General features: G+C 41.9%; 2 protein-coding genes and 1 non-coding gene across 3 annotated transcripts; 2 read left to right on the top strand and 1 right to left on the bottom strand.

The window, feature by feature from the left end:
• The first annotated feature begins 17,624 nt into the window (after positions 1-17,624).
• On the top strand, positions 17,625-17,728 carry LOC146893214 (U6 spliceosomal RNA). The gene has a single exon (XR_015003942.2). It is a non-coding gene; the product is annotated as a U6 spliceosomal RNA (small nuclear RNA).
• Positions 17,729-25,178: 7,450 nt separating this feature from the next.
• Cct6b (chaperonin containing TCP1 subunit 6B) lies at positions 25,179-69,121 on the bottom strand. The gene is made up of 14 exons (XM_085695530.2): positions 68,856-69,121; positions 67,030-67,093; positions 64,716-64,850; positions 55,526-55,699; positions 54,684-54,787; positions 44,323-44,433; positions 43,544-43,703; positions 42,052-42,134; positions 40,784-40,880; positions 39,985-40,132; positions 29,221-29,354; positions 27,783-27,885; positions 25,846-25,918; positions 25,179-25,365 (listed from the first exon to the last, which is right to left on the bottom strand). Exons 1-14 carry the CDS (start codon positions 68,990-68,992, stop codon positions 25,293-25,295), a joined length of 1,596 nt encoding a protein of 531 aa, XP_085551656.1. The 5' UTR covers positions 68,993-69,121; the 3' UTR covers positions 25,179-25,292.
• Positions 69,110-71,400, top strand: Znf830 (zinc finger protein 830). Its single transcript, XM_085695531.2, has one exon. It carries the CDS (start codon positions 69,145-69,147, stop codon positions 70,261-70,263), a length of 1,119 nt encoding a protein of 372 aa, XP_085551657.1. The 5' UTR covers positions 69,110-69,144; the 3' UTR covers positions 70,264-71,400.
• The last annotated feature ends 689 nt before the right edge of the window (positions 71,401-72,089 follow it).

Raw genomic sequence — 72,089 nt, 5'->3', positions numbered from 1 at the left:
TGTGTGCACGCACTAGGCAGCTTTTAAAAGCTGGACTTGCTGTCTTCCTCTCTCTCTCTCTCTCTCTCTCTATCTATCTATCTGCACACTGGCTTCCCAGGTCTGTACACGCCCCCTCTAATCAACTTTTAAGCAGGTTTGTTGCGTGTTCTGTGTTTCCTTCTCACTCGCGCCAGGTAATTTCAGCTAGTCTATGTGAAGTCTCTCTTTCTCCTATTTTCAGATAGGTCAAGAAACCTTAGTGGGCCCACCCAGTAATGACACAGCTGCAGCTGTCACATCCTTCCTGACCCATCTCTTAGAAAGAACTGAAGAGCCTCAGAAACATGGTCATTGGTGCTGGTGGCAAGGAGGATTTAGAAAAAACAATAAGCAAGTGTGAACCAATGTTATGCCCGGATCTACAAAGTCCCCCCAAAACCAACAAGGAGACCGAGCCTCTTATGTAAAAGCAAAATCTTTTATTTTATACAAGTTTGCAGACTCGGTCTCTCTGTATGTCCAATGTATTGGAATAATCAGAGAGTCCCGAGCTCAGTTAGAGTTGGGTTTTTATAGTAGTAAAAGTGGGGGTAAGGGATTTCTAAGGTTCAGGACCCCTGAATGGCTGACATTTGTCTAGGGGTATCCTGGTTGAGTGTGTGCTGGGAGTGATCAACAACCGTTGGAACGTTAGGCATTTCCTTTGGATGCTCTCTTCTTGGGTGGTGCTCAGGTAATCTCAGTTTGTGGTTCTTCCTGCAACCAGGTGTAAACTACTAAGACTCAGGCCTTCATTAAACTTATCGATGGCTGAGTCTTTCACTGGCAGGTGATAATGGTTGGAAGTTAAGAACTTCCTTTGGGTGGTCTGTTTCTATTAAGCTTATCCTGGTTGGCTAAATCCTACATCAGCGCTTGGGAGGCAGAGGCAGGCAGATCTCTGAATTCGAGGTCAGCCTGGTCTACATAGTGAGTTCCAGGACAGTTAGGGCTACACGGAGAACCCCTGTCTCAAACAAAACAAAACAAAACAAAAAAAGAAGAAGGAAGGAAGGAAGGAAGGAAGGAAGGAAGGAAGGAAGGAAGGAAGGAAAAGAAAGCATGAGTAACCAAGGCCCTTCATTGCCCTTAGCAGGCTGAGAAAGATCCTTGAAGAACCAGAAAACCAGTCAAGGCCACTGATTCTCCTTCCTCCTGCACAGGGGCAGTGCACAGGGATCCCAGCTGTACCAGCTAATTGTCTTCCAAATAGATGAGGGCTCAGTATCCAGTTTCATTCCGGGAATCCTTGCAGTCCCCTTTAGCATAAGACAAATTGTTGCTTCTGATTCAATTTCTTCCTCCCTCTCCCCCTCCCCAAGTGGTCCTAAAACAATAAGAAAACACATTTCTCATTCCTGCATTCAGTGCTTCAGGCAAGGAGCAGCAGCTCTGCTTAGGTGCTTAGGGTTCCCAGCACAAACAGGGAGGGTGCCCAAGGCCCGGCCAGGGGTGGTGGGGGTAGTGGGCTCCAAGGAGGACTCAGCTCCCCATGCAAGGCTTGGGCACACAGGACACAGCTTGCTTTCCTCTGTCGGTAGTAAGATCACTGTGTTGTGTGCTGGGGAGAAAGACACTGGCCCAGGTCATCATGTGGAGGTTTATTGACCTACACACCACTACCTAGATTTCATCATTATACAACTTTGATGGAGGCTGTGCTGGGTTCCAGAGTAGCAAGAAGATGAGAAGGCTTTGAAGTGTGGGGGGTGCATTTGTACTGCCCCGCACCCCCCAACTTAATTGCCAGCCAGATGATGGGGCAGAAGCATTGCATGTTATTTATGACATTCATGTGCCAATGATCTTTACAATGAGAGTGTGTGTGGGACTCTGCAGTCAACACAGTTCTCTCTCATATCTTATGATTGTCGCTATTCTGAAAATAAGGAAGAGAGGCTGGCCTGGGTCTCCATGGCCTGTGAATGACAGAGCTGGAGCTCAAATTCATGTCTGTTTGGTGACGGTGACTAAAACTTGTGTTCTACACATGGAAATAACGTTTAATCTGGGCACTGTAATCGTCTGTCCTGTCCCTTTAAGAGACAAGCCCCACCTATACCCCCACCCCCCACCCCTGCTGAGGCAAGGGGATCTTCCTTCCCTTTCCATCTCTTCTGAAGAGGCAGCTATTGCCATGGCTCCTCTCCTCTCCTCCCTTCTCCTTCCCCCCCTCTCTGTTTCTCTTTCTTTCTCTCTGCCTCTCTCTCCTCATCCCCCTTCTCCCTCCCTCTTCCCTTTCCCCTTCCCTTCTATCACCCACTAAATAAATATCCAACCTCACTCTGCATGGCCTGTCAATCTGTCTGTCTCTCACCCGCTGTGCGGGGACCCTCGTGGCCTGCTGCCCGCTGCTGCCACTCGGGGAATGGCGCCGTTTTATCTAAACCATTACAGGCACTGCATGGCATGTTCAAACTGACACACAGAATTAACCATCACACGCTTGGCTGGTAGGAAACCACATAGGAATGGCTCCTTTCCCACAGATGTCCCTCTCATGGGGCATCATAGTGCATACTAAAGTTTCAGCAGACTGGTTTGCAGGTCAAACACTTCCTCTCTTTTTGCCTCTTCCCTTTTCTGCTCATTTTTCCTAAAATTCCTTCTTTCCATCCCAGATATTTCAAATGTATGTAAATCCCCTCATTCAAAGCTTGTCAAATAAAATAGAGCAGAATTTCCAAAAAGAAAAAAACAAAAAACAAAGCAAAACAAAAAACCCTCCTGTGTTCTTCCCCCACCTCTAGAGATGTCTGTGTGTCCCTTAGAAGGACGTTCAGGGAAACCATTGGGAGTGAAATGGACCCGAAGCAGGGTTGAGGAGGACAGGCAGATGGACTGTTGTGACTCCCTATGAGCCTTTCCTGTCTCCTGGCAATACGTCTGCACTGAGAAAATCCCTGCTCTCAGGGTGATTACCTCTCTTAACCAGCCAACTACAGTGGACGTCTCAAACCCGGAACAAAAGACTACCTGAGGTGTCTATTAACATATCAAAGCAGATGCTGGCTGCCAGGTTCTCCGGCTTCCCTCAGTTTCTACCTTTACTCCTGCCTTGCACACCCTGCCCCCTAACCTGAACTCTCCAGCCCAGTTACTGGGCTGGGCTTCCCTCCCAGCCAGCTCCTCTGGCACATATATAACTCAGTCGTTTTGGTGATGCCAGTCTCTTGGCCCAGGCCACCTCTCTTGGTCAGCAGCTCCTCTTCCTCCCTCCCTCTCCTCACATGGCCCAGCTCAGGTCATGTTCGCTCTGGACTCTCCCAGATGTCTCCTTCTCTGACTGTGCTCTCCCTTGTAGCTACAACAAAGCTCCTCCTCTACAACACCTAGAAGCAGTTATGTCCTTCCTTTTTTATTTCTTTTTTTTTTCATTCAGTAAGATTTTGAAGAAGTGGGGTGTCTAGTCTGTGCACATCCTTAGTCCCAGCACTCAGAAGACAGAGGCAAGGATATCTCTGTGAGTTCAAGGCCAGCCTGGTCTACATTGTAAGTTTCAGGCAAGTCAGAACTACTCAGTGAAACTCCATCTCAAAATAAAAAGATTTTGAAGAAAAGACATCTGTTCTGTTGCCTTGGATTTGCATTTGCCCTGTAGTTTCGGAGTTGTGTCTGTGCGTTGTGGGAGGGTCTGTAATCAACTGCTGTTTTGAAATTTGATTGAAGAAAAAGGAACATAACTTTCCTGACTACCAAACTGGGGTGCCCATCTCATCAGCTCTTCCTGAGACCCTCCCCGTCGAGGGAGACATTTAAACTGGCACAGTCTCCAGTTGGGCAAATCAGGAAATGGACTCCCAGAGAGGTGACACCATTTGACAGCTCTCAGATCTGAGCCTGAGCCCAGATGTTCCATTGTTTACAGCATCAATTTCAAGAAAGAGAGACCAGAGCTCTGCAGGGCCCAGGGAGCCCGAGAGCCACCACATGGTGTCCTCCTAGATGTCTCACAGGCTCCTGGCAGTCCCGTCACTATTCTAAGAGCGTCAGGGTTAGGAACCACAGTGATCAATGCTAACGTTTATTTACGAAAACATGCCTGTGACCATTTGACTACAAAGTTAAACCAAATTGCAAGAGTGTATCAGAATCCACAGGACGCTGTTTTCATACTGTGGGAAGTGCGACTGAGAAACAGCAGGAATGAACAGACCATAGACTCCCCTCGGCCTCATCTCTCAGGCCAAGCCCAGCCATGGGCTGGAGTGGCCCATGAGAAGCTTGAGAGCTGAGTGAACTCAGGAGCCCAGGAATGAAAAGCCTCTATTCCAGGGGCGTGAGCTGTGTGCCCCTCTCTTCTTTAATTTATGGAGTCCCCAAAAATAGCAAGAAAGCCAAGCTCAGTGGGTTCCATCAATGCCACTGATAAGAATCCAGTCTGACCTCCCATTGCTCTTACAGAACAGCAGCTTCAACGGTCTGAGAAGGTGACCCCTCCCCCACTACTTGGGAGTTACAATTGTCTTCTTAGTGCATAAGGATTTTTTTTCAGCCTTCAATATAGAAATGGCTGAAATATACAAACACACAGAATGAATATTTTTAGATGTTAAAGAATCTGGTTGTATTTGGTACTCTAAGTATTTAGGATGTTTAAGAATTTGATTTACTTGAGGGATGGGTCTGCCTTTAAATCTCTCTCCAGCCCCATAAATCCAATCTAAAATATAACTTAGTAATTAACTTAGGATTTTTATTTCCTATTGAAAACCACTCATTTACCTTTGTACACACTTAAGGTTCTCTTAGATTCATAAGATTTACTTAATCATATGGAAAGGTTTATCACTCAAGTAGTGAATAGAGAGAGAGCTTAAATATGTTGAATTTGTGAAGTACTATTTTAAATATTTGAAAACGTCTGGTTAATTTTGTGCATAGAACGAACAGCAACCAAGTTCCTTAAAATGATAGCTAGCATCTGGTAGAATTACAAGTAAAGTAATAAAAAGTTATGGTGCTAAAATGAAACAAAAAATAAGATTTTTATAAAGCATGTGATTTCGATAAATTAAACACTCTTTAAAAACATACAATTTGGAATTGTGTGTGGGGTGTGTGTGTGTGTGTGTATGTGTGTTTCAGGACTGAAAATAACTGTCCCTAGTGTAGATCACATCCCACATGCTCAGAACTAGTGCTTTAGATGAATTCTGTTTAGTCTTTACAACAATTCTATAAAGTATGTCCTATTCTTATCTCCATTGTCTGGAGCCTGGAGCTGGAGCTGGAATTCTGACCTAAACAGTCAGTTTCAGAGTGTGTCTGTCTTGATCCCTGTGAGAAAGCATCCATCACAGGGCCCAATTTAAAGTACTGTTACCAACAGCCTGGCGGGACTCTCCCACCTTTCCCTCACATAAAACCAAATGCAATCAAATAGTTCATCAGCATCCAGGCCACGGCTCCTGTCCTCATCTCTGACTTCCTCCCGTGGCTTTACTCCTCCGTGGGGCCCAAAATCTCAAAGCATCGGCATCACCTGGGAGGGAATCCATTAGTAATTCACAGTTGTGGCCACTCAACCTGTTGGAATCTGCTGTTGGGTGCCCAAGTGGCATGCTGCCCCTTCAAGCTCAAGAAACCCTGTTCGGTGCCATTCATTTGGGCCAGACTGGCCACAGCTAGCCAAACAATCCTGTGTGCTCTACCCTAGGAGACAGCCTCCTATGACAGCAGAGCCTTAATAAAAGAGGTGGCGTGGCAGGCACCCAGCCCGGAGCTTAGCGAGCGAGGCTTTTCTGTAATTCAAAGTTCTTCTGAAACCAGCTGCCGAGAAAGGTAAATTTTGCTGAACTGCCTAAGGCCACGCTCATCTTTAATTATCCCGTTAATATCTGTCTCCCCCAGGTAGTCGTTACACCTGTAGTTATTACAGTGCCCGGGCTTGAAACAGCTTGCAGATTTCCTGACGGTATTAATGGAAGTTTTGCAAATTGATTTGGAGAGATTAGGTGGTGCGAGGCTGGCGTGACTTGACGTGGAGCCCATTCTAAGTGGCTCACAGCCTCCTGACCTTGATCTCTGCCAGGGCAAGAGCAAAGAGCACAAATCAGAAGATGAGGGCTCCATCTCCTGTGTGGCCTGTGACCTTGGACCTGTCACTTTCGAAAGCTAAGCAACTTTGTCAAAACAAGAGGCTTGGATGAGTCTCAATAAACGAGAGTCTCTCCTGGCTCCCATTGCTCTGCCCTCTGAGGCTGAGAGGCTGGCAGAAGAGCTCTCCCCTCTCAGAACTGACTGGCCTCCCTCTTCCTTCCTCCCCCACATCCATCTGTCCCCCAAGTACAGGGCTGAGATTAAACCTCTGTGAGGTTCTATAGTAGGTGCTGGCAATAGATACAAATCAGCTACTTCTGAATGATAAAGTCAAAGGCTGTCAGTGCCCCTGTGACCTGGGTCAACTTGGCATTAAGGTTCATTGCAACAAGCTCTGGGGGGCAGGGATCAGATGCACACTGCAATGTGGAGGAAAGAGAATTGGTCTTGATGCCAGAGGCCCCAGTGTTCCAACCGGCCCCAGATTCAATTGCTGCCTGACTTTGAACAAGTTACTTTCTATTTCTAGCCCTCAGCTGCCTTCTCCACAAAAAACGGGGGAGCCGCCGTTCTACCTTGTTCTACCTTACTGGAGGACGGCTCACAGGATCATGTTTGTCAAGCTGGGGACCGTTATCTACAGACGGGGGAGAGCTACTACCTTCCTCCCGCCTGCTTCCAAGAAGCCAGGCACGAGCCAAGACAATGGAAAGTGACTTCCAGAGTGAGGAAGTAATTCAGAGCCAGAATAAAGATCAGATCTGCCCTGCTACCTAAGAGGGTCCTCAGTGTGGAGCCCAGACCCTGAATCCCCATCACCAGGCCACCCGTTGCAGATAGTCAAGGACCATGGTTGATTCTAGTATCCCAGGGACATAGGCAGGTGTTACTGGTCCCACATAATGCAGGGCAGAAATAGGATTAGGCCTCTGAGGCTCTCCAACACCTAAGCCGAGCCCCATTCACTTGTATGACTGCCCTTATCATCTGGCTGCCTATTTCTTAGTTCCCTCCTTGCCCCATTCACCTCAGCCTCAACAGACTGGCTAAACCAAGCCTCCTAAATCCCGCCAATGTCACCATCCCTGACTCCAAAGCCTCTGTCAATTACAGCCCACCAGATCCACCCCTGCTGCTGTTACCATCATTGCCAACAGCTACAAGAGGGCTTAGGCACCTGGGTTTTATCCTTAAAGAAAAGACTTCAATTAAAGTTAGGAAGTATGAGAGACTGCCGCCTCGAGCAGGCAGACCCCTCTCAGAGGTTTCCTCAAGCAGATGGTTTGTAGCATTTCTAATTAATGAGAGACGGTGCAGATGGGGGGACTTAATAGCCTGCAGAAAAATATAGAGGATGGGGAGGGGTGGCTGGAGCTGGCCCTGAACAGGTTCTGGACCAGGAGCTGATGCCTGAGCAAGAAGCAGGGGGAACCCTGCCCTCTAGCCTTGTGGCCTTTGTGGTGGACATCACATATAGCACCTGGGTCATCCATGGCCCGTTCTAAGATTCTTGGCTCTGTGCCGGCACCTAAGAGGAGGGGGAGGTGGAAGGGCATGCAGCCCGGTACAAATCAGATGAGCCTCTCCTTCCCCAGATCTCTATATTGAGCAAGGCATATAATGTCGCTAAGCCTGAGTGTCCTCATGAGGAAGATAACGATAGAAGAATCATAAACTACAGGCTTGAATGGATCATAAAGTCCATGGAGTTGAACCACCAGGGCTTGCGTATCTACCAAACGCTCCCACAAAGAGCTGGTCTGCTCTCCGAGCCAGGGACCTCACCACCACCCAGAGCTGCACCACAACTGCATTTATCTTTAGCCAACCCTGCTAGGAAAGTGCTATTAGAATAAAGTCTGCCTCCCTGAGTAACTGATGATAACTGTGCCAGGTGTGCTCGTGCGTGCCCGTAATCCTGGGAGCCAGAGGCTGGAGGATCAGGAGTTCAAGGCCATCCTTAGCTACAAACATGAAGGAAACGTTAGAGAAGGCAGCGTAAAGTTGCCTTGAAAACTGATCATAGTACTTCGACTCTCTGGAGCCTGAAATATGGAGCCAGGAGAAGGGAAGGTAGGTGACATGCCAGCTGCGTCTCGGTCCTTGATATTGACGCTAACCAGTGGTGAACAAGAGACCGTGAGTTTCCATGGGGAAGGGACCAAAAAGGAACCTAAAGTGTGGACAAGTCAGGCAGAGATGAGGAAGATGGCAAACAGTAGCAGCAGCTAACACCATCCCCGACTGTTCTGAAGCTTATGTGGTCCCCTCATCCACCCAAAAACCTATGGAGTGGGTGCTCACGGCCCAGATGAGAACATCAAAGCAGAGCAGTTGAGTAACTTCAGAGTAACCAGTAAAGTGGCAGAGCTGGGATTCAAACCAGGCAGGCAGGCAGGCTCGAGTCTGCGCTTATAGCCAGGTAGTATGTCCAAGACCAGAGGCAACTCAAAGTAGACTGGGCACAGAGGGAGGGAAAAATCTGAGAAATAAATTTGGGGTCATATTATGTCCTCCCCACAGTCCTTGGCTATTCATTCCATGTTTGGGAAGTTTACACAGTGTCTGCCAAGCTGATCCTTTGAACAACTCTGGAGAGCAGCTGTTGTCCCGCCTACATATGAAGATGCTGCAGCTGCAGAGGTCAAACATCATCTCCCCAGTCAGGCAGGGATGGCATATGGCACATACCTTTAATCCCGACGTTTGGGAAGCAGAAGCAGACGCAGGAGGATCTCTGTGAGCTCAAGGCCAGACTGGTCTACAGAGCTAGTTCTTGGAAAGTCAAGACTATACACAAAGTAACCCTGTCTCGAAAAAAACAAACAAAAAATCCTATGCCCAGCTGGGTGAGTCTGATGGGGCACACCTGAAGTGCCAACATCCTGGGGCTTCCTGGGGTTGCAGGGGTGGGATTCAAATACAAGGTCTGCCTAACTTCAAACCTGTGCTAATTTAGGCACTCAAATGCTCCTTACGGGTTCCTATTTAGTGTCGTGCACCGAGCTAAGTATTTAAACAAGAGGCATTGACCTTGAAAGGATCCCTTGGTTAGTGCCTCTGTCAGCTACATCCTCTATTCGGGCCCATAACTCCTGGCTAAAGCACTCCAGCAGGGGAGGAGAGTGTGGGAGCAGCCACTGGCTCCTGCTCCGTGCTTGCTGTTTTTTCATGTACTATATCACAAGGCTTCAGTCAGCTCAGCAGGGAACGTGCGGCTGAGACCTAGCCAGTGAACCTGTTCTACAGCCCAAGAGCCCCGTTTATGGCCTGTGCACCTAGCTAAAGGCTACATTTTAAAGCCTCTGCTGCAATGAAGTGTACCCATAGGGCTGGATTCTGCCTGAAGAAAAGTTAGAGGGAATCACTCAACCGGACCTGTGGGACAGGTTTCCTCACAGGAAGCAGTGAGGTTGCTGAAGTGGGCCCTTTCTCTGTGTCTCCCGCCTCCCACCCGGAACTCAGGGATGGTGGTTGATGCTTCAGAGGGCATCGTGGGTTACCAGGCAACCTTGAGGATGAAACTCAGATGCTCAACTGAGTGCGGTGGAGCATACCTGGAATCCCAGAAAACTTGCCAGGAGAGCTTGAGCTACATAGCGAGACCCTGTCCCAAAACAACCCTCACCAAGAAACCGGTACTGTCTGAAGAGTTAAGAGCCGGGGCTCCAGGTGATATGAGAATGCCCAACTCCTGAGCTCGGTGCTTCTGGACTTGAAAGAGAAACAAATTTCTGCATCACTTTCAAGTTGGTACTATTTCCCATCTCAGTTCTCTGGCACATGCACAGAGGTCGAGGAATGAGTTCTCTCCTCCTACTACGTGGGTCCCTGGGATCAAACTCAGATCCTCAGGCGTGGTGGCAAACACCTTTACTCACCGAGCCATCTCACCAGCCCTGTTTTTGTTCAATTTGTGTATAGTCATTAAGACTTGTTGAACATCCTTTGAGGAATGTGACTTAGAAAGCCGCAAAAGCATACAAAACCATTGCAAAGACACATAATGCTACTCTGTCTGGAGAAGCCCACATCGTCCTTTAGACATGTTCTGTCTTCTCCCTGAATGCCTTTCTAAATAATGACTTTTTGTTTTAGCTCTGACTTGTCCTGAAACTCTTTTCTGTGCTGGAATGAAGGCTCCAGCGTGGCCAGAGTGGAAGTACCTATTGGGGCTAGGCTCCTGAAGGTGCTCGCAGTGGTAGTCGGAACCCGGAAGTCCCCTACACACACACTGCTGGGTTTCCCCACCATTCCCATTTGGAAACTGTGGCTACTGTCCACAGATCTCACTGTTAAAGGAGAGAAGCAGGGTCAGGCAGTGGTGGCACACACTTTTAGTCCCAGCACTCGGGAGGCAGAGGCAGACGAATCTCTGTGAATTCAAGGCCAGCCTGGTCTACAGAGCTAGTGCCAGGACAGGCTCCAAAGCTACACAGAGAAACCCTGTTTCAGGAAAAAGAAAGAAAGGAAGGAAGGAAGGAAGAGAGAAAGAGAGAGAGAGAGAGAGAGAGAGAGAGAGAGAGAGAGAGAGAGAAAGAAAGAAAGAAAGAAAGAAAGAAAGAAAGAAAGAAAGAAAGAAAGAAAAAAAAAGAAGATTCATTCAAACTTGAATCTTGAATCTTTAGGGCCTCAAAAACCTACAATCACGTCTTTGCTTCAGTAAGAGGATGCAGAACAACTCACTCTCAGGATTCACAGGGCCCAAGAATTGCGGTAGAACTGAAAATGGCTAGCGGCTTCTCCATCCCTTGTTCTTTTCTTAGGTAAGCACACCACAAAGCCAACTGTGATGCTACACGCATGCAACCTGTGCTCTTGGGAAGATCATGAATTTGGGACCAGCTTCAGCTCCATAGTAAGAGCCCATCTCCAAAAATACATATGAGGGAGAGGGAGACATCACAGCAGATCCCTGCATCTACCTATGCACTCTAGAAGGTAATTATCCCCAAAGCAGGCAGAAGACACACTGCTAACCCCCGTCGGACACTTCCTCTGGCTCTAAGTTCCAAGCTGCCACTTTTTCCAAGGCGCTGAGAGAGAAGCCCACATAAGGAACAGTTATGTGGGTCTGTCATTTGTTCTGTTAATACGGTGTGTTACATCAGCTGACGCTGGGGTAAGTCACGCTGTATGTGATGTTAGACTTGGTTTCCTAATTTCATTCTCACTCAAACTCAGCAGGTGCCCTTTTCTCAGCAATACATGTACTTACCTAATCCTCGGAATGTTCTGGAGGCTGGATCATGTTGTCTAGAAAAGCCGCTTTTCCAGTGCTCTTTCACAAAGTCCTGATTTTAGCCATCTTAGCCCCACTAACTCAAGTTCCCCAATGTCACTCCTAGGGCAGAGACTGAGAGAACACCACTAAAAGGAGCCAGGAAAGTCAACACTAGCCACAGTCTCCACACTCTGTGCCCCCATGAGCACAGGCAAAGCCAGAGCAGTGTTAACGTCTCTCCACCACTGGAACGCAAACTGTCACTTGATTTTACTCTGTCCGTATTAAAAACTGTGTATCTGACCCATCTCTTATGCACACAATAGATAATAAAAGTAACTAGTTGCTAAGCCCAAAGAATGGGCTGAGCACTCTGGGAAGCAATTTAACAGCCATTTCTCTCTTTTAGAGAAAAGGGATGTAGAGACTGAAGTAATGGCCTTGGGACAGACGGTGCCCCCAGGAGCAGGGATGAAGTCAGATCCCGCATCCCACTGTGGTGCCCGAGTCAGCTGCTGACATCACTGCCCTCCCTAGAGGCGACTCTATGATGGAGGGCTTTCCAGCATTCTCCTCCTCACAGGCTCGCCTATTGTGTTCCCCCATTGAGTTGGGGTGTAGTACAGAAAAGAAGAGCTTTGGAGGCTGAAGTTTAGTGAAAACACAGAACCGAGCTAGACGGCGACGCACAAGCCGCCGTGAGAAGTTTCTTCAGTGGTAGCACCTTCCAGAAGGTATCTGAATATATGGGGGAGGGGGCCCGTTTTGTTTCTATAAGGAATGCCGTGTGGTACCAGCTATCAGTGCCTGCGTTCCAAAGGCAGGAAGCATCCTAGAGAAGAGGGAACAGTCGAACTCAATGAACAATGCTGCCCTTATTGGTAGCACTTCATCTCACAAACACTACCCTGTAGTCATTCCGCCCTGGACAGCCCCAGAGCCACGGCACAGGAAAGATTCTCTGCCTTCAAAGCCTTCTGTTCCACACCATGAGGGTTCTATGTGGCACCTGCCAGGTGAACATATGGCTCAACCCTTTTTCTCAACCTCTGTAACTAAATCTATCTCCAAGGCATGGCCAAGAGCCAGATTCAAATGCACAGGCTATTTGTCCAACAAGACACTCAGCCCTGTGCTGGCCCCGGGCAGTGGGCAAAGAGGAGGTGGTGCCATCTGATTCCTGGACCAAGCACTTGGAAAATATTGACAAAGTTCCAGACAAGAGGAAACTGCCATCGTTTCTCATTGTGGCTGTCATCATTTCGGTTCCGTACTGTCGAGGACTCCGCTGAGCATGGAGAACATGGCAGGCCATGCTCATGGGGAAAGGACACCCATGGCGGGTAACATCCAGAGGCTCTGGGGAAATGCCAGCACCCTGGCTCTTCCTTTCTCTGTGCCCTTACATACAATATCCTCCTGCAATGACCTAGTTCGGGTCTCCAAGTCTGATGGTTAATACTGTGGTAAGATCGAGACTCACCCAGGAGACAAGCCTTTGGGCATGTCTGGGTAGGGATTTCTAGACTAAAATAAGTGGAATAACAAGACTCACCCTAAATATGGACAGCATTATCCCATGGACTGGGGGGCCGGACTGGATAAAAAGGAGAAAGTGCACTGTGGCCAATTGCTTCATGTTTCTGCCACCATGCCTTCCTGCCATGCTGTACTGCACCCCTGTGAAACAGAGCAAACCTTGTTTCCTTTCTTCAGGTGCTCCCGTCAGACACCGTCACAGCAATAAGAACAGTAACGAGAACGTCAAAAGTTATACATAGAAGAGAGCAGAGTGGTCAGGAACCTACAGTTAGCCCCGCGTAGGGATCACTTAGCAGGGTATGCCTTTCACTAAAGCCACCTAAAGCCCAGGATCAGATTCTGCTCTTTTCCTATACTGAGACTCCTCAACATCCCATGGTTATATTCTGATAAACCCGTCATAAGTCAGAATGCATTCAAAGGGCTGGAGAGATGGCTCAACAGTTGAAAGTACCAGATGCTCTTCAGAGGATCCAAGTTTGACTCACAGCACCCACATGGCAGCTCACAACCACCTGTAACTCCAGTGCCATGGAATAAGGCTCCATCTTTGGACTTCTGAAGCTACCAGGCACACGGTGGTGCCCAGACATATGTGCAGGCAAAAAACCCACACACATAAAAAAATTAAAAATTTTCATTAAAAGATTAAATTGTTGGATATTTTTTAAAGCATTTAATATCCCTAACCTACCAACCAGTACACCACCTATGCTTTACCTTCGTGCTTGGGTGGCTAACTGGAGATTGGGCCTCTATCGCTGCTCAGCCTCACTAGAGGGGGGGTGTAATGCTTATCGTTGGCCTTGAAAAAAGATCAAGACTCAGAAATTGAAGTGTCATTTCTACTAAATGCATATCACTTTCCACCACCTTAAGGTTGAAGTATCATAAATCAAACCATAAATTAGGGACAATCTGCACAGTCTAAACATCTGTCCAGGAAAAAAATATGATTGAAGATTAATTCACGGAGCACTTGATTTCCTCATTGGTAATCTCAAAGACCCCAATCTAGAACAGAACAAGAAAAGGAAGGCTATTTACAGAGTCACCACGAATGCCCTTAATGACTGTATCCTTGTTCCCCTAGATCTCTTTGACAATTATACAGGCAGCTGTAAAGGAAGAGTGAATGGATTGTTACAAGGCCTTAATACCTAGAGATATTAAGCTGAGTTACGTTCATGAGCCAAACCCCTGAGATGGCAGCGGTACTGATGGAGGCTGGGAGGGTAGTTATGTCTGACTATGAGAAAGGATCAAAACATAAAGCCATAGTGATGGCACCAATAAAGTGATTGCAGAGAGATAGTTATTGCTATAGAAAGGATTGTAAAAGAAAAAAGAGGAGAGAAACAAATAGGAGAATGGCAGATAGGGGGATAACGACTCTTGGCCCCATGATACTTTAACAGAAACCAGGAGATTTATAAAACAATCTTAGGATAAGGGCTTTTTTTATTTTTAAGAGAACTGTCATGAATTTTTTATGTACTTATAAGTTGGATTCTCTCCAAAAGATAGACGAATGAGCTAGACAAATTGCATTAAAACTACAGAGGTCTGGCAGTTCCAGTGCACAGCGACTCTTCCTAACTTGGACTACCCGCCACCTCACCCCAATTTACAGACATAAAAATGCTTCGGAAGACAGACAGCTCACAACGAGAAGATCATTTTCCATCTATTCAGGTGGCTATAGCCAGGAGTAACTGTTGGTGAAGATGCAGAGGGACGTGGGCTCCTTGCCCATCATTGCTGGGCCTGTAAAACGTATGGAGATGCCGAAAAAAAATTAAAAACACAACTGTCACATGACCCACCATTCCACTTCCAGTTTCGATACAAAAGGACTGAAAGTGAAGAATGCGCTCTGCCCTACTGTGCCAAAAACCAGAAACAAGAGAACTATGCCGTGCTTGAGTCCATCCAGACAGCTTCCCGTAGATGGGGACTTGGAAATGTGTCTCAAGAGAACAAAGATGTGGTAGCAGAAAGCAGTGGGACCATGTCTTCAAAATGCCGAGGAGAAGAGAAAAGTGAGCGCTCTCTACCCAGGCAAACTGCCATCAGATGGTCAAGGGCAACAGAGACATTCTGAGGGACGCACAGGACACTCCTTCCACGGTGCCCTGCAGGGCCGAGGAGGAAGGCTGCGGCATCAAAGTGGCCCCAAGAGGAAGAAGACAGCAGTAGGACAGTAGGAAGGCCAACAGCAGTGAGGGGAGGAGTGAACCCACGTAGACTCTAGATACTGATTAAGAACATGTTTCAGGAGCCTGGAGAGATGGCTCAGTAGTCAAGGACACTTGTTTTTGCAAAGGACCCCGGTTCAATTCCCAGCATCCGCTTGGTGGTTCACAATCACCCATAACTCCAGTTTCAGGGGATCTGGCACCCTCTTCTGACCTCCATGGGCACCAAAAGCATTTAAGCAGCACACATGTATACACGCAGACAAAATACTCACACCTAATAAAAAAATTATAAAGAATACATTTTTTAAAAGTGTTAGGGGTTTGTCTCACTGGGAAGTTTTATCAAAAGCAGAACATATGCCCAGTAAGAACTCAGGCCCTGGGTCTGAGTTCCAGCAACACACACACACATGCACACACACACATGTGCACGCATATGCACAGGTATATACACTGTCCCTAATAAGCATTCATGCACCACACACAAAAAAAAATCTTGTTTTTTTTTAATTTTTAAAAAGCATTTTGGAAGGACAAAAATTATAGATCCAACTGTCAAGTATGCAAGTTTTTATTTATCACAATTGTGACTATCATTACACACAATAGTGTCATGTGACACTTTTATATAAATGTGTGTGCAAATGTATATATGTATCAAGTACATTGAACATATTCCCTGCCACAAACACCTCTATGCTGTTTTTAATCCTGACTTGGGAATTGGATTATTCCTGTTCTTCAGGACCCTAAGGTACATTGTTGTTTGAAATCTCCTTGAGCTTTTAATGTAAGCACTTGTAGCTGTAAACTTCCCTCTTAGGGCTGCTTTCATTGTAACATGGGTTTGGGATGTTGTGCTTTCATTTAATTCTAGGAGTTTTTATTTCCTTCTTGATTCCTCCAGTGACATGTTATTCAATGGGGTATTTCTCAATACCCACGAGTTTGTGTGTGTTCCATTAAATTCTCTTGCAGTGGATTTTTAGTTTTAGTCCATTGCAGTCAGATATAGAGGTCAAAAAACAACCTGAGGGAACTGTTTCTCTCCTTCCACCACACGTGTCCCAGGGAATCAACTCAGGTCATCAAGCTTGTTAGCAAGCAACTTTAAACACTGAGCCACCTTGCCTGCCCCGAATCCCCCTTTTTAAATCCAATCTTTTAGTACATGTCTTTTTTAACTTTTTTAAATATTTATTTATTATGCATACAATATTCTGTCTGTATATATGCCTACAGACCAGAAGAGGGCACCAGACCTCATTACAGATGGTTATGAGCCATCATGTGGTTGCTGGGAATTGAACTCAGGACCTCTGGAATAGCAGGCAATGCTCTTAACCACTGAGCCATCTCTCCAGCCCCAGTACATGTCTTTTGATTGGAGAATTGAGAACATTGATAATCAGGGATCAAAAGCTAGGTATTAATTCTTATTGTTTTGCTGTGTTTGGTTGCTTAAAACTTTTTTTAAAGTATGTGTGTGTGTATGCACGCACACACATGTATGTGTATGTGTATGTGTATGTGTACATGTGTCTGAATTTATGCACATGGCTACAATGCTGGTAGGGTTCAGAAGATGGCTTCAGATTGCTGAAGTTAAGAGTTACAGAGTATTTGCGAGTCACCCAATATTACTGGTGGGAACTGAAAGGTCCTCTACAAGAGCAAAGAATTCTTTTGGTGTTCATGGAGATGAGAAGGCGGCACCAGATTCCCTGAAGCTTGAGGTACATATGATTGAATCACCATGCAGGTGCTGGGAATTAAAACTGGGGCCTCTGGAAGAACAGGTTCTTTTACCTGTTGAACCCTCTCCCCAGTCCAGTCTTTTGTTTTTCACTATTTGTTTGTGTAACTTCCAGTGTAGGGTGTTTTATTTCCTCCTATTGCCTCATCTATGTGATTCTCCAGACTATCTTCTTGGCCTAGCGATCATCAATTCTTCTAGTCTGTTGATGTTAAAAGTTTTTCTTTCTTTTCCAATTATAATAGTTTTGCTAGGTATAGTAGTCTGGGTGGCAATTGTCTTTCATATCTTGAAAGACATTATTCCAAACCCTCTTGACTTTTAAGGATTTTATTGAGAATTCTGCTGTTATTCTTTCTGATGGGCCTGTCTTTATAATTTCTTTCTCTTTTGCAACTTTCAATATGGTTTCTTTCATCTTCAAACTTAGTGTTTTTTAACTGCAATATGACATAGGGGCCCTTTTCTAGTTTTGCATGTTGGGTGTTCCAAATGTCTCCTATATATGGATGGGCATCTCTACACCTAAATTTGGTCAATTTTTGTGATTATCTTATTGAAATTTTTCTATTCCTTTACTGTAAAATTATACATCTATGCCCATGATGCAAAGATTTCATCTTTTCATAGTGCCCCCAGAGATCTCATGTGTTGCTTGTGATTTATATAAATGGGAGTAGGGGCAGAGGAAGAGAGGATACCTCTGACTAAAGGGAGAATTACGAATAAAAAGAGGCAAATAAATCTATTAGGCAAACTAAATAATCAGCCTCTCTAGAGACGGATACACAGAGAACTCCACCAAAGAACAGTCTCATTTACATTCCCTGGGAAGATCTATCTAAAGGAAAATGAAAAAAGAATAAAGAAATGATACAGAGAAGATTAGCATGGCCCCTGTGCAAGGATGACACGCAAATTCATGAAGCATTCCATAATAAACCAGGCGCAAATGATTAGAGGTCTTGGGGCCGAAACAATCTCAACTGTCTCTCTCTACCCATAAAATGGTAGAAGCACCACCACTGTCAGCTCTGGGGTAGCCAGGCAGGAGCTGTGCTCAGCACTCTGACCTCGAGAATGAGCATGCAGCACATAAACCCTTTTTATCTGAGTAACAGCCAAATCTGCCATGCAGAGCACTGCACAGCTTGGAAACATCTCTGTGTATAGCAGGTAGAATCTGTCATGTGCCTGTGCAAGCCTAGTAGACCTGATCCTGCCGCCTGCCCAGGCAGGGAGCACAAAGTCACGGACATGGAGAAGGTGAAATTCCCTACAGAAAAGGAGAAATAGTGTGGGAGGTCCTTTTGTTTATGTGTTGCTTTTATTGGTTAATGAATAAAGAAACTGCCTTGGCCTGTTCATAGGGCAGAACTTAGGCAGGCAGGGAAAACAGGACTGAGTGCTGGGAGAAGAAAGGCGGAGACAAGATGTCATGGATCCGCTGCCAGAGATAGATATGCCAAAACTTTGCTGGTAAGCCATGACCTCGTGGTGATACACAGATTAATGGACATGGGTTAAATTAATATGTAAGAGTTAGCCAATAAGAAGCTAGAGCTAATGGGCCAAGCAGTGATTTAATTAATACAGTTTCTGTGTGATTATTTTGGGTCTAAGCTAGCCGGGCGGCCGGGGACAAACAAGCAGCCCTCTCCTACAACAATCCTCTCTAGAGACTAATAAACAGAGAACTTGCCCAAAGAACAGTCTCATTTACATTCCCTGGGAAGATCTATCAAAAGGAAAATGAAAAAAGAATAGAGAATGATAAAAAAAAAAAAAGAAAATAGAAATGAGAACAAAAGAGGGCAGAGCTGGTCTGCTTAACTGGCACTGAATATTTAAAAAAGAAGTGATAAAAGTGAATCCAAGCTAAACAGGGCTTCAGGGTCTGGATGTATGATTTTCAAACCAGCAGAGGAGGAAGAGGGGCACCGAACAAAACTGAACACAACAAAAAACAGTGAAAGAAGTGGGGTAGGGTAGAAAGATAGCTCAGCTGGTTAGGGAACTTGTCATATAGAAGTGGCAGTGAGAATCAAGGCCACAAAGTTATCCTCTGCCCTCACTTTGTGTCTCCCAGGGCAGTTATAATTTTTTAAAAAAGATAATGAAAGGGAAAAAAGTTTATAAATTTAAGTAAAAGACATCAAAAACATATGTTAGAAATAAATTCAACATGTCAGTAATAACAGAAAAAAAATAACCAAAATAACTACTTAAGAGAGACATCATCTGGCATGAGGGATGTAGCTCTATGGCAGAGTATTTGCCGAGCATGCAAGGGTTCTGGATTCAAGCTTTAGCATATAACAAATAAAAATAAAATGGTTCCTTTCTCAATCCCCTCATCGAAAGAGGTGGTACATCTAGAATAACATAAAACAAAATAAACTTTAAGGGAAAAATCACTTTTTAATGGATTTCTATAAAAATATAAATTACCAAAAAAGACTCAAAATGATAGAAAATCTGAGACCTCCAGCAATAAAGAAAATTGAGTCAAAACTCTATCTGCCATTTAAGAAACTACTAGACCAGTCCAAGCTTTCAAAAAATAGATAACCCTTCATCATTATGACTCAAACTGTGCCCCAGGAAAGACAAAGAGGCTCCCTGCACAGCTCAGGACGGAAGGCTAACGTACCACTGACACCAAACTTAAGATGGAAGAACAAGCCACGTGGAAGCCAGTGCTGCCCTAAGCACATCTGAAACCTAGATGTCTGCTGTGGCAACAGGAAGTTCACACTGCCTACCTGCTACTGTTTGAGCTGCCAATGTAATAAAGAAAAAACCACACACCCCCAAAACTTTCTAAATAAATATTAGCATTGAGCCCAGAAATGCATAAAATGTAATATTTCATCAAAGCTAAAACATGACTGCCTATGAGATGTAGCATCTCTATATACTAAGAGAAAAATATATTATCACTTCAACCGCGACAATTCTTTCGGGACACTCATACATTTTATTGATACTTACTAGAGGAACTTGTTAGACTTGTTTATACAGATTTTTGCCACAGACCACTGTCAATGAATTCATAACAAATGAAAAATAGGCAAGATAAACAAGGTGCTTTTCAAACTTTTAAGTCACTGTTCAATACAGCTGGCATCATTCCTGGAATCAAGAGGTGGTAACTCAAGATTTACTAGGAATCCTACTGTCGCTCGGGTGTGTTCCCCACTAAGCCCCACACACATTCTCTAACTTTTGATGCTGAAGATTTCTTTGACTTGCTAGAAAATGACAACAGTAAAACCGGTCAACCAAGATTCATTTTCCTTCCTCAAATGATCTGTAAGAGATCTATCAGGGATTACAAGTGACCAAGTTTAAGCAGGAGAAATTAGAAGACGTCTTTGTCCTAATATAGAAATTACAGAAATATTGATGTATCAAAAACATGCAAATCACAACTGATGAATATGGTAAATCATAACAAATAGGGTTTATCTCAGAAGTGAAAAAGTAGTTTACAAATGCATTAAAATAGGACAGATGATGTAGCACATGCCCTTAATCTCAGCATTTGGAAGTCAGAAACAGACTGATGCCTCTGAGTTCAAGACCAGCCTGATCTACACAGCCAGTTTCAGATCAGCCAGGGTTATATAGTAAGACCTGTCTCAAAAAATATCTATCAAAATGGGTGACCATATTAACACATTAAAGCAAAACATCTCAATTTATGGAGAAAATCACTTAAACTAAAAAAAAAAAGTCAACTCATAGCAAAACAGATGGAACAGACTTAACCTTATGTAGCTACCTGCCAATATCTGACAGTAAAAATAGATGGATGGAAGGAAGGTGCCTTAGTTGGGGTAACTACTGCTGTGATGAAACACTGAGACTAAAAAGCAAGCTGGGAGGAAAGGGTTTATTAGACTTACACTTCCACATTGCAGTTCATCACCGAAAGAAGTAAGGACAGGACCTCAAATAGGACAGGACCCTGAAGGCAGACGCTGATGCAGAGGCTGTGGAGGGGTTCTGCTTACTGACTGCCCATAGTTTGCTCTGCCTGCTCTCTTAGAGACCTGGGACCACCACTCTAGGGACAGCATCACCTGTAACAGGCTGGGCCCTCCCCTAGAGGCTTGCCTGAAGCCTGATCTTATGGAGGCATCTTCTCAATACATGCGCCTCCTCCCTGATGACTTCAGCCTGTGTCAAGCTGACATAAACTAGCCAGCACAGGAGAGAAACAGGAAAGAAGGAACCAGAAACATTCTCTGAAGGCAAGAACAAGATCAAGATAACTGTTGTCATTACTTCTATACAATAATATACAAAAGGGGTTAGCCAGATCAGCAAGACACAGAAACAGTTGATACTAATATAAGAATCAGAATTGGGGGGGGGCTAAACTGCTGTTATTAATAGGAACTTGATATCAACCCATATCTTAACAGATATGTTAAGACAATCGATATCCACATGATTGCACTAATGGGAGAACCCAGTAGAACTGTAAAATACGAAATCCAATATTTAAAGAAAACAACCCTACCTCTATATATGCCCTTTATATGCCCTCAAAAAGACTCTATAGAGGACTTACAGGGCTGCAACAAACAATTTAAACATATAACTTTCATAACAGATATTATTGATAAAATTTTCTAGGACAAAATACACTGACATGGGATGCCCTTCTGTATGCTGTGAATATGTTTTATTATCATTGGTTAATAAAGAAGCTGCTTTGGCCTATGGCAGGGCAGAATATAGTTAGGCAGGAAATCCAAGCAGAGAGACAAGGAAAAAGAAGTTGAAGTCAGGGCTGGAGAGATGGCTCAGCGGTTAAGAGCATTGCCTGCTCTTCCAAAGGTCCTGAGTTCAATTCCCAGCAACCACATGGTGGCTCACAACCATCTGTAATGAGGTTTGGTGTCCTCTTCTGGCCTGCAGGCATACACATAGACAGAATATTGTATACATAATAAATAAATAAATATTAAAAAATAAAACAAATCTTTCAAATGTAATTTTTTTTAAAAAAGAAGTTGAAGTCAGAGAGATGCCAGCAGCCACTGCCGGAGTAAGATGCCAGAGCATTACGGGTAAACCGCAGGGCCTGTAGTGATACACAGATTATTAAAAGTGGGTTAATTTATATCTAGAGCTACCCAGTAAGAAACTTGAGCCATTGGCCAAACAATTATAATTAATATTAAGTCTCTGAATAATTATTTTATAAGTGGCTGTGGGGACCAGTGGGCAGGAGAGAAACCAGTCCAGCAGATGGGACAGGACAGAGAATAGTTTCTATATATACAGGAACAAACCAGTCAAAATGTAATGCATTTTAAAAGAAACATTTAAAAGTTAAAAGCAAAATGTTAACTAATTAACAAAAGCTTGGAGCCTGAGGAAGATATAAGTGATGTTATATAAGCTATTTACAACTGTCCATTCTACCTAAAATGATCTATAAAATCATTTCAATACTACTAAATATGAATCTTTCAGTGAGCACATGGTAAAGCTAAGTGACGCAGAGAGAAGATCAGATCCAGGAACAGCCCAAACGATTTTGAAGAAAACAAAGGAAAAGTGAAAGTAGGAGGACTTGGTCATACTACTGGGTTTTAAGACTTTTTATGAAGTTTTCAGAATTAAAATAGAGCTGAAGAGATGGCTCAGAGGTTAGGCGTACTGGCTGCTCTTTCAGAGGTCCTGAGTTCAATTCCCAGCACCCACAAGATGGTTCGTAACCATCTGTAATGAGATCTGGTGCCCTCTTCTGGCGTGTAGGCACACATGCTGGCAGAACACTGTATACATAATGAATGAATGAATGAACGAACGAATAAATAAATAAAATTAATTAAAACGATGTGGTAATGACATAACAACAATCTGACAGAATAATGGAACAAAAGAATCAAACCAAAACAAACTTATCTTTCCCAGTGATCTAATGCTTATGATTTGGTGCTCTCCCAAATCATGAAAACCTGATCAAGGTCAATGAGATGTGTTACTGGTTTAAGGACACCTGCTGCCGGGCCTGATGACCTGAGTTTGACATTCAGAACCCACATAGTGGGAGGAGAGAACTGACTCCACAAGTTGTCCTCTGACCTCCACATGTGTGCTGTAGTACAGACACACACACACACAAAATAAATAGATAAATAAATAAATAAATGTCAAAAGAAAATGTGAGCACCCCAGTGGAACACAAACCTTGGTATACCACAGAAGTGCTAGCACACATAAATGGACATGAGAGCACCTGGTTGGCAGCCTGTCAGATATTTAGAGCCACACCATGTCATATGCAAAAGCAAATGTGAAAAAAAAAACTAATTGTAAAATATAGGTAATATTTTTATTATTTAAGTAGAAAGGAATTTCTTGAGGCAGAATATTGCATTATACACACATGTCTTCCCATACCACACCACTTATGATGATTTTAAAAAAACAAAATGGCCAAGAGTTTATGAAAAACATGCTCAGTTCAGTGAGCAAGGCAATTTCCAGATGTGAGATTCAACCACTACCCTTCACACTGGAAAAAGATTAAGACTTTGAGATTGTAGAGACAGGGAATTTATATACTATCTGTTGCAGAGAGATTAAGAAATTTATGAAGCTACTTAGTAAATATAATATGGAAACTAAACTCTGACACTTCGTTTCCCAGAAGACATGTACAAAGAACTTCACCATGTGGTGATTAAAGTTATGTAGAATTAGAAATAACCAAAAAGTCCACTAATAAGATGAATATGAAATGTACTAGGGTGCTCCAAAATTGTTAAAATAAATGGATAAATCTCAAAACCATTCAGTGGGAAATAAAAGCAGTAAAATATATATCTGCAGAATAACCTATTTATAGAGTACAGCCTTAGAGAGAATGTTTTATATTACCACGGGTGTATGCATGTATACTAGAAGCTTAAAAAGACAGTGTAGGGAAGCCAAAGACTACATCTATGAAGGCTGGGTAGGAGAGAACATGACAGAGAGGGACGGGTGGTGCTTCAGCATCCTCTTAAGCATAGTATGTACATGTATGTGCACAAGGGCACATGTGTTTGCACATACATGTGGAAGCCATAGGACAACCTCAACTGTCACCTTTAGGAATACTGCCCACCTCCCTTTAAGACAGGCTCTCTCGTTGGCCTGGAAGCAGCAAGCCCCAGGATTCTCCTCCTCAGTCTCTGTCTCACTGGGGCTGGGATTACAAGTGCAGGCCACACCAGGCACTTCCCACAGGGACTGAAGTCAGACCTGCATGCATGTGAGGAAAGTGCTTTCCTGAGTGTGCTGTCTTCACAGTCCCTTAATGTCTAGATGTCTCTAAGAAAATTCAAGGCATGTTGGCCCGTGCCTTGTAATTCCCAACAGTTGGGAGGATGAGCAGGAGGAACGCTGAGAGTTCAAGTCCAACCTGGGCTACAATGTGAGCCTCCTTCCTGAAAATCTCCAACAAAAAAGTTTTGATGCACATGGTAACTTGACAATGGAAACTTAAAATATAAATAAACTAAAGAGAAGTGTGTCTTGCAATGAACTGTCACGCAAGAATGTTTAAAGAGATGTCAACAAACACATTAAGTGAAATAAAACAGGCAATAAAATTGTAAATTTTTCAGCTAAGGCATGAAACGGTCAAAGGAACCTTCTCCTAACACTATAAACAAGTTCCAAGACTGCACCTGAGACATTTACTATCTTATCAGCTTGGATCCATGCTGAGAGCATGGACAAAGATACTCACCTATCAATGGTAAGTATGACAGATTAACTGCGGAGCTGTAAACATATGGATATAGGATGATATATCTGCAGACCAGCTACATTTGAATGTTCTCATAGAGCCCATGCTAATGGGCCCTGCCTTTCCAGAGAGACTGCCTTTGCTGTCTAGTCAGAGCTATCAGAACCAGGGAGAGTACCGGTTGCTCAAAGAGTGAGGTTATAACACCAGTACCCAGAAACTGAGGCAGGAGGATTATAAATTCCAGCCCAAGCTACATAACCATACCCTGCCACATTTTTAAAGACTGAGCAAACTGGCTGGGCTAGGGACTGTGCATGAGAAACCTATATTGCAAGTGATGCCACATTCGTAGGAGAGTGGCAGCAGGAAATTACTGAAGGACTTTGAAAAGGAAAGAGAGCATTTATCTTACTATATTTATGATCTATGATAACTGGAAATTGACTTGGATACTCTAAAACCTGTGCCCAGAAGGTATAGGCATCATGACACATTTTATTTTATGAAAACTGAAATAACATATATTACAGGGTGGGGAGTTAAGACTCAGAAAATATTACCATTATTATTCCTTCTCTGGGAAAATTTGTGTGTTCTTTATACTTTGATTAAGTGTTTTTGAAACAGTTGAGACCAAAAGATACACACTACATTTATTTTGTAACAGTTAAGGCCATAAGACGGTGTTGAATATGACATGCATGCCATCTTGTCTTCCAGATGAATTGATTTTGAATTCAATCACTCTCTGAGAGACGACATCCCAGCTCGCATAATTTCATCAACCAGGAGAATGTTAGTGGCAATCACTGTGCTGAGGAGGAAAAAACGAGAGTGAGTCGAGCCTCCTGATGCACGCCTGTGTCTCCCCAGCATCTTCGGCAGCGCGGGGCACTTTTCCCTCCAGTTATGTTGGTTTGAGAACACAGATCTTAGGAACGGGGCGCCCCTCCTCACACTGTAATTTCAACTGCTTTGTTGGCTCGGTGGAAGTCTGATTTATGCCCCAGCAAATTTCCACATGTCGCTGTCCCTCCCTGCCACACAGACAATGCTGCTGCACTACTCCCTGCCTCCCCTTCCCACTCAAACAGCAAGGTTAGGTTAGCTTTTCCTGTGACTTACGATGCTGCAAATGCAATGCTTAGGGGACTATAAGAGGACAAAAGCTAGTCTCAGTAGCTGGGAACTACGGTGTCAAACACTTCACAACGTTTCCAAAACCAAAAGAACAAGAAATGTTCAAAGTTATCAGTTATATCCCTAAAGGTCTTTCTCTTCATTGTCAATTTACCATGAGTGAAGAAGATGTTTTTTCACACAATAATTATCCCAAATTCCTGCTTCTGCTGCTACTATTGGCTCCCCTGTAAAGTAAAAACAAACCATTTAATACAGCAATCTTGACATACCCTGTCAATGTTGACTGGTGAGTTCTAGCAATTATTTAATCTCTTATAGAACTACTTTTATCAAGGTCACCAGAGCCCCCTGTGCTAAGTCCTGTGGGCTATTCTTACCTTCTTCTTGACAGCTCATCGCCCTCCTCTGACAATTCCTTCTCAGCTTGTAGGAACCATGTTCACCTTTCTTTTTCACTCATGGCTCCTTTTCTTCTCTGACACCTTACTGTTGGAACACCCACCCAGTTCAAGACTCTTCTGTTTTCTCACTATACATCTTTCTTAGTCAGGATCACTACTGCTGTGATGAAAAACCATGACAAAACCTCCAAGAAGAAAGGGTTTATTTGGCTTCTGCTTCCACATTGTTCACCATCAAAGAAGTCAGGGCAGGAACTAAAATAGGGAAGGACCCTGGAGGCAGGAGCTGATGCAGAGGCCACAGAGGGGTGTTGTTTACCGGCTTGCTCAGCCTGCTTTCTTATAGAACTCAGGACCTCCAGCCCGGGATAGCATACCCACAATAGGATGGCCCTCCCCCATCAATCAATAAGAAAACGCCACACAGGCTTGCCTACAACCAGATCTTATGAATCTTAAGGAGGCATTTTCTTAATTAAGGTTCCCTCCTCTCAGATGGCTTTAGCTCATGTCAGCTGACACAAAACCAGCTAGCACAGGTGGTCTCAAGTTTCCCAGGTGGTCTCACTCAGTTTTCTGGGTTTAAACTATCTGATATATCCTGATAACATATCTCTTTCTGGACCTCAATATATTAAACCACTTTCCCCCCAGAAAGACCACAAGTACTTCACACCAGACTTTGTCGAAATTGAACAGCCCCCAGTCCACAGCCAACTCGAGCCTTCTCCAACAGTTAGTGCAGTTCTAACCTACTAGTCATTCAGCCAACTCCTCTCCACAGAGTGCTCCGAGCGACCCTTTTAAACATAGACAATGTCACATCTCTGCTCAAAATTGCTCTCCATTTCACTGCAAAGATTAAAAAACAAAAGCCAAAGTCCTCGGACTAAGCTCACATGCCACTGTACACTCTGACCTATCACCTCTCTTCCTTCCTTCTCCACTGGCTCTTCCCTCTCTTGAGAGAGCACTTATGTTGCCCTCTTCATGGCTAACTCTTTAGTTCCTCCAGCTTCTGCAGTAGACATTTTCCTAGTTTATACTATACAAAGGTCTTAATTTTCATCTCTTCCCTACCCTCCTTAATTAGCATTCATGATCATCCTTCCTTTGCTCTTTTATTTTTTCATCAAGTTTATTGTTCTTTTAGATGCTAAATAATTTATTTGTCAAGGTAATTGTTTACTGCCTGTTTTCACTCAGTATAAGAGAAGCTCTATTTTGCCCGGTGTGAATCCAAATAATAAGCACTTAATTAACTATATCTTTTTAAACATTGGTGGGGGCAGAGAGGACCAGAGAGGTAAATAGTTCAGTCATCGACTGTTGTACAAACACAATGACTGAGTCTGAGTTTGGTCCACATTTTAAAAGTCTTTTGTTTCAGGGCTGGTGAGGTGTTTCACCTGTTAAGAGCACTTGTTACTCTTGCAGAGAACTTAGGTTCAGGGCCAGTTCCAGAGGATCTGATGCTCTCTTCTGACCTCCACAGGCACTGCATGCACATCGTACACAGACATACATGGAGGCAAAACACCTAAACACATTAGCTATTTTTTGGAGTAAGCTGGAGGCAATCAAGATTGATGTAACAAAATGTCCCAACCTACCACTCTCTGTTATAAGATCTGGGTTCTGGAAGAACAACCTAGTGAGTAAAGCTAATTTTTCTTCAGTTTCTCACCTGTATTCAGGTCTACGCCCACGAGCTCTTTTGATTCTGCATGTTCAGTCTGAATTTTTATCAATGTTTCCTGCAGGTCATAACCAGAATTCTGAGCAAGAACCTTCATGAAAAAACAATAAGTATGTGTGGAATGCCTTCACGTGTGGATTTGAAAATCTAATACAAAAGTAAGGTACTACCCTTTAGTCTTGTAAAAACCCAACCACAAAACAGTGCTCATGTCCTTTAGAAGAATTCCATTCCTAACCTGAACCAAATGATTGCTTTATCCACCTAGCACATTTTATACTTGAACAGTTCCCCTTGTGAACAGAACACTAAGTTCTAAGGACCATACCTCCCTGCTCCCACATAATTTTTATGCAAGGTCTCATGTAGTTCAGGTTGGCCTCAAGCCCCTTCTCCCCTTACGTAGCAGGAAATGCCTTGAGTTCCCAATCCTCCTGCTTATTCACCTCCCACGCGCTGGCGTTAGGCACGTGCCACCACATCCAGTTTATTTCTTTGCTTATAAAGGATTTAAGATCACTCTTGTTTGCCCTGGCCTCCTGAGCTGCATGCCCTCCTGTTCTTCCCAGCACATCCTAGAGAGAAACAGAGCATCTGCAGCACTGTGCGCCCCTCGGCTTCAGAAGGAGAGCCATGAACTGCAGCAACTGGGATGGAAATGCCTGTACTCCTTACCAGCCCACTCTCTCTATTAATGGCTGATAGAGAAAAGGGCCACTGTGTGCCAGGGCCACCAATTCATGCCAATAACATCATTACTTAATGACTTTGCTGCTTGGAGGAAAGAAAAAATAGATATTCACAAATAATCCACAATTTATGAATAATTCTGACATGAATTATTTAAGCCTTTGCCAGGTTTGTTAATAATGGTTAAACTCATGGCAATAGCGTGCTGGAAACAGCTTTCTATATTTCTATGTGGCTGACAACTAACAGAAGGCAAAGAGGAAGGAGGGACAGCTCTGTCCTCTCGCTGTGTCGCTCCTTGTTGAAAAATTACAACAAATTCAAGGTAGTAGTATTTGGGGACACTAAACATTTTGAAGAGGTCCTTCTCCTCTCACAATTTAAAGCAATAACTAATGTTGTCAGATGCCACCAACCAAACAAGAATCTATACAAAAAAAAAGAAAAAAAACCCAACAAAACCTAAACTCCAAGCTGTTCATTAGGATTGGTTAGTACTGAACTTTCTGAAGGGGCTTTTAGACACAAGGAAACCCTGACTGCTCCCTGGAGCTCCCAAAGTACTGCAGGCTTCAGTCCCCACAGTTTCTCTGCTGGCTTTGTAAAATATTTAACACAACAGGAAATGCAAATAAGCACATTTCTAACTCTGCGAACTGCTGGGAAAGATGGGCAGTTTGTAACCAAGGATCTTTCGGTGCAGCTGGCTGTTATCTGGCCGGGAGACAGTTCGCACCTTCGGGACAATAAGTAAGGCGTCAGCGAAGGCTTGGACTCCAAGGCGAGATCGTCCCTGCACACGGTGCTTATAGTTCACAAGAGCCTCTGCTATTGCGACCTCAGCTGCTCCAGCCCCTGGGACCACACAGCCTGCCAGAGGGAAACAACGGGAAGATGTCAGGCAAGGGAAGGGAGGAGAAAAGCAGTGAGCTACAAAAGCAAGCGCCTTTAATTAGCTGACTACCTCTGCAATGTTTTGAATATATTTAGAGATCAAATAAATTCCACAGTTCAGAAATAACTAGGTTTGCCCATAAAGCATTCTGAAATCAAATAATTAAGCACAGTACAAATACTGGTCGCAAACAGTTTGTTTCATGCTTATCCTCTGGAAAATAAAAGTGGCATTTCTTGGGCCAAAGAGATGGTTCCCAGCACCCACATTAGGCAGCTCACAATCATCTATAGATCAAATCCAGGGAATCTAACACTGTCTGTCTTGCATTAATCTGCTTTAACATAGTATACATAAACTCACACAGGTACACACACACACACACACACACACACACACACACACAAATCTTTTTTAGGTAGACGTTTCTTTTACCTACATCTTATAGTTATATGACAACACTGAAAAGTTGTTATTTATAATTTATAGTAGCAAGTAGCTGGATACACTGTCTCATCTAAAAAATTTAAAAGGCCTTAAAATGATGTATTTCAACCTTTGAAAGACAATAACTGCTAAGCCAGACTACTTTATGTGCAAAACTATCTTTCATAATTGAAGGGCAAAGAAAAACTGTCAATGACTGGACCAGGAATTCATGGTTACTAAACCAACTCTACCAAAGTTATTCAAAGGAATCCTGAGGTCTGAACAGAAAGACACACTATGAGACTACAGGACAGAAGAGGTGATGCTAGACCAGAAGTTAAGCAAATGAAAGCTAGGACTCATCAATCACCATAAGATCCACACTAACAGGAACCAGCGCATAACCTTCAATAATAACTCTGAACATCCATGGTCCCCACTCCCCACATAGAAGACAGACCAAAAGGCTGCATTTACAACTAACCTGGGCTCACAGGGGCTCACAAAGACTGAGCTGACAGCCAGGGAGCCTGCACGGAACTGACCTAGGCCCTCTGCATATATCTGACAGTCATATAGCTTGGTCTTCTTGTGGGACTCCCAACAGTGGGAACAGGAGCTGTCTGACTCTTTCACTAGTTTTTGGGATTCTATTTCTCATACTGGGTCACCTTGCCCAGCCTTACTACAAGGCAAGGTGATTGATTATTCTTACTATAGCTTGATATGCTGTGTTTTGTTGATATCCATGGGAGGTCTGCCCTTTTCTGATAGAAGCACAGGAGGAGCAGATGGATGGGGAGGCATGGGGGAGGAACCAGGAGGAGAGGGGGAAGGGAAAACTATGGTCAAGATATAAAATAAATAAAATAAAACATTTTTAAAAAGTTTTTTAGAGGGCTGGATTTATAACAGAATTCCGGTGTTTGACAAAATAAACTCCAAACCAAATTGGTCAAAAGAGATGAAGAAAGTCACTTTATACTGACAAAAAAAAAAACAAAAAAAAACCCCACTCTTATAAGACAATACTACTGTTATGAGCATATACCCTGGACACAAGGAAGGGCACCCAGTACTACTAGAGGTCAAGACCTAGATAACCAATACAAGAAGTTATCTTGTATTGGTCAATACATGAGTGACCCCACTCCCATCCCAGTGAATCATAAACAGAGAAACATCTGGATTCGGTGATACCTCAGATAAACCTAGCAGACATCTACAGAACATTTCACACAAATACTGCTGAATATACGTTCTTCTCTGTAGCCCATAGAACTTTCCCTAAAGTAGATTATATTATAGGATAAAAAGCAAGTCTCAGCAAATACAGGAAAATTGAAACAGCTTCTTGTATTCTATCTGACCACAGTGAAATGAAGCTAAAAATCAGCAACAAGAAAACAACTAACTCATAGACAGTAAACAACTGGGTTACTGAAGAAATCAGAAAAGAAGTAAGTTTTAGAGTCAAATGAAAATGAAGACACAACATACCAAAAGCATGAGATTCAATGAAACAGCCCCAATTTAAAAGGGGAGTGCCAATAAAATTCAGAAAGTCCTAAAGATAAACCTTGAACATGTATATTCCACTAAATTAGAACATCTAAAAGAAATGAATGACTTTCTAGAAACATGTGAGCTATCAAAAATTAACTGAGATAAGTAACTTAAATGACTCTATAACAAGCAATGAGACCAATGTAGAAATAAAACAAACAGTCAAAAAATCCAGGCTCAACCAGGCATGATGGTACATGCCTTTAATCCCAGAACTTGGGAGGTAAAGGCAAATGGATCTCTGTAAATTCAAGGTCAATCTGTTTTACAGAGCAAGTTCCAGGACAGTCAAGCCAGAGAAACTCTGTGAAGAAGAAGAAAGAAGAAAGAAGAGGAAGAGGAGGAGGAGAAAAAGGAGGAGAAGGAAGGAGGAGGAGGAAAAGGAGGAAAGGAAAGATCCAGGCAGGCTTAGATGGATTCGCTGCATTCTACCATATCTTTAAAGATATAATACCAATCCTTTCAGACTATTCCATACAATGGAAAATGAGGGAATGCTCCAAACTCACATATGAAGTCAGTACTACCCTGATACCAAAACCAGATAAATACACACACACAAAAGAAAATTATAGGCCACTTTGTTGCATGAACACAGAAGCAAAAACTCTAAGTAAATATTTGCAAACTGAATTGAATACATCAAAAATAGCATCCATCATTATCAAGTTCACTCCATTCCAGAGACACAGGGGTCATTTAAGGTACATAAATCAATAAAAGTAATATAGCATATAAACAGACTCAAGGATAGAAATCACGGATCATTTCAATAGATGCAGAAAAGACCTTTGACAACATCTTACCACTTTGCATGACAAAACACTGAGGAGACTAGGAATAGAAGGAACATATCTCAGCATAATAGAAACCATATACAGCAAACTTACAGCCAGCACCATGCAAAACAGGAAAACTCACAACACTCCCATTAAGGTCAGGAGCAAGATAACGGTGTCCTCTCCACTCCTATTTAACACAGAGGTTGAAGGTTTAGCTAGAGCTTGTAATAAGACAAGAGAGGAAATAAGAGGGACATAGACAGGAAAAGAAGTAAAAAGATCCTTATTTGCTTGTGACTTGACAGAGACCCTAAAGACTACCATAAGTTCTTACATCTGGGCTAGGTGGTGGTGGTGCATGCTTTTAAACCCAGCGCTTGGAAGACAGAGGCAGGACGATCTCTGTGAATTCAAGGCTAGCCTGATCTACAAAGTGAGTTCCAGGACAGTCAAGGCTGTTACACAGAGAAGGCCTGTCCAAAAAAAAAAAAAAAAAAAACTTACATCTGATAAACACTTCTTCTAGCAAGCCAAGGTGACACACAAAACATAATACAAAAATCAAGAAGTACCCTTCCTATATACCAGTGGGAGACACACTGAGAATCAAGGAAACAATGCCATTCAAATTAGTTTAAAAAAATAAAATGAAATCTTAAAATAAATCTAACCAAGGAAATGAAAGATCTATATAATGTCTTAAACACCATTGAAGAAAACACTAGAAGACAGAAAAAAATCTTCCCAAGTTCATAGATTGGAAGAATTAATATTGTGAAAATAGCTGTCCTACAAAAACTAATCTAATCTACAAATTCAACACAATCCTCATCAAAAAATCCAGTATCATTCTTCATAGAAATAAGAACAAAATCTTAAAAGTCAGTGCAAACATAAAATTCCCTACACAAACTCTGGAGAGCTGGCTCAGTGGTTAAGAGCCCTGCTGCTCTTCCAGAGGACCTGGTTTTCATCCCCTTCACCCACATGGCAGCTCACAGCCATCCGCAACTCTAGTTCTGGCCATTTGGTGCCCTCTTCTGGCTTCTGTGGGCACTGTACTATGTTATGCGCAGACAAACAGGCAAAACGCTCATACACATAAAATATTTTTTAAAGATCTCAGACAGTGAAAGCAATGCTCTGCAATAAAAATAATGCTAAAGGTATCACAGAAATCACATGATGACCTCAATAGATGCAGAAAAGGTTTTGACAAAATCTGACATTCCTTCATGACAGAAACACTGAAGAGACGAGGCAAAAATATAACATATCCCAGCGCAATATAATAGGGCTATACAACAACCTATAATGAACATTATACTAAATGGAGAAAAACTCGAGGCATTTCCATTAGAATCAGAAGCAAGACAATGATGTTCACTTTCTCAGCTTTCATTCTTCGCTAGAGCAGTAAGATAAGAGAAGGAAATAAAAGGGATATAAACAAAGAAGTCAACGTATCCTTATCTGCAGATGATCCATATGGATCTAGCCACAGTTCTAAGGAGTGTGGCCAGGTTGACGGAAGATATAGGGTTGGTGGGGCAGGAGAGCGTGCAGTGTGTCCATCCATGAGAGGTTGGAGCCAGCTGATGTCATCCTGGTAACGGCCCCTCCAGCTGGAGCTTCCTAGGCATCGCAGGAGCTCCCCTAGAAGCCAGTAGCTCAGATGACTACAATCAGCACCTCTCGCAGGCACTGAAGGAATCCAACTGATAGCCCAAATCCTGCTCTGCCCCCCATTCCTCAACTACCCCTGTCGTACCTGACCAGGAAATGGTGGACAGCCTTTTGAAGGCCCTAAAGAGGGCGCTGTCTGCAATGGGTGGGGACCAATTCATAGGCCCACCACATGTTCCTGACCTGGGCAAGGTATCAGCATCACTTCCAGCACTGACTAGATGTTCTTGACCACTATAAGTTGGTCACAGATTGGCAGTGGTGGTTGGAGGCCACGAGTGACACAGAGGCACCCGAGCCACCTCACAGGTAGATGGGACACTGAGAAGATCCTTAATATCACCCAGAATCCTTGGGCACAACTCAGGTCCCATGAGATGTTCACATAGAAGAACTTGATCCAAAATGGCAGAGAAAAGCCACTGCCTGCAAGGATCCTGAGCATCCTGTGGGGACTTGTTGGGAACTGGGGACTTTTGGGGCACCCTGGGGATATGAATGGAGAAATACGAGTCTTTTATTTTTTAGTAAAGTACACGATTTTTTCTGTGATCCTGGTTAGATTAGGACCTCACACATGCTAGGCAGGTACTATCACTGAGTTGTGACCCCGCCCACTCCCACTCCCTAGGCTAGCACTCTACTGCTAAGATAAATCCCAATTTCATGGTGTTTATCACAGAAACAAACAAACAAAACAAAACAAAACTAGTATGGGGTGCTTGTTGCTGTGCCTAATAACCTGATTTCAATTCTCAGAACCCACGTGGTGGGAGGAGAGAACCAACTCCTGAACTTTCCCTCTGATCACTGTGTACACGTGTCATGACATACATGTGCCCATGCATACAACACACCGATAATACATAATACATACATACATACACATATAAATGTAAAAAATTTAATGAAGAAAGTTTAACAGAGATTTAAACATGGGGCTAATAGAAAGAGGGGTGCTTACGGAAGAATGAAACCCACCCAAGCACCTAGGCATGCGCTTCTTAAGAGTCCTGCTTAAGTGTCTCAGCAGCAGTTATATACTATTTTGGTGGCTCTAAAATTGTAACTCAATGGTTATTTTAAAAACCCTTTTCAAGGCTGGAGAGATGACTCAGTGGTTAAGAGCACTGGTTGCTCTTCCAGAGGACCCAGGTTCAATTCCCATCATCCATACAGCAGTTCACAACTGTCTGTAACTCCAGGTCCAGGGGACCTGACACACTCACCAATGCACATACAATAACTTTAAAAAAAACAACCTTTTTCTTTATTACATTTACTTTTTTATATGTGCATGTCACTGGGTGAGTGCATGCATCCCATAGTGGTCACCGGAGGTCAGAGACAGTGTTAGGAAGTCAGTTCTCTCTCTCTTTCTCCCATGAGAATCCTGAGATTGAACTGTTGTCGGGCTTGGTAGCCAGTGTCTGGACCTACTGAGAAAGCTTGCCAGTCCCATCCCACTCTTTATGATAAGTGAGATTACAGGGTAGCTCCAAGGGTGCTTTGGATGGGATTAAAATCTAATAAAGATAAAACCATGAGGCACAAGGGTTGGGCAAAGTGGTTAAGACACGTCTGTAATTGTAAGTGGAGAGTCTTAGGAGAGTTCTAGAAAATTGCAGTTTTACAGATGAGAATGGGAAAAGGTCACCCAGACTTAGGCCTCAGGCACAGTTCATTGCTATTTAAACATTCTTATTGGAATTACCACTATATCAAAGGATACTTTCTCTATGAAGGTAACCTTCACAGCAGATGGATGTTGTTAACTATCTCAGCTCTCAGCAGGTGAGAAACTTCAAGCAGAAAGCAGAAAGGGGCTCCTTCCCCTTCCCACTTCCTCATAATTCCCCCAACTTTCATTCTGTCACACACATGACATAAAAGTGACACTGGCTAGGGGAAAAAAGGGTACTAATGGGCAGGGGGAGGCAGGATGGGATGTGGAGGGAAGCATGTTCAATACACATTATACGGTTGTGTCAAGTGTCCTTATGTAGCATAGCGCCATGCACAATGAAGTAAAAGAGAACTCTCCAAAGTTTGCTGGAGCCAATGCAAGATGGGACAGTTCTAGACCACCATTCCTGTTTCACCACACAGTTCAATAGTGACATCCACAATGTGTCCACACTGCCATTTAACTGAAGCAATGCATAGACTCATGTGCAACGTTGAATGTACCTGACCCCATCTAACCTCAGCATGTGAATGTCATTGGTGGGAACAATGACTTACTGACAGTGTGTTATGTCTTCATTATGCTTTGGAGAGTGATCACGCTGTTACTTAACATTTAGAAACAGGTCTGTATAGTTTCTTAAAAATAAAGGATTTAAAACCATGCAAAATTATGTTTGCTTATTGCTATTTAAAATCAGTTTGAAAGTGTGACTTTTAGAACCTTCCCTCATGGTTCAGTGAATGTGAAAATGTATTAAAATGAAGTGGGGATTAGAGCAAATAATGTGGCCAGAGATTTGGGTATGGAATTTTTGGGACCCAATGAATGATTTGTTTTCTATATTGGAGCAGAATCTAAACTGTAACCAAGGGGAAAAAAGTGTCTTTGTATTCTAAGCTAAGAGTTTTGTTTTAAAATATATCAATTTTCACACCTGGATAAGAGTTTTACATCTGCTTGCATAGCTTTGGGTAATTGTGTTGTGGGACTGGAGATTAAACCTGGGCCTTGCTCAGGATAGGCATGGACATCAACACTCAGCAATAGATACCCAGTCCTGCTTGTATAGTGTCATAAGGATTTGGAATTGTTTAAATCAACAAATTTGCTCTGGAATTACCTATAATTATAGCAAAACAATATAAAATCAATACTTCTCAGCTCAGCATTTTTATTACCACCTCCCTTTTCAGATTCATTTCATAACATAAGTGCTGGAGAAGTTGTTCAGCTGTAAGCTGGGTATATCCTTATTATCTCATCACATTTTGAAAAGCTCCTTCCTAAGAAGGAATATACTCAAAATAATACTTGTATGTGAGAGGTATAAAGACTAAATATGCAAATAAACACATGTACCCATGTACTGCCTACCTCACCCATCTTAAAAGACGTTACTGTACCTTTGAGGGCTTCCCAGAAACCATTCCTCACGAAAACATAGCATAAAGCTGTGAGATGCTGCTGAAGAAAAATTTATAGAACTACCTACATTAGAAAGAACAAAGTCCTTAAACCCGGGAAGGGAGAGCAGAGCACACAGCATCCAGTGTAAGTGGAGGAATGGAAATAGGAGAGATCAGAGAGGAAAACTGGGAGATAAGAAATGAGAAATCGAGCTCACACCTGTAAACCCACACTAAGAAAGCCAGATGGGGTATTGGTATGACTCCAAGGCCAGTCTGGGCTACACATTGAGTTCCAGGCCAGCTTGGATTAGAGTGAACCCTTGTCGAGAGAGAGAGAGAGAGAGAGAGAGAGAGAGAGAGAGAGAGAGAGAGAGAGATATGAAGGCAGGAGTAGCAAGGAGGAGGAAGAAGGAAAATGCATCCTTACAGCTAAAGAAGAAAAAGCAAGAAACTTTATGCCAATGAACTGACAACTTAAATCAGTGGCTAAACTTTGTGCAAAAGGCCAGGTAAGGGCCAGCAGGATGACTCAGTGGGTAAAGCACCAACCATGCAAGACTGAATTTTGATCCCAGAGCCCAAGTGGGAAGAGAGAATCAACTTCTAAAAGCTGTCCTTTGACCTCTATACATGCACCAAGGCATGAGCACACAAATATGATTTTTACTTATCTAGGGGTACAGTTCAGCAGTAGAAAGCTTACCTAGAACATTCATATCCCTGATTCTATCCCTAGTACTGAAAAACAACTAAGTCAGCTAACAGCTTAAATTCTGTGGGTCCTGCCATTCCCTTTACAACTATCTCACCCAGCACAGCAGCACAGAACAGCTGCAGTCAGTACTCTCAAGGGGGTGTGGCTGAGTTACTACAGACATGCAGCAACTCAATTTCACCCACAGGCAATAGTTTGGTGCTCCCAACTTAGATAAGAGGAAATTGTTTTGTACTAGCACAAAACAGACACACAGGCTAACAGAATGGGACAGAGGATCCTGTAATAGACCCATGCTGCTATGGTCACTTGTTTTTTTGGTTTTGGTTGGGTTGTTGTTGTTGTGGTGGTGTTTGGTTTTCTGAGACAGGGTTTCTCTGTGTAACAGTACTAGCTGTCCTGGAACTCACTCTGTAGACCAGGTTGGCCTCAAACTCACAAGAGATCTGCCTGCCTCTGCCTCCAGAGTGTTGGAATTAAAGGTGTGTGGCACGATGCCCAGCTGCCACTGGCTTTTTAACAAAGACATCCAGAGAATATATATACTTGGAGAAAGGACAGCTTATTTAACAAACTGCACTGGGAGAACTAGATATCCATATGTAGAAAAATGAAACTAGATCTTACCTCTCACCATGAACAAAAATTAATTCAAAATAGACCAAAGACATCAACATAAAGACCTGGAACTTTGAAACTACTAGGAAAAAAACTTAAGATACAGACATATATCAAGCATGCTGGTGCACATGTATAATCCTATAATTTCAGGAGACAGAGGCAGGTAGATCTCTGTAAGTTCAAGGCAAGCCTGGCTCTGTAGAGAAACTCTGTCTCAAAAACAAATAAACAAACAAATAAATAAATGGAACAAGCAAAGGCAAACCTCTCTGGATATGTTCCCCCAAAGCCCAACCAAGCGGCAAGAACTGCACTGGGCCTCAATGCAGGAAATTAAAAGGCTTCTGCACAACAGCATAGAAAACAGTAAAGAATGCTGAGAACGGGAGAAAGACTTTCCTAGTTATCCCTCTGCTGGGGAGTTACTATCCAGAACATGTGAAGGGCCCCAAACCAACAAACAATTCAATCACTAAAGAGGTAAATACACTATTTCCAAGTAACTACAAAAGGCCAATAAATACATGAAAATGATCACCATCCTTATCCATTACTGTAATGCAAACTCAAACTGCACCAACATTTCCCCTCACTCAGTCAGAATGGCCATTATCAAAATGACAACAAATGCCACTGAACTTGTGGGGGAATGAACCTTTAAATTCTGGTAATAGTATGAGCTAGTACAGCTACTACAGAAATCAGGGTGTAGAGAGAAAAAAAAAAGAAAAAAAATAAAGGAGAGAACTACTATTTGATCCAGTTAGAAGTACCTGTCACCCAACAGTTCTCATCAGAGTTCCAGTTTCTTTATGTCCTTGCCAAGGAAGGACACTTAAGGGTTATTCAACTTTTGTATTGCAGTCATCCTAGAGGATGCAAAATGACATCTCCTCTTCTTCTTCTTCTTCTTCTTCTTCTTCTTCTTCTTCTTCTTCTTCTTCTTCTTCTTCTTCTTCTTCTTCTTCTTCTTCCTCTCCCTCTTCTTCTTCCTCCTCCTCCTCCTCCTCTTTCTCTTCTTCTTCCTCCTCCTCCTCCTCCTCCTCCTCCTCCTCCTCCTTCTTCTTTTGTTGTTTTTCGAGATAGGGTTTCTCTGTGTAGCTTTGGAGCCTATTCTGGAACTCACTCTAGACCAAGTTAGCCTCGAACACAGAGATCTGCCTGCCTCTGCATCCTGAGTGCTGTGATTAAAGGTGTGTACCATGACCACCTGTCGATTTCCACTCCTTAATGACTGGTTGTTTTTTTAAACATCTTTCCATATGTCTATTACTCTGTTTTAAAGGATGCTTTTATTGAATTATCTCCCTTAGCTCCTTTTAAATGCAAGATAGTTCTAAATTATCAAGAATTTAAGAAGTTAACATCCTTTCCCAACCTTTCATACCACTACACTACACCTGAGGGAAGGAAGCAAGTTCTGAGCTATAAAAGCTCTCTCGTGGTTCAGAAAATAAATTCCTAAATATATAAAGTAATAGTATAGTATTAAGTTAAGTGGTTTTCATCTCTTAGAGAGGGGCTAATTAATAAGGCAACATACGTTATCTTTATTCTTAACAGATATCCCAAAGGAAAATTAGAAGATTGTCTAAAGTGAAATAAAAGAATAATCATTTGTACCTTAAAATATTATATATACCATGACAGATTTATTACCACAAAAAAGCATGGTGCTCATATTCACCACAAAAAGAGCTTGCTTACCATCTTCAATGGCATTTTTGACTGCACGAAGTCCATCTCTTAAAGCATCCTTGATCTGTATAAGAGTATGTTTGTTTGGTCCTTTGATCAACAAGGTGACAGAGAGAGGATTCACACAGTCCTCAATAAAAGTGAACTTTTCCTCACCCTAGCAGGGGACAAGAGCAGATATAGCTGTAAGATTTAGGATATAGCTGAGGGTGCCCAGCATGCGTAAGATCCTGACTCGGATCCCCAGTAAAACACACGCACACATGCACACACATACATATATATACACACACATGCATGTACAACAAATATAACATTTGACAGATTACATTATTACATTTGTATAAAATAGCAATGTCATCATGAAATTCAAATCTATTTTCTGTTAAGATAAAATCTTCATGTAAATTTTCTTATCAAGTATAACTGCAGATGTCTTTTTAAAGTGGTTAAGTTATCTCACCATTGGGGGGATTGGGTCAGGAAGACAGTTCAAGACCAACTGTGGCTCCATAGCAAAACTCTTGACACTTAGAGGAATAAACTGCAAACTCTTTCTGTCCAACCTCAAAATGTAATAGATGAATTAAAATATATAAACCAGAAATGGTTTAGGAAGCGTGCTATAACTGCTATTCACAGAAATACTCACTATGAGCTGGGCAGTGATGGCACATATCTTTAACCCTAGCATTCAGCGACAGGCAGTTCTCTGAGTTCGAGGCCAACATGGTCTACAAAGTGAGTTCCAGAACAGCCAGGACTACACACAAGCAATCTTGTCTAAAAACTAAAAATAGATACTCACTAATGAATACTCAAATACAAGGCCAGCATGCCCCAAGCAATCTTCATTAAGGTCTTCAAAGGAGTTTACAGCTATTCCTCCACAGGCGAGGGTAAGCCTGGAATCACATGGACAGAGTCTTCACTTTGGTTATAGAAAATACAAAAGCTAATTTCTCTTTTCCTTTTTTTCTTTTTTTTTTCTTTCTGGTTTTTGTTGTTGTTGTTTGTTTGTTTGTTTGTTTGTTTGTTTTTTACATGATCTCACTTTAATCCAAGCACTAAGGAAGCAGAGACGGGTGAATCCTTGTGAGTTTAAGGGCAGCCTGGTTTATATAATGAGTTCTAGGCAAGCCAGGTCTACATCTGAGACCCTGTCTCAAAAACAAACAAACATATAGTAGTTACTATAGTCACCAGCTTTATAACAAACCCATATCTACCTGTCTTCTCCAGTGAAAACTTTGTACCTTTGATCAACAGCTCCCAAACTCCTCATTTCCCCTAGCACTCCAGCCTCCGCTAACTATCACCCCCTTACCCACTTCTGAAAATGCAGTCTTTTTAAATTCCACATATAAGTGAGATCATACAGTATTATAGTGTTTCTAAAATATATTTTGTGGGGGGGCAGAGAGTGTATGTGTGCCCATGTACGTGAGGGTGCACTCACCCATGCAAGTGGGGGTGGGCAGAGGGTGACACAGACTGTCTTTTTCAGTCACTTCTCCATCTCATTTTTTGAGGCAGTGTCTCTCACTGAACACGAAGCCTGAAGTCTAAGCTAGGCTGGCTGAGCAGCAAGCCCCCAGAGCTGGGGTCCAGGCTCACAATGCTGCTGTTCCTGGCTTTCATGTGGACTCTGGCAATCAGAACTCAGGTCTTCATGCTTGTACAGCAAGTACTTTACACACTGAGCTGTCTCCCTGGCCCCAGATCTTGTGGGTTTGTTGTTGTTGTCATTGTTTGATCTTTTTCAAGGGTTTCTCTGGCTGTCCTGGAATCCACTCTGTAGACCAGGCTGGCCTCGAACTCACAGAGATTCCTCTTTCTCTACCTCCCCAATGCTGGGATTAAAGACACCCACCACACCCAGAAATTGTTTACAAAGGAAGGAAGGAAGGAAGGAAGGAAGGAAGGAAGGAAGGAAGGAAGGAAGGAAGGAAGGAAGGAAGGAAGGAAGGAAGGAGAACTTAGAAAGCTTTGGGTTCAGTTCCTGGCACTACAAACAAAAAGGATAGCATCGCCAAGAGTCACAGAAAAGACTTGAGATATATAACTTGCACTTACCTTTCGAGATTTCTTCTTTTTGCCCTGCGAAGAGCTACGATTTCATATTTTGCAAGCATTTCTAAGGAAAATGGATCAATGCCCTGTGTTCAAGTTAACACAAAAGTTAAGTGGTTTTAATTCTGCTCTAGGCAAGTGCTCTACTACTGAGCTCTACTCTTAACCTTAAAACTTTAAACCAGTATTTCTCAAGCTTTTTTATTTTATTTTTTGTCTCATCACCACTTCACATTCTTAAAAATCAAGAAGAGTCAAGGCTGGGCATGATGGCACACACCTGTAATGCCAGCACTCAGGAGGCTGAAGCAAGGAAGATCTAAAAGAGACTACATAGCAAGTTCCTTGTCAGCCTAAGCTACATAGTGAGTTGTAGCTATATCAGGTTATAAAAATGGGGACTAGAGAGAGGGCTCAGTGGTTAAGAATACAGGCTGGCCCTTCAGAGGGCCTCAGCTCAGTTCCTAGCACTCGTGTGGGGTGGCTCACCATTGCCTGCAACTCTAGTTTCAGACACACATCCCTAAACATAAATGAAAAAGGAAAACATTTTAAAGGATTTTAAAAAATAATTACTCTTATATTCTAAGGGGGTTATTTATTCATGCATGACTTTGAAAAATTATGTGAGTTTTAGTCATTTAGGAACTACTGGTTCACTGAGTCAGGCAGCACACTCTGGGAGGTGAGTCAGGCAGCACACTCTGGGAGGTGTCTTCCTTCCTTGGAGTAGTGAATTGTTGTATTAATTTTTCAGGAAAAAATATCCACTGGACATCCAAATCTAGGTAACCATAGTTTATCTGTTGAACCTTCTTTCAACTAAAAAAAAGCTTTCCATGAAAAAGTAACTAGTTTAACTCAAACTCCAATAACACATAGGCTTTCAAGACAACCATGTTTTGTTATGAAGAAGTGCTTTGTGTATATTTCAATTTTATCACACAAAATTATAAAAGAAAATGAATACTTAGGGACCAATATTTAATAAAATCAATACAGTTAACATTTCAAGACATTCTTTTCTTTAAAAAAAATTGTGTGTGTGGTATGTCTTATGTGGATATGTGTTCCTGAGTGCAGACGTGTGGAGGCCTGAAGGCAGGAGATCCCCTGGAGCTGCAGTCCACTGGACCACGTGGTGCTGAGAGCGAACTCAGATCCGCAAGAGCAGTACATGTTCTTCACTGCTGAGCCACCTTTCCAGACCCAGCATCAGGACACTCGTGAATGAAGTGCCTTTTCCCCTGGTGCTGTGGCAGTGAAGATTTGAGGAAGAGCCCAGTTCGGTGCTACTCTCCTGATGTACGGGAAGAAGCTAGCAGCTTTACCCTTCCTTAGAAAAGCCCACACAGTGTAAAGGGTGTTATTATTATAAAAAGAGTTTCCTCCCCAAACTCCCTGAAAATGTCACAGGGACACTTTAGGGTCACAGGCCGCACTGAGAAACGCTGAGACACAGTGACAAGCACTATGGCTGCGAACTTCTCCTCACCTTCTGATTGATGACAACAAATCCTTTATTGGACTCGGCACAGACTTTCTGCTTCAGGTCTATTATTTTCTGCACTCTATCTTCAATGAATTTTCTTTCAGCTTTTACCAATTTCTCTTTCTCTTCTACAGTCTTATAAAAGAAACCAGAGCTCACTTCTCTAAAGAATTAATAAGAACAAGTTAGTAAACCAGGAATGGAGGCTAAGGCAAGAGGTTTACAAGTTTGAAGTCACACCTGGAGCAATGCAAGTCCCTTTCTTCAGAAAAAAAAAAACAAAAACAAGAACAAAAAATGGGAAAGCGAGTAAGGTGGGGTAGAAGGGAAAGAGAGATTACAGACACCTTTGGAGAACAGGGAGCTGAGCACTGCGGCTCGCACCTGTTATCCCAGTACTCAGGAGACTGAGGCAGGAGGAGAGCTACAGGTATGAGACCAGCCTGGACTAAAAAGTGAAATTCCTATCGAGAAAAAGACAGAGTGTAAGTGAAAGAAGGAGGAAGGGGGAGGGAGATGGAAAAAGTAATTTAACAATTGGGGTTGGAGAGATGGCTCACGCTAAGAGACCCGAGTTCTGTTCCCAGCAACATATCAGGTGGCTCACAGTTGTCTGCAACATCAGCTCCAGGGCACAGACGCCCTCTTCGGGCCTCCTGGGGCACCTTTACTCACATGCACAAAAACCATCCACAGTACATACACATAATTAAAAATAAATTTACAAAAAAGAAGAAAAGTTGAAAGAGTTTCAACTGTTATAAATACAAACTGAGACGCACGTTTTTTCATACTCCAGTGATACATTGCAAATGAGGATAAATGCATCTTGCACTTGCTTCTTCATGCTTGGATGACGGGCACCATGGTCCAAAACCAATCCTCGAATCAACCTATTAAAATACAAAATGTTTCATGGAATATACTTTCTAAAATTAGAATTTCAAAAGCTATTCAAAACTTGCAACAGCCAGGACACACATTGTTTCCTTGTATAACTTCAAACCCAACATATAATTAGTAGAATTAGGGAAAGAATCTGTTTTAATCGTGTGACTGTAAGTCAAAATGAAAAGCCAATTCAGAATTATTCTCTAAGTTATACAGCTCAAAACAGGAATTGCTGATCAAATAATAAAAGGTAGGCACATAATGAATTTCTTAGGGATATTTGTTCAACGTAATTATATAGAATAACTAAAAATTGTTAACCTAAATGTCCAGCACAATAGAATATTGTTCAGCCAATAATGGCCCAGAAATTCAATGGTTATGAAAACTATGTAGTAGCATGAAAAATATTTACAGGGATAGCCAATAACTACAGGATAACCCAGTGTATGTCAAACATGATTGCAACCATTCTTTTTTTTAATGTTGACAATTAAAAGGAAATGTAGCTTGGTTCACAGAGCACATGTCAAGCATGCTTAAGACTCTACATTCTTGATTCCCAGAACCACGAAAATAAATATATAAGGGCTAGAGAGATGACTCAGCAGTTGAGAACACTTGCTGCTCTTGCAGAACACCTTTGGGTCCCCAGCACTCTTGTGGCACCTTACAACCAAGGGATCTGATGCCCTCTTCTGGCCTCTGAGGGCACTAGGCATGCATCTGATACACATACATACCTGCAGGCAAAACACAATACACATAAAACAAATTTTAAAATTAAGAAAAAAACTAACTAGATAGGTAGGTAGATAGATGGAGGATAGGTAGGTAGATAGATGGAGGAGAGGTAGGTAGATAGATGGAGGAGAGGTAGGTAGATAGATGGAGGAGAGGTAGGTAGATAGATGGAGGAGAGGTAGGTAGATAGATGGAGGAGAGGTACGTAGATAGAAGGAAGACCCTGAGGGTATGACTAGACTTGGATGGGAGGAATAGACTATGGGACTCTTTTTCTCAGTTTTCCAAATAAATTTTTTCTAGAGTATTTTACAACTTTATAAAAGTCACTTGGTTGGAGAGATAGCTCAGTGGTTAAGAGCACTGGCGGCTCTTCTAGAGGTCCTGAGTTCATTTCCCAGTACCCACACAGTAGCTCACAACCATCTAAAATAGGACCTGATGCTCTCTCTTCTGGCATACAGAGAATCTCAAATGACTGAAAAATATTTAAGGAATTGCATCAACATCAGGGAAATGCAAAACAAATATTACATCTGTCAGAATGGTTAAGATCAAAAACACTGATGGCAGCTTTTGTTGGAAAGGATGTGGAGCAAGGGGAACACTCCTCCAATGCTGGTGGAAGTGAAAACTTGTACAGCCACATTGGAAATCAGTATGGTGGTTTCTCATAAAAGTGGAAATCAATCTACCTCAAGCACTCTTGGCTATATACCCAAAGGATGCTCAATCATACCACAAGGACACCTGGTCAACTATGTTCATAGCAGCATTATTCATAATAGCCAGTACCTGGAAACAACCTAGATGCCCTTCAACCTAAGAATGGATAAAGAAAATGTGCTACACTTATACAATGGAGTACTACTCAGCAGTAAAAAAAAAAAAAACAAGGATACCAGGAAATGTGCAGGCAAATGTATGAAACTAGAAAAAAAATTAAAGAATTATTTATTGCATGTATGAGTGGGGCATGTACATGACACAGCATACATGTGGAGATCAGAGGACAAGTTTGTGGAATCAGTTCTCACCTTCCATCTTGATGAGGTATGCTCACTCCTATTGCTTCTGCCACTGAGCAACATACTCCAGGCTAGCTAGCCCATGCATGCAGCTTTTTACATGGCTTCCAGGGCTCAAACACAGGTCATCAGACATATATACAGCTAACACTTTACCTGCCCTCTCCTTGGCCTGTAAGAATCTTTGTTGAGTTTATGTGGTGCTAGGGATTGAACCAAGGTCCTATACATTTTAGAATATTTCTATCATTTAGCTATACTCCCAGCCCCTTGAGAATTACTTAGACCCAATATTTGCTATGTACTAAAGAATTACATTTTTAGCTAGGCATAGTAACACACACCTATAATGCCAGTACTTGGGAGGCATAAACAAGAGCATTGCCACAAGTTTGAAGTAAGCCTAGTCTACACAATGAGTTGTAGTTCTGTTAGGTACAGAGTAAAATCTTGTTGGAAGGAAAGAAGAAAGGAATGAAGGAAGGAAGGAAGGACATTTTTAAAAGTTTAACATAGATATAAAGGAGTCTTCAAGTTTTTAATCTAACTAGAATACTCTAACTCACAAATAAAGATAAAGACCTTATTTAGAAAAAAACTATACAATCACTATTCTTTACCTTTTATGCTTACTCTCTCCTCATCCTCAAAAAATGAATTTGCTACTTTGAGAAAATAGAAGCCATCACTACCTCCACAAGTCCCCACCAGTCTCCAATTCTTCACAACAAAGAATTCTCCTCCTCTTGGTTCTGAAGAGTGAGTGCCTCAACCGGGTGTGGAGGCACACGCCTTTAGTCCCAGCACTCAGGAGGCAGAGATGAACGAATGTCTGTGAATTTGAAGCCAGCCTTATCTACTGAGAGAGTTCCAGAAAAGCCAGGACTACACAGAGAAACTCTGTCTCAACCTCACCACCAAAAAAGAGAAGGAAATCAAAGAAAAGAAAGAAAGAAAGAAAGAAAGAAAGAAAGAAAGAAAGAAAGAAAGAAAGAAAGAAAGAGGAAGGAAGGAAGGGAAGAGAAGAAAGGACAGAAGGAAGGAAGAAATAGAGAGGGAGAGAGAGAGAGAGAGAGAGAGACTGGGTGCCTCAGTAGTCAGAGTGATTCCACAATGACTCTCTCTCACTGAGGGGGAAGGGAACAACACTGGGTACCTCAATATTTCCACTCTGGTATTAGAAACTCAAAAGGGTCCTGGGAAGCCCCTGACCCCAGTCCAGGACAAATGCATGGAAATAGCTTCTGATATTAGCAAAGAATCAGCAGTTGCAACATCAGGGCAAATTGACTCTGGGGGAGAGGGAAGTCAACCAAAAGGATGGATGGCTTTCCTTCTGACACGCCCTTTCATCTGCACTGCTACCAGAAGATGCCACCCACAATCAGGGTGAGGCTTCCCATGTCAATCAAGCCAATCAGGATAGTTCTTTAGGAGGGGCTCCCTGCTCAGGTGATTCTAATTAGTGTCAAGTTGATATCAAAACCGACCACAGTACACCTCGTCTCTCACCCTTCTCTCCTGGGCTTGCCTTCAGTCTGATGTCCATCTCTGCCTCTTTACTGAATCAATGTACTGATCAATTTCCAGTTCCGAACACTATGCTTCAACACCGTTGACTCTGCTGGGATAACGAGACCCCACTCTTTGACTCCCCACCTCCCTGATCACCCATTCTCCATCTCCATTGGTGAATTTTTAATCTCTTTTCAAATTCTAAACATTGAAGTTTCCAAAGTTCAGGTTTAAAAAAACTGATTAAATCAATATAGTAAAATAGTTGATTTAGGCAGTTGCAATGGTAACTTCAGCCTCCACGCCCTGCTCAATAGTGATGGAAGTAATCACTTAACAATCTCAGAAGAACTGTGTAATTCATTCAGTTACTTATAGATTCTTGTCTGGAAACGATCTCTGTCTTAGAACCTGGACCACAAGGGGTTTTCTTGTAGTGATTACTGTTATACTAGATATGAACTGATACTTTCACTTCAGATTCTTTTCCTCTGCACCTCTGATCAAATCAGAAACATCACATCATGGATTGTAAGGGGATTTGAATTTGATGGATCACCACTTCCAGCTCTATGGTTATTGTTCTTGTTTTTTGTGGCTTTTTTTTAAGATTTATTTATTATGTATACAGTGTTCTGCCTGTATGTATCCCTGCATACCAAAAAAGGGCATGAGATCTCATTATAGAGGGTTGTGAGCCACCATGTGGTTGCTCAGGTTGAACTCAGGTGTAGCTTCTGTCCTGTCTGGTCCTGCAGCTGTTCAGTCCCAAAGAAACACACAGAGGTTTAAATTAATTATATTGCTTGACCTATTAGCTCAGGCTTATTATTAACTAGCTCTCACAACTTAAATTAACCCATAATTTTTATCTTTGTTTAGCCACATGGCTTGGTACCTTTTTTCAGCTCAGCATTTTCATCTTGCTCCCTAGGCATCTGGGTGGCAACTGCAGACTGAGATGCCACATAGCTGCCGAAAGAGAAAGATGCCAGAACCTTACTAGTAGGCCACAGCCTTGTTGTGATACACAGATTAATAGAAATGGGTTAATTTAAGATACAAGAGCTAGATAGGAATATGCTTGAGCCATTGGCCAAACAGTGTTGTAATTAATATAGTTTCTGTGTGATTCGGGTTTGGGTGACCAGAAAAACAAAGATGCAGTCTCTGTTTATGCTAAGGACCTCTGGAAGAACTGTCAGTGCTCTTAACCTTTGAGCCATCTCTCCAGCCCCCATTTTTGTTTTTAATTTGTATACATTTTGTCTGCATGTAACGTCTGTGCACCATGTCCATGTAATAACAGCAGAGACCAGAAAAAGGCACTAGATCCCCTAGAACTAGGTTTACAGACAGTCATGAGCTACAAAGTGAGTGCTGAGAATTGGACCCACACTCCTAACCACTGTGCCATTTCTATGGCCCCCTTGCTGGCAAATTCAGAGATTCACTTCCACTACTCAGCATTACAAGAAAGTGTCACACAATATATTGCTGGGGGGAAATCAAAATGTAGAATTCGAAGTACAGGTTTTCCGGAACGTGTATCACCTTCACACCACTGTAAAGCTGAAGAACCATCAGAATCATCTAGAATTGTAAGCCTAGTTTTAGGCCCAATAACAACACCAAAAGGTGAAAAACGAAAGCAAATCAACATTTGACAATGTGCCTCCAGCCAACTACGAGTAGAGGAGATCTACAGGACGAATAGTGAGCAGAGGAAAATACAACAGTGCTCCTTGTCTGAAGAAGGTTCCTTGGGTTCATCTCTGGTCTTGGTGACCCACTGTCACATCAGAGTTATATTAACAAGGAAATTTGTGAACTTGCAGAGTCATTTGTGGAGGAAAAGAAAGGTGAAAACAAAGAAACTGAGCTGAATGTGTTAGCTCCAGGTACACAGGAAAGGGCCAGGGAGAAAGAGGGTTCAACAGTAGCTGTACTATTTGTACTATTCAGACAGGCACTGGGAACCCTGGAGAACATCTCCAGCAAGTAAGTGGGAGAGAGCTGCAATCTCAAGTGGAAGCTGAGATGTAAAAAGCCATAAACATCAAAGCAAGTTGGAATTATGAAGATAAATCTTTGCAAACACGGTATGAAATAGCAGTAGTTATCAAGTGGGATTTTAAAGAACAGTAACAATATGCTTCAGGAAGGAGTAAATGGGAATACTACCCAGAAAAGATATTAAGATATTAAGGATAGACTCCTATAAGTTACTATAATTACATAATCTCTGCTAATCGAAAAATAGTAGAAGTGTGAAATTTGCAAATTAGTAGAGGGGAAAAATACAATGATGAAGCCAATAAAATGAAAAGTCGATTAAAAGAAACATTGGACAATGGGAAATAAATAAAAAGTAAAAAGATAGATTTGAAATCAAATATACTCATAACAATGTTAAATGTAATAAATTAGTTATTTCAATTGAAATATAAAAACTACCCGATTAAGAACTTCTACTTGACCCCATATATCACTTACAAAAAATAATCTTCTAAAATATGAGGACAAGAAAATTGAAAGAAAGATAAAAAATATGATAGACCTATACTAATAAAAAGAAAGCTGGTGGGAACTGGAGGGATGGTTCAGTGGTTAAGATCATATGCTGCTCTTTCAGAGGATCAGGGTTCAGTGCCCGGGACCCACGTGGTAGATAACAAGGTTCTGACACCCTCTTCTGACCTCTACAGGCCCCGGCTATGCATATGTTCCACATACATGCATGGAGACAAAACACTCATAAAATATAATTTTTAAAAAATCTTAGATGAAAACATATTCATAGTTGAGTATATGCCTTTAATCCCAGCATTAGAGAAGCAGAGACAAGCATATCTGAATTCAAGGTCAGCCTGGTCTACAGAGTTCCAGGACAGCTAGGGCTACACAGGGACACACTGTCTTGAGCCCCCCACACCACCCCACCCCAAAAAAAAACTTAAAAAGAGAAAACTAGTATAGAAATTGTATCAATGTGGAATAAATTCTACTTTTAAGACATTTCTAAGTAGATCTGGTGGCTCAGGTCTGTAATCCCAGATACTTGAGAGGCTGAGACAGCGGAATCAGAAACCAAGGCCTACTTTGGCTACAGAGTGATTCAAGGTCAGTCCTCATAAATTAATTAGATTCTATCTCATAATAAAAAAACAAGAGAAGAGGGATGGAGTTATAACTCAGTAGTAGAGCATATGCCCAGCATATGCAAGAGCCTGGCTCATTCCTCAATACTGGAATAAAAAGATATTAGAGAAAATATGGCCACTTAATACAGGTATAAAAAGTTCATTGTGTGAGGGACATATGCTATATTAAAAGCTGGCCACACCTAAAGCTGGGCATGGTGACATAAACCTGTAATCTCAGCACTTAGGAGGCTCAGGCAGGAGGAGGATCCTAAATTAAAGGCTAGTCCAGGGTACTTAGCAAGACCTTGTCAATGTTTTTAATGTTTTATGCACTTGAGAAAGAAGGTATGCTATAGTTGCGAGATACAGTTTTCTATCAAGGGATCAATTTTGTTACTGCTGTTGTTCAGACCTTCAGTGTCCTTATTGATATTCTGACTGCTTATTTTGTCAATTTCTGAGCAACAACAGAAGCAATAAAATTCCTGTATGCACCTAATAAGACAGGTTTTGTTTTTTGTTTCTCTTTGTTGAGGATAGAATTCAGGGCCTTTAAGATATTAGTCAGGAGCTCTATGCTCAGTTACATCTCCAGACCAAGATAGTCTGAAAACATAGAAAATTGCTAGGCATAGTGGCATAGGCTCTAATCCCAGCATTCAGGAAACAGGTAGAGCTCTTTGAGTTCGAAGCCAGCCTGTTCTGCATAGTGAATTTCAGGATAGCCAAGGCTACATAGATAGACCTTATTTAATATGCATTTAACATATATTAAAGCTGTCAAAAGTAAATCTATGATGATATTGTTATAATATTTAAAGATATCAACATGTCCCAGTAATTGACAAAATAAGCAGTCAGAATATCAATAAGGACACTGAAGGTCTGAACAACAGCAGTAACAAAATTGATCCCTTGATAGAAAACTGTACCTCGCAACCACAGCATACCTTCTTTTGCAAGTGCATAAAACATTAAAAACAAATTCTCTTAAGTCAAGCATGGTAGCTCACATCTGTAATCCTAGGACTCATGAGACTGAGGCAAGAGGATTACTGTGAGCTTAAGGCCAGCCTGGGCAGTAAATGTAAAACTCTGCCCCCTGAAAAGCAAACCATAAAATAAACTAATTAATTGACTCTATACTTAAGCCTTAAAGCAAATCTCAACCAATTTCAAAGTAGTGAAATATTATAGAATGTATCCCCTACCATTATATAACTAAACTAGAGTCAATAACTAAATTATTCTATATATTTTGAAATTAAGACACGTGTTGAAAATTGAAATTAGAAAGCATTTTAAATGTATTACATTTTTCAACAATCCTCAGAGAGTTTGTCTGCCAGTGGGACCAAGCCCACACCCTTAGGAAAGCACAAAAAAAAAGAACCTCACTTTTAAGCCAACTTTTCTTGACAACAAATAACTTCTGCAGATATATAAAAGGAGATGCAGAAGGGAAAAAACAAGGAGGAGACTGGATGCAGCGTTAAAGCAGCAGCTCCCAACCTGTGGGTTGCAACCCCTCTGGGAGTCGTGTATCAGATCTCCTGCCTATCCGATATTTACATTACAATTCATAACAGTAGCAAAATTACAGTTATGAAGTAGCAAGAAAAATAATGTTACGGTTGGGGGTCCCCCAACATGAGGAGCTGTACTAAAGGGTCATAGCATTAGGAATTGAGATCCACTACAAAGCAGATCAGCAGAAGAGTGAAACAAACGGGCAGAAGAACGGCCTGACTTCAGGGACGAAACAGGAGGCGCTGTTCCAAAGGCAGGCTGCACTGCTGGGCACGGGTCACGCCTGCAATCCCACAGTTTGGGGAGCTGAGGCAGGAGGACTGCCACAAACTCCAGACCAGCCTGGGCAACAGAGACTTTGCCTCCAAGAGAGGTTCACTTCGAAGCTGCTTTCTATTACTCCTGTCTGCACTTTTACCACTAATCTTGCCCTTAAGATAGTCCTGTTATACCCAAACCACTTCTCAGTAAAATCTTTGAAAGGCAAAGAAGAGAGAAACTATTTTAAAAGTAATAAAATTCATATGCTTGTAATTTTGGCACTCCGGAGGCCAAGACAAAAGGATTAGAAGTTCCAGGGTGGCAGGCTAGGAAGTGGGAGCCAGTCTCAAAGGCAAAAATAAATGAATAAAATAAAAGTGAAGGGGTATAATTAAGTAATACTGAGGAAAGCAGAGAGCTAAAAATGAATGATGTGAGCGCTACTTCAATAAAACAGAAGAAGCAAAAAGCTTCCACCCCCCATTAACCAAAAGTCAACAAATGAAAGAGAAAGGCCTTAAGAAACAAAACAAAAACAAACAAACAAAAAGCCTGGGGAAAATGAGAGGGAAGATGGGCAGAGAGAATGGGAGTGGGGTGAATCCTTCAAACAGGATCTTTATGACCATTTTGTTCCAAAATTTGAAGATTCAGAAGAGACAGGCAAATTCTTAGAAATACTCATGATTCAAAAAGAATGTAGAAAACCTAAGTGATCCTAAGGAAATGATGTAAGCTGCATATGGGCTATGTAGATAGTGTTTGTAACCCAACCAAAATTAAATTCACTGGAAACACTCAAACATCAAAACTGAAATATGAATTAAATATATAATATATTAAGGAGTTGTACTATTTTAGAGGTATATTAGTTAATATTGACAATGTTTATATTATAGCTATTTCTAAATAAAATATTTTAAAGTGAAATATTATTTCAAGATTTGCTTCAAAATGATCTCGGTTAGTCCTAGCACTTGGGAAACAGGAGAATCTCAAGCTATGGGCTATGCAGTGAGGCCTCATCTCAAAGGCGAGAAAAGTTATTTGTAAGGAGGAGACTAAAGAGGAGGAAGAGGAAGATGGAGAAGGGAAGTATACAGCTGAAATTAGACTGAAAACTGATAAAGATAAAAGCCAGAGGTGCATGAGAGACCACTGCTCTTTGATTATATATATTTTTGGGTTAAAACTTCTAAATAACTAAGTCCACAGTCATCATTGCTCCTCTTGGCCCTCACCTCAGCCCTTACTGCTGTCTCCTCTCACCTGTGCTGCAGGCACCCTGATCACTCCAAGCCCATTTCTACTTCCAGGTGTTTTCAATTATTATTTTCTCTACTTAGAAGGTTCTTTTTTGACATGGCCAGCTCCCCTACTTCATTAGAGGCCTCTTAGCTTTGCAGTTCATTTTCTGATCAGGATGATTTTCTCTGAATGCTATAAAATCGCACACAAAACCAGGCTGTGGTGGTGCATGCCTTTAATCCCTGCACTCGGGAGGCAGAGGCAGGGGGATCTCTGTGATCTCTGCCTGATCTACAAAAGCTTAGCTCCAGGACAGACTCCAAAGCTGCAGAGAAACCCTGTTTCAAAAAATAAAAATAAATAAAAAATTAAAAACACTCATGATTATGTTCCAACCTCCATCTTGAGGAGAATGTGTTTGGCTTACTTCTCATTTCAATACCTGGAAGTGATGGACCCACTGTAGCTAACTCATATTTAAATGAATACATTGATGTGGAGTAAAACTAATGAAATCAATGAAAGTACATCTGAAGAAAGCCAAATATTTCAGAACTTAGGTATTGCCAAAGTGTGGCTGGTGAGATGGCTTAGCAGCTAACAAACCTGAAAACCTGAGTTTGCTCCCTGGAATTCACAAACTGCTGAGGGAGATCTTCAAGTTGTCATTTAACCTCCACAAGCACAGCATGCTGTGGTACACACATACACACACACACACACACACACACACACACACACACGAGGGCGGGGGAGTATTGTAAATTTTATGCAATTTACTGTGTATCTGTTTCTGACTTGTGCCTCATCTCCACGATTTCCACCATGAAGAGATCAATAGGGAGACCTGGTCTTCTAATAGCCAGGACAGAATCCACCACAGCCTGAAAGAGAAGCATACAAGGGGCATATTACCCGGACTAAAAGAAACTTCTGATCCACGTGACCTATCACCAGACTAATCAGGGAAAGGGCTTCAAGCTTCAAAGTCAAAGTCAAGGTCACCAAGTGCCACACTTGCCACACTTGTGCCTGTTTCACACGGCAATGCCTCATGAAATTGGTTATTGTGAATTCCTTGTTCCTGATTTTGAGTTTGAGGAGAAACAGCAAAGCTGAGGAACAATAATATAATCAAATAATAACCACTGGATACAAAGTCTGCCAAAACTGCCTAGGCAGCTGTGTCTTTACATTGCATATAGTTTGTCTTTAGAAGTAAATCAAATAAACATGAGAATCTTATAAATCAGGTCAATCTTGCTTCATTAAAGCAGAAACACAACTACAAGGCAACTGCCAAAACAGCCTGCTCATATGTCACCTGCTATAATCAAATATGGACCTTTAGGTTTAGCTGAAGATACCGTCCAAGAACTTCCACAATAGATAAGCCGTGGGAAGTGAACCTCTCCCAGCTTTCAAGTCATGTAAGCACTAGCGTGACACCTTGGGGAAATTAAAAATACTATTGTGATCAATTGATCAATTGAATTTTAAAGGCTTGCCTTCTTCTTTGATATTTCTGAAAATCATGTGCAGTATTTGGTTGTCTTGTAGAAAAAAGAAGAGTATCACCACATGTCTGGCTATACCTGCTAGATAACCGATGGATCATATACCTCTGTTAACACGTCAGCCAGTTCAGCATGAACTTTCGTTCGCAGGGATGTTCTAGCCACATCTAAGAGGATTTCCCTCTTCATCTCCTTTTCTACTTTAATTTCATCCAGAACTTCAAGAGCTTTCGTCTTTGCAGCATCAAATCCTTCAGCTATGATTCTAGGGTGCAGGCCCTGGTGTAGCAACATAAATACACAAATTACACAATAAAGATGCAAAACAAAAGTTAGCTATGCTCTCTTAGTAACAAACATGGTAAAATGTGACCCACAGTGATGGCACTAATTTGAGTATGTATTATTCGTAAATTATTTCTTGGGCTTCAAATCTGAAAAAAAATCTTTTAAAATGTATATGAGTGTTTGCATGTATGTATATGCACCATGTGCATGTTTCTACACACAGAGGTCAGAAGATGGAGTTGGGCCCCCTGAAACTAGAGTCACGGATGATTTTGAGTTACCATGAAGGTTCTGGGAACCAAACCCAGGTCCTCAGCAAGAACAACAGGTGCTCTTAGCCACTGAGACATCACTTCAGTCCCTCAAACAATCCTGAGCCTACAGAGCAGTTGCCAGAAAAAAAAAAAAAAACTATAAATGAATTCACTCATTTAGAGGGAGGATCTTGATGCATGCATAGTTCGGTCTGGCTTCAAATTCACAATCTTTTTTTAATTGATTTTATTGAGTTATACATTTTTCTCTGCTTCCCTTCCTTCCTCTCCCCCTCCCCTTCAACCCTGTCCCATGGTCCCCATGTTCCAAATTTACTCAGGAGATCTTGTCTTTTTCTACCTCCCATGTAGATTAGATCCATGTATGTCTTTCTTAGGGGCCTCATTGTTGTCTAGGTTCTCTGGGATTGTGAATTGTAGGCTGGTTTTCTTTGTTTTATGTCTAAAAGTCACTTATGAGTGAGTATGTATGATATTTGTCTTTCTGGTTCTGGGTCACTCAATATAATATTTTCTAGATCCATCCATTTGCCTACAAATTTTAAGATGTCATTATTTTTTCTGCTGTATAGGACTCCATTTTGTAAATTTACCACATTTTCCTTATCCATTCTTCGATCAAGGGGCATTTATGTGGATTCCAAGTTCTGAGTATGACAAACAATGCTGCTATGAACATAGCTGAGCGTATGTCCTTGTGGTACGATTAAGCATCCTTTGGGTATATACCCAAAAGTGGTATTACTGGATCTTGAGGAAGGTTGTTTCCTAATTTTCTGAGAAATCACCAAACTGATATCCAAAGGGGCTGTACAAGTTTGCACATCCACCAGCAATGCAGGAGTGTTCCCTTTACCCCACAACCTCTCCAGAATAAGCTGTCATCAGTGGTTTTTATCTTGGCCATTCTTACGGGTGTAAAATGGAATCTCAGAGTTGTTTTGATTTGCATTTTTCTGATGACTAAGGATGTTGAGCATTTCCTTAAGCGTCTTTCAGTCATTTTAGATTCATCTGTTGAGAGTTCTCTGTTTAGGTCCGTACCCCAATTTTTTTATTGGATTATTTGTTCTTTTGATGACCAATTTCTTGAGTTCTTTGTATATTTTGGAGATCAGTCCTCTGTCTGATGTGGGGTTGGTGAAGATCTTTTCCCATTCTATAGGCTGCTGTTTTGTCTTGTTGACCGTGTCCTTTGTTTTACAGAAGCTTTTCAGTTTCAGGAGGTCTCACTTATTGTTTTTCTCAATGTCCGTGTTACTGGGGTTATATTTAGGAAGTGGTCTCCTGTGCCAATGCGTTCAAGCGTAAGAAGGGGGAACCCTTTCTTTTCTATGAGGTTCAATGTAGCTGGCTTTATGTTGAGGTCTTTGATCCATTTGGACTTGAGTTTTGTTCATGCTGATAAATATGGATCTATTTTCATTCTTCTACAGCTGATATCCAATTATGCCAGCACCATTTGTTAAATACGCTTTGTTTTTCCATTTGATATTTTTTGCATCTTTATCAAAAATCAGGTGTTCATAGGTGTGTGGATTAATATCCGGGTCTTCAATTCGGTTCCATTTGTTCTCCTGTCTGTTTTTATGCTGTTACCAGACTATTTTCAGTACTGTAGCTCTGTAGTAGAGTTTGAAGTCAGGGGTTATGACGCCTCCAGAAGTTCCTTTATTGTACAGGATTGTTTTGGCTCTCCTGGGTTTTCTTTTTGCTTTTCAATATGAAGTTGAGTACTGTTCTTTCGAGGTCTGTGAAGAATTTTGCTGGGATGTTGATGGGTATTGCACTGAGTCTGTAGATTGCTTTTGGTAAGATTGCCATTTTTACTATGTTAATACTACCTACCCAAAAGCATGGGAGATCTTTCCATTTTCTTGTGTCTTCTTCAATTTCTTTCTTTAAAGATTCAAAGTTCTTGTCATACAGGTCTTCCACTTGTTTGGTTAGAGTTACTCCAAGATATTTTATGCTATTTGTGGCTATTGTAAAGGGTGATGTTTCTCTGATTTCTTTCTCAGTCCATTTCTTACCGGTGTAAAGGAGGACTACTGATTTTTTTTTTAGTTAACCTTGTATCCTGCTACATTACTGAAGGTGTTTATGAGTTGTAGAAGTTCCTTGGTAGAATTTTTGGGGTTCCTTATGTAAACTATCATATCATCAGCATATAGTGTGTTTGACTTCTTCTTCTCTGATTTGTATCTCCTTGATCTCCTTTTGGTGTCTTATTGCTCTAGCTAGGACCTCAAAAACTACATTGAATAGATATGGAGAGAGTGGACAACCTTGTCTTGTTCCTGATTTCAGTGGAATCACTGGGAGTTTCTCTCCATTTAGTTTGATGTTGGCTGTTGGCTTTTGTACATTGACTTTATTATGTTTAGGTATGTTCCTTGTATCCCTACTCTCTCCAAGACTTTTATCATGAAGGGATGTTGTATTTTGTTGAAAGTTTTTTTGGCATCTAATGAGATGATCATGTGGTTTTTATTTTTCAGTTTGTTTATATGGTGGATTACATGGACAGATTTTCATATTTTGAACCATCCCTGCATCTCTGGGATGCAGCTGACTAGATCATGACTGATGATTTTTTTATGTGTTCTTGGATTAATTTGCCAGTTATTGAGTATTTTTACATCAATGTTCATGAGTGAGATTGGTTTGTAATTCTTTTTCTTAGTAATGTCTTTAAGTGGTTTGGGTTTCAGGGTAGCCTCGGACCAAAAATAATCACATAGAAACTGTATTATTTAAATCACTGCTTGGCCCATTAGCTCTAACTTCTTATTGGCTAACTCTTACATTTTAATTTAACCCATCTCCATTAATCTCTGTATTGCCACATGGCAGTGGCTTACCGGATAAAGTTCCAGCATCTGTCTCCAGCAGGGCTACATCCAGCATTCAGTTTAGTTTTCCTTGCGTACCTTTATTCTCTGTGCAGGCCCAAGACAGTTTCTTTATTAACCAATGGTATTTACAGCATAGAGAGGAGAATCCCACATCACTTGATTTTCTTGAAGAACCAACTCTTTGTCACATTGATTTTTTGTAATGTTTTCTTTGTTTCTATTTTGTTGATTTCAGCTCTTAATTTAATTATTTCCTGCCATCTCGTCCTCCTGGGTGAGTTTACTTCTATTTGTTCTGGAGTTTTCAAATGTTCTGTTAATTCTCTAGTGTGGGATTTTTCCAGCTTCTTTATGTAGGCATTTAGTGTTATGAACTTTCCTCTTAACACTGCTTTCATTGTGTCTCATAAATTTGGGTATGTTTTGTGGTCATTATCATTGAATTTTAGGAAGTCTTTAACCTTTATTTCTTCCTTGACCCATTTTGCTTCAGGTGAGTATTGTTTAATTTCCATGTTTTTGTGGGCTTTCTAGAATTAGTGTTGCTGTTGAATTCTAATTTTAAGTCATGGTGATCTGATAAGATACATGGGGTTATTCCAATTTTTTTATATTTTGTTACCTAGTATGTGGTCAATTTTTGAGAATATTCCATGAGATGCTGAGAAGAAGGTATATTCTTTTTATGTTTGGATAGGATGTTCTATAGATATCTGTTAAGTTCCTTTGATTCATAACATCTGTTTAGTTCTCTTATTTTTCTGTTAATTTTCTGTCTGAGAGACCTGTCCAGTGGTGAGAGTGAGGTGTTGAAGTCTCCTACTATTAGTACTATTAGTGTGTGGAGTTTGATCTGTGATTTAAGCTTAGAAGTGTTTCTTTTACATATGAGGGTGCCCTTGTATTTGGGGCATAGATGTTCAGTATTGAGATTTTCTCTTGATGGATTTTTTCCTGTGACTAGCATCAAATGTCCTTCTTTGTCTCTTTTCACTGATTTTAGTTTGAAGTCTATTTTGTTAGATATTAGGATAGCTACACCAGCTTGTTTCTCAGGTCCATTTGATTGGAAAATTTTTTCCCAACCCTTTACTCTGAGATGATGTCTGTCTTTGAGCTTAAGGTGTGTTTCTTGTATGCAGAAGAAGAATGAATTCTGTTTTTGTATCCAAACTGTTAGCCTGTGTCCAAATTCACAATCTTCCTGACTCAGCTTTCCCAGTGCTGAGATAAAATGTGTGTGGCACACTGCTTAGCACAACAATCAAAGTATTTTTTCAAAAGCTGCAGCTACATCTAGGCACAAAATATTCCTTTCAACACAGAGGGAAGAGGCTGCACAAGTGGACTTTGAAAAATGTGCATCACAGTAATGGCTCAGATAGCCAGCTCATGCCTGCATTAGAATACATTCAGAACACCACAGAACTTCTGTTGTAGTATTGCCAGAAATTAATAACCTGAGCCTAATCATGAGGAAACGGGCAATATCAAGTAAGGCACTTTCTACAAAATAACTGGCCTATGCAACTTAAAAGTAGGAATGTCAGTCAGGTGTGATGGCACACAGTGTTAGTCCCAGAACTTGGGAGGCAAAGGCAGGTGGATCTCTGTGAGTTCAAGGTCAGTCTGGTCTACACAGTGAGTTCTTGGTCAGCCAGGGCTATGCAGAGAGACCCTGTCTCAAAAAAAAAAAAAGTAGCAATATCAGGATTGGAGAGATGTCTCAGGAGTTAAGAGCACTTGTTGCTCTTATAGACAACCTGGATTCAATTTACAGAGCCCACATGGTGGCCTACAATCATCCATAATTCCAGTCCCAAGGGATACAATGTATTCTTCTGAATTCAAAAGACACAAGACATACATGTGATTGGCATACATACATATAGGCAAAAAATGCACATACATAAAATAAAAATAAATCTAAGATACTTTCAAGTATCAATTCCAGGCCAACAAGATGGCTCAGAAGGTAAAGGTACTTGCCACCAAGAAGGACAACCTGAGTTTGCTCAGGACCCACATAGGGAAGGAAAGAACTGATTCTCACAGGTTGACCTCTGACCTCCACACATAACTAATAAGAGTAATTTTTTTTAAAGCAGCAATGCCGTGAACTCTAAATGGCACTTCAGGAACTAAAGGGAAATGACAACTAAATACAATGCATTACCCTAGAGCTTCCTTTCTCTGGGAAAGACACTCTTACGACAAGTGGTGAAATTTGAAAGAAATCTGCAGACTGGATAATAGTATTCTCTGTAGCTGTTGATGCTAAGATTAATTTCCTGTTTTATATACATATACTGTGACTATAAATGAGAATTCAGTGATTCTAAAAATTATGCTAAGTGTTGGGAATACATGACTGTAACCACAGCGCTTGGAAGACTGGAGCAAGAAGGAGGTGAGTTAGAAGTCAGTCCCATCTACACAACAAGTTTGAGACCAGACCGAGCTACACAGTGAAACCTGTCTCAAAAAAACAAAACAAAACAAAAAAACACCACAATAACAACAAAACAGAAGGAAAAAGTCACACTGAAAGTAGGACACATTGCAACTTGCTCTCACCCATTAAGAGAATGATTAGACCTAGTATTAGTTATATGTCTCACAGAAAACATAGCAGAGGTACAATAAAATAATGTTTTCAGAAACCTGGATAAACACTATACGGTGACTCTTTGTAATATCCTTGCAACTTTTCTGTCTGTCTAGAACTCTGATAAAAATCAAATTTTTCTGAGGCAGTGTCTCATCCTGAGCCCAAGCTTCCCTCAAACTTGCAGTCTCCCTGCCCCAGCTTCTTGGTCCTAGAGATACAGGCATGGACCACCATGCCTGGCTCACAAAACTAAAAGGTCTTCAAATACTGTTGAGACCGAGGATATAGTGTAGGAGTAGAACAATTGCCTAGGATGAGAAAAGTCTTAGGTCTTTGAAATAGTCATCAACAGAAAAAGCAGCATTATTTATTCTCTTTTCAGTGTGTTTTTGTGTATTTTCCATCTTTAATGTATAGGGTGTGGATGCTGGAGACTATACATGCCACAGCATGAGTGTGAAGGTCAGAGGACAACTCTGGACCTTTAGGAATTGGTCTTTGCCTTCCACCTTGCTTGAGGTAGGGTCTCTTTTATTGCCATACTTTCCAGGCTTGCTGGCCTACCAGTTTCAGGGCATTCTCCTGTCTCTGCCCCATCTCCTGTAGGGTCACTGGGGTTACAGACAGGTGCGGCCATGTGCAGCTTGACAAGGTCTGAGGATTCAAACTCAGGTCCTCACACTGGAACAGCAAGCACTTTACCCACTAAGCCTCCAACTCTCCACCCCAAATACTTTTTATTTTGCAAAATAATACACAAACCCTGTGAAAGCATGAACCACATGAAAGGCATGCATCCACTTCATTTCTTTGCGTTACTCCTATAATACAGACACTGAGCATTTGTGCTGGGCATAATTCTAAGGGCTCTATGTGAATTATCTCATTTGAGCCTCTCAACAATGGTATAAAGTGGGCACTATTACCATTCTACACAGATAATAAAATTTGACTTACATCAACAAGCTAGTTCAGAAAGGGAGCCAAGATTTACATCTGTAGGACCCAATACTCTAATTCAACCTGTGCTATTATTGTTTGTAAAAATTTCCTCAATCTAAGTCCTCCTAACCACTCATCTGAACTATTAGGAAAGCCTCCAGTTGTGAATTCCTTAAAACTGTCCCCAAATATTTAAAATGTCTGTCTGTGCACTGCAGTCACTAATATGCTACCGTTTGGTCTACTCAGTAGTAAAGTCTGAGTCTCTACAGCAGTAAAGCATCCACATCTCTAAAGGCTCCATGCTCCTCACCCTCTGAGACTGTCTTCCTCTTTCTTCCACAACCTCTTCACTCTCACACACATCCCTTAAACTCCAGAAGCACCAGTGGGTATAGTTCTGCACTAATGTGAGAGTGGAGCTTCAGCCTGGAACACCACGCACCTCACATTCCATCCTGAAGGCTTTGTGTTCAAGCTCCTTACCTGGATGTTTCCTGACGACTGCGGGCTAATTAGCATCTCCATGTGTCCCTGGTGTTTCTATCATACCCTGTGCCTCGCTTTATTAATGTTCAGAAACACACTGTGGATCTGCTATCATCTCACCACTGACTCTCCTTTCTTCCTCACACTACCCTAATTTTCAGGAGGTGTCCATCTTTCACCTGTGCTTCAAGGGAACGATAACCCTAGCTCAAGCAGTGGGGTCTAGATGGTTATCAACTCCCCCCGGCAATGGTTATCCGCTTACGATGAGAATAAAACTAAGGCTAACCCAAGGAAGGATTCATACACTGTATCTGGAGAAATGTCTCTCTCTTGACCTCTCCTTCTCAGTCTCCCCAAAGGAAGAAGTAGCACTGACTTCCTCTGATTGTTTGAACCACAAGATCCAAGTTAGAAGGAAGCTATATTACACTCAGAAGAGCTTAGAGACCAAAAGAACCTGGGTATTTGATGGTTGGTTGCATTTATAAATTTACCGGCCACAGACCCTACCTTATCCCTCACTGTTCTCTTGTGTGAGATGATGATTTCTGCAGAGTTAAGACAGTTTTAGTCAAGTTTCCACTATTTAAGCTCAATCATTCTAAACGAGATAAGTTACAGGCACTGAATAGATAATGCCCAGTACTAAATGGAACATAAAGAAGCCAGAATCTCCACTTTGACCAGGTTCTGCTTTGCCCAGATAGTCTCTGAATAAGAGGGGGCACTCGAATGATTATAGAAAAGACATCTGCAGTGTTGAGGAAAGAGCACGACTGAGCAAAGGCAGACACAGAAATGTGGGTGACGACCCCACAGGGCGGTGAAGAGATGCGCCCAGAGAGGTGGTTTAGGAAGGAAAGACGGACGAGGAAAGTAAACACAGGCACAAGGGGAAAATCCCCCAGTAATGTTTCCCCAGTTAATTTTAAAGAAATATAATTTTGTTCCAACTTTAATAGTAACATTTTCTTTTGTAAGCATGATTCATGGGTACATGGGAAATTTTCTTTTTTTAACCTTTCTATACATCTCTAAATATTTATATTTTTAAAAGTATATAATTACAATAAAAGTGTGAGAGCCCAGTTTTCAATCCATCCCATCTTGACTAAAGATCAGAGTTCAAACCTATTTTTGTTCTCAAGAATGAAGGATAGGATGTTTGACCAAAGCCGTGGCAACTGAGAGCTTTGCTCTAGAAGGCCAGACAACAGGATGTTTGCCTTTGGGCATGCTTACTAGGTGTTTGTAATTACATTATGCTTGCTTGTTCCTTGTATCATGGGAGTCTTGTGCCCCCCCCTTTAGATTTGGGTATATAAGGACTGAGAATGATAAGCTCGGGGCTTTTCTACAGCATTCACTGGAAGCCCTCCTGACTCTACCTTCGGTCACTTGTCTATTTCTTTCCCCAGCCCTCACTCCCCTTCTCAGGAAAGTATGGACCAGCAAAATGTCAGTCCCAGCAAAAAGGCCATTACTTTGGTGGAAAACAGAAATCAGTTTCCACTTATGACTACCTAAGATTATCTTTTTTATAAGTCCATTTTTTAAAAGATTTATTTATTATGTATACAGTATTCTCAATACTCTGCCTGCAGGCATGCCTGCAGGCCAGAAGAGGGTACCAGATCTCATTACAGATGGTTGTGAGCCACCATGTGGTTGCTGGGAATTGAACTCAGGACCTTTGGAAGAGTAGGCAGTGCTCTTACCCACTGAGCCATCTCTTCAGACCCCTAAGATTATCTTAATTACAATTAGTTCTTATTCTCTAAAATTAAATTTTAAAAAAAATTCTTTGAAATAGTGTGAAATTTTAATACCTCAGAAATGTAAAGATCGGCTTGCTTGAGCAATTCCCCAATGATCAGGACATTGGAGGTGGTACCATCTCCTGTGACTTGGTCCTGGGCTGCTGCTACTTTCGCTATGATGGAAGCTGTTGGGTGCTGAATTTGCTGGAAAAGGTAAACACAGATTTAAAAAGACAGGGACTATGACAAAGAAGGCCACTAAACCCAACATAACCCAAGGGTCAATAGTAAAATTAAGAAACAAACTTCATGTTGCACATTTACAAGTTTTACATTATCAATATTTAGTAAATGTCAAATCCAAAATTTTAAAGTTGAGAATTAATGAGGTTTGAACATTTTATGAAAGTCTTTGCTTAAAAATGCAATGACATTTACAAGAAAAGATTACGCCCTTCAATCTCAAAGATGAATACATATATGAAAATGGCAAAGGACTTTTTCTTTTTCCATGATTACAAAGACTATAATGAAGTGCTCCAAAGATGCTATTAATTTGTAAGTATCCCTAAGCTATTAGACTCCAAAAACATTTGAAAATAGTCAAATTTCATTCTGTTGATGTTTAGTCCAACAACCATATCTCAAAAAATGTAGTTTTTAGCTGACAGCCTTATCTTAAAAATATCAATTGTGAGCCAGGCATGGTGATACCTGCTTTTAATCCTAGCACCTGGGAGGTAGAAGCAGGTGGATCTCTGTAAGAAAGGCCAGCCTGGTCTACAGAGTGTGTTCCAGGACAGTCAAAGATACACAGAGAAACACTGTCTTGAAAAAAATTAAACAAAGAATAAATACACATACATACATACATACATACATACATACATACATACATACATACAAATTGTGGAGGGAGGGGAAACAATGACTGGTACGTAAAATAAATTTAAAAGTTAAAAAAAATACAAATTGTGGTGCTGGCCAGTAGTGGTGCACACCTTTAATCCCAGCACTTGGGAGGCAGAGACATGTAGGTCTCTGTGAACATGAGACCAGTCTGATCTATAGATTAAGTTCCAGGATGGAAAGGACTACATAGAGAAATCCTATTTCAGAAAGAAAAAAAGAAAAAAGAAAGAAAGGAAGGAAGGAAGGAAGGAAGGAAGGAAGGAAGGAAGGAAGAAAGAAAGGAAGGAAGGATGAACTGTGGGACTAGAGATAGCTCAGTCATTAAGAGTATGTTCTGTTCTTCCAGAGAAGTGGAGTTTGGTTCCCACCACCCACAACAGGAAGCTTACACTTGCCTTAAGTCTAGCTCCAGGGAATCTTACACCCTTTCCTGGCCTCATCAGGCACCAGCATACACATGGCATACACTCATACAGATAGACATTCATACTAGTAAAATTTAAAAATCAATGAATCTTTAAAACTACAAACTGTAAGATCGAAGCTATCCCTTAGTGGTAAAGAGCACTTGGCTAGCACATGAGAGGGCCCAACGCTCAATACCTAGCATTGCAAATATTATTTTTAAAAAAATTTTCAAGACAAGGCTTCTCTGTGTGGTTCTGGCTGTCCTGGAATTCACTCTATAGACCAGGATGGCCTCAAACTCAGAGATCCACCTGCCTCTACCTCCCAAGTGCTGGGATTAAAGGTGTGCAACACCAAGCCTGGCTAAAATAATTTTTTCTTTCATTTTACGTGTACTGATGTTTTGCCTGGATGCATGCCTGTGTGAGGAATGTTGGATCCCCTAGATCTAGAGGTACAGACAGTTGTGCATTGCCATGTAGGTTCTGAGAATTGAAGCTGGGTCCTCTGGAAGGACAGCCAATGCTCTTAACCACCGAGTCATCTCTTCAGCCCACAAAGCTATCTTTAAATAAATAAACTTGCATATGACATACAAAGTGTACCCTTTCCGGGGCTAGAGAGATGGCTCAGTGGTTAAGAGCATTGCTTGCTCTTCCAAAGCTCCTGAGTTCAATTCCCGGCATCCACATGGTGGCTCACAACCATCTGTAATGAGGTCTGGTGCCATCTTCTGGCGTGCAGACATACACACAGACAGAATATTATATAATTAATTAATTAATTAATTAATAAAAAAGTGTACCCTTCCCACGCAACGTTGAACCCAGAATCTTGTACATGCTAGGGAAGTGCTCTACCACTGAGCTGCATTCCCAACCTGTGTGCCATGTTTTAATTAAGGCTTATAAATTTTATTAAAGGCAGCAGCAGATGGGCATTGTATCGAATGCCTGAGTCCAACACTCAGTAGCCAGAGGCAGGATTATGAGTTTGTGGCCAGTCAGGGTTATACGGGCAGATCCTGTCTCAGAAAAGAAAACAAAGCAGAGCATTAGCTCACCATCTCATGAAGGAGTACATTTCCATCTTTTGTGAGTTTGATATCACCTGCCCCAGAAACCAGCCTGTTCAAAGAACAATGGTACTTATTAACTCCACAAGTCAAGACTCAAAAAACACTCCCAATTCTTGCCATCCACTGTTCTAAACACAGACGACTGGGCTTGGAAACTCCACATCGAATGGGGTGATACTGTGGTAATGACTACCACTTGCATCCCCTAGAATTATTTCTCCCAGATGACCTTATAGTGATTTCATTCCAAGTGGAGCATTTATGGGCTTAGAGAGTAGTTGATGGGTCATAAACATTGCCTAATGAAAAGTATAAAACAATGCACAAATCTGCAAATTTCCTGTACGTTTTTATTTTGGTAAATGTCATAATTCAGTCACTGAATTTTGTTGCTTCATCCTTGCGTTTATTAGATGCACCAAGCTCTGCCAATTCCACAATTTAAAATACCTCTGAATCTTAGCCCCTTCTCTCCAATTTTATTATCATTTCTAGACTGCTTAGATAGCCATCTTGTCTCCAAATTTGAATCAACTCCTTGCACTATATTTTTCTAAAAGGCAATGTGACTTAGTTTCCTGATCAACAAGCCTTCAATGATTTTATGTTCTCCACCATTTTCAAGGTAAAATTCAAAGTAATTTAACAGTAACATACTTGGCCTTTCCAAAACGCTCTTGTTCTATCGACCATCATTCCCACAGCAGGTTTTCCAGTCCCCTTAATGCATTATAATGTTTGTTTCTGATGGATTTACACCACTGGGAGGCCTTGAGTCCCTTCACCAACTGCCCAACTCATTCTTTTAGAACTCTGATCAAACATCACCTGTTATTTGAGAGGTTTTTCCTTCAACCATTAGTAATTGGACCCCTTTTCACTGTAAAATCGTTTGCATCTATATATAATTGACCTACCTGTCATTACTATGTCCTTGAGATGCTATCTCAAGGGCTGCAGAGATGGCTCAGCAGTTAAAAGCACTTACTGTTCTTGCAAAGGATCTGATCTTTGTTTTCAGCACCCATATCAGATGGCTCACTCAAGTTCGGGGATCTGATACCCTCTGACCTCTGGGGGCATCTGCACACACCTTATGCACATAAACTCAGACAGACAGGTGCATATAAAATAAATCAATTTTTTTTTTTTTTAGAAAAGAATAGAAACTCTCTCATCTGTTTTCCCAGCATCTGGTCTTAAGTGACCTCGTTTACTATTAATGTTAGTTTGTTCATTCCTCTCGGGGTGCCACTTTGCTAAGAGACCTTTTCTTCTCCCCACTCTCTTTTTTTCCTATGTAAAACAATGGTGCTAAATAAACATGTCCAAATTGATGGATAAATATAAAGAACTCTAGGTACAGAGAGTTGCAGGAACTTGACTACTAAATACTAACAGAAGATGGAACTTAAGTTTGAACCTATGCCTGCCTAGCTCCAAAGCCAGTACACCACACTGCCAAGTCAAAACAATCCTGTCTACGGTGGGGCTGCAGTTCAACGTTTGCTGAGCATGCCCACAAGGTTAAATACATCCCCAACAGGAGAAGGGTGGAGGAAGCTCCAGAAGCGTTCAAGGCTTAACGTTTACAGGGAGCCACGGTATGAATAGCTGTTTATGAGCCCTAGTGAAAAGAAGAGGGTGATACAGCTACTGGTGGGGCCTTTTGTCTTGGGCGAACAGGCTGAAGATCTGAGAGCAGAATGCGAGAAGGAGGAAAACTGCAGCTTTGTTCGCAGGTCTTCACTGAACATCATCAGCCTCAGAGGGCGCCGCGACAACCCACATACACCCTAGCGGCATCTCACATTTTTAGCGCGCCCTTAGGACCCAAGCCGGGCCGCAGCACATCCTGCAGCCCTCGGGCGGCGCAGACATTCACAGCCAAAGCCTCCTGGCTGCGCGTCACCTCAGCCCCAGGGTTGGCGAGTTTGATCGCTGCCATGGTTCAACGGTCCATCCCCCAACCTGCCGACTCGGAACCCTGGCGCCACGCCCACACTCCTGAGCTTCGGCCAATCGGCCCCATAACAGGAAGTGACTCTATCACGCCTCGCCGGGACGGAAGTCAGAATCGCCTGACTCCTTGACGCAAAAATGGCGTCCTCCACCTCCGCTGGGACTCCGGCAGGGAAACGGGTGGTGAATCAGGAAGAACTGAGGCGGTTGATGAGGGAGAAGCAGCGCCTGAGCACCAACCGGAAGAGGATAGAATCCCCGTTCGCCAAGTACAACCGTCTGGGGCAGTTGAGCTGCGCACTTTGTAACACTCCGGTCAAGAGCGAGCTCCTTTGGCAGACCCATGTTCTGGGAAAGCAGCACCGGGAGAGAGTAGCCGAGCTGAAAGGCGCCAAGGGGGCAACTCAAGGCCCGTCGGCCAGCGCAGCGCCTCAGCCCATCAAGAGGAGAGCGACGGATGTGGAGATCCAAGACACCAAGAGAGCCAAGCCTTCCGTGGGACCTCAGGTACAGCCCTCCACCTCGGCTTCGTCTGCCAACTTTGAGAAATCGGGAAAGGAGGCCGCTAGGGCAACCTCCAGTAAACCTTCTGGACTCGGTTTACTCCCTGATTATGAAGATGAGGAGGAGGAGGAGGAAGAAGAGGAGGGTGGAGAAGGAAGGAGGGACAGCAGCAAGCATTTTACTGATGCACAGGGCAAAGACAAAGAACACTCGCTTGCCCCTCCGAGGGAGACAACAAGCAATGTGCTGCCAAACGATCCCTTTAATACAAACCCTCCCAAGGCCCCCTTAGTTCCTCATTCAGGTTCCATTGAGAAAGCAGAAATACACGAAAAAGTGGTGGAAAGGAGAGAGAACACCGCCGAAGCATTACCAGAAGGGTTCTTCGACGACCCTGAGGTAGACGCAAAGGTCCGCAAGGTTGATGCCCCAAAAGATCAGATGGACAAAGAGTGGGACGAGTTTCAAAAGGCCATGAGGCAAGTCAACACTATTTCTGAAGCTATAGTTGCCGAAGAGGATGAGGAGGGACGGTTGGACCGGCAGATTGGAGAGATTGATGAGCAGATAGAGTGCTACCGTCGGGTGGAAAAGTTGCGGAATCGCCAGGATGAGCTAAAAAACAAACTTAAAGAGGTTCTGACCATAAAAGAATTGCAGAAAAAGGAAGAAGAGAACGTGGACAGTGATGACGAGGGAGAATTACAGGATTTGCTGTCTCAGGATTGGCGGGTGAAAGGGGCTTTGCTGTAAAGTTTTGAAGATCCGAGTTGTCCATCATTCTCTGCTGCCCCGTAAAACAGTGCTGTGTCCTAGTAACTTGGGTTACTCGGTCCTTGGGTACCCTGAGTTGTGGAGATAAAATAAGCCACTGAGCAGTACTACTTTGGGGAAGGTACTGCGGTGCTATTTATTATAAAATATTCGAGGTAAAACAGTTTGTGACATTTTTGAAATAATGACCGCAAATTGCCAACTTTTTCGTGTTTACAGGCATAGTGTTGATTTTTCAGTTGTAAAATCTTAAATTGTAAATACTGTACATAGCAAAGCATATATTTACATAAAGTCACTGTTTGAAACTTATAAATAGAAATCAGACAAAAAAAGACATGTTTATATGACCTCGATGTACATATATATTTTTGAGCCTTAAACTCCAAGGGTTGGAACTTTGGGGAGGTTATTTTTAAAAGGCTACTCATAAACATATATATTTTTCTTAAATCGGTGAATGAGTATTTTGTTTTCAAAAACATACTTCATGAGATCACTGAGAAAAACATGTCACAAATGCCCAGCCTCCTTAAGCCAACATTTCTTTTGATAAGACCAATGATTGTAAAGTGTAGGTCTGTATCACTTGTGAAACTTCTGATTAAGTGCGGACTGTCAAATATGTGTGGACTGTCAAATCACCTATGAAGCTGTAGTGTCTGAACCTTAGCCTTAGATTCCATAAATGGGGTTCAGATGACAGTATTCTTCAATGTTCCCAGGTTATTCTAATATATGCCTAGGTTGGAGAGCAGCTGCCCTATGTTCAAATCTGTTTCTCTATTTTCTCAGAATTTGTTTTCCTCCAACATGGTCTGTAAATGTACTGTACTCCCTGCCCCCTGTGGTGCTAGGCACCCTACCCAGGGCCATGGGAACTCTAGGCTTGTACCTTTTATTTCTACCCCATTGAGTCTGAAGCCGATTTTTGTGGTAAATTAGGCTTGTGTTTACAGGTTCTTTCAATTGTAGGAAGATGTTTATGCTGCTTAAATGTTGATGTTGCTTATGAAAGCAGTGACAGTTGCCTTACACTAGCTGTTGATAGTTTAAAGTACTCCACTTTGGAGGACGAGATGTTCAAAAGGAAAATAAATAGCAGTGTTTAATATACAGCGTGTTCAAATTTAATAATAGCTAAGACATACTGTTCTAATTATAATCCAGACAGGACCCTGAAAGTACTTTACATATAGTAACCCATTCTAGTTCCGACTTTATAGGGGGAAGCGCCAAGGAAAAGGGTCTGGAAAGCCTTGAGAACTGGATGTAGTGACTCACACCCGATACCCTCAGCTTTCGGGAAGCTGTAGGAGATGGGTGAAGTTTGGGAACAGCCAGACTACAGGACAATGTCATGACTAAAGTGAGGGGGGGAAAAGCCTTTAATTCTAAAGAATTGCTCCTACAGGCAATGTAAAAATAAATGGAGGATTTGGGGTATGTTTTTGCTTTTAAGCAGAAGAATTCTGTGATGATTGGATGTACTCCAGTTGTATATGGTATAGAAGGAACACAGGAAATTATGTGGAAACTACTTCAAAAGTAAAGTGACTGAGACTGGTTAGTTATGGACTATATGGGGGAAAGTAACAATTTCTCAGGAAGAGCTAACATTTCAGTGATTAGAAGTAGAAGAAAATAAATATAGAAAGGGATAAGGATAGGATGCCAAAGGATATTCTTCTAGATACGGCTATCAAGAAGACTGTCTGACGTGGTGTGTGCCACACATCATTAGTAATCATGCTGCCTGTGACACCAAGTCTGAATTCTTTATCTGCCTACTGATTAGTTATAGC

The sequence above is a fragment of the Myodes glareolus genome, chromosome 9 (genome assembly GCF_982192425.1).
Source record: "Myodes glareolus chromosome 9, mMyoGla1.1, whole genome shotgun sequence".
Taxonomy (NCBI): domain Eukaryota; kingdom Metazoa; phylum Chordata; class Mammalia; order Rodentia; family Cricetidae; genus Myodes; species Myodes glareolus.
Note: the sequence above shows the minus strand (reverse complement) of the source record. Positions and strands in the feature narration are given on the sequence as shown.

Excerpts from the sequence above, each read along its gene's own strand:
- Cct6b (XM_085695530.2), bottom strand. The coding sequence starts at position 68,992 with ATGGCAGCGATCAAACTCGCCAACCCTGGGGCTGAGGTGACGCGCAGC. Across the intron at positions 64,851-67,029 it reads ATGTACTCCTTCATGAGATG|CAAATTCAGCACCCAACAGC; the intron begins GTGAGCTAATGC and ends TACCTTTTCCAG. Across the intron at positions 44,434-54,683 it reads AAGTCAGAAACAGATACACA|GTTGATTCGAGGATTGGTTT; the intron begins GTAAATTGCATA and ends GTATTTTAATAG.
- Znf830 (XM_085695531.2), top strand. The coding sequence starts at position 69,145 with ATGGCGTCCTCCACCTCCGCTGGGACTCCGGCAGGGAAACGGGTGGTG.